This window comes from Pan paniscus, chromosome 14 (genome assembly GCF_029289425.2).
Source record: "Pan paniscus chromosome 14, NHGRI_mPanPan1-v2.0_pri, whole genome shotgun sequence".
Taxonomy (NCBI): Eukaryota; Metazoa; Chordata; class Mammalia; order Primates; family Hominidae; genus Pan; species Pan paniscus.
In genome coordinates, this window is record NC_073263.2 from 18,195,161 (window position 1) to 18,267,249 (window position 72,089).

Here is a 72,089-nt window from a genome sequence, read left to right on the forward strand (position 1 = left end):
CTTTCATCTTTTCTGTGAACTAGAATTTCCAATTATTATTTTTCTTCATCCTGAACAAGTTTCTTTTGCATTTATCGTGGTTTGGGTGTGATGGCAACACAGTCTCACAGACTTTCTTTAACTGAAAATGTACTTTTCTCAACTTCAGTTCTGAAGGCTGCTTCAGCAGGTTCAGAATTCTAGGGACACTTTCGACTTTGAACAGCATCTCTGGGTACCATCTAACATATTATTATATCCAGTTGTGTCAAATCTGTCATCGGCCATAGAACCCTTTGACAGGTGCTTCTTGTTGCTTCAATTCTAAGTATTTCATAGTCTTCAGAGACATGGAGAAGTAGCAGTGCTAGTAACAGTACTAGTAAAACCAGGTTAAGCCCTAAAATAATTAAGAAGCCATTGCATGCACACACATGAATGTTTGACTTCAGCTAAAATGCTTTCAAATGTACTATTCTATCTTTATACAAGGCCATAACACGAATTAAAATTTTAAAAATACTTTCACTTTATGTATGTGAAAACTGCAGCTCAAAGAATTTAAAAGACATGACTGAAATCCCATAACTAGGTAAAGATGGTCTAATCTGGAGCCCACATGTCTCGGTCCCCCCACGCCCTGTTACAGAGAGTGCGAGGCTTCACCAGGAAGCTCTTTCGGCTCAAGGATTAGCTCTGGGGAAGTGCAGCAGGCAGGCCTGCTTTGCAACCTTTTTTCCAGCAGAAATCCAATGTTTGTTCACATTTCTAGTTCTTTTTGTTTTGTTTTGTTTCTTATCAGTATGGCTCTGGGAGTTATTTACAAAATTTAATTTTAAAAGTGACAGTCCGCATCATTAGGGTTCCTTGGAAACTTATGAAAAAAAATAAATAAATACTGGTAGATAAGAAATTTCTGCAAAATTGTTAGTTATATGTGTAATATATCTAATCATAACTAAAGAAACATGTGTATTACAGTAATAATTTAATTTGTTATTGTCATTTTCTTGCCAGATATGAGGGCATTTTTTTAAGCTCTCCACATGTGGTTTACTGTGGACCAAACACTGGCAGCTTCAGGCTTACAATGTGCTGACAAATCCTTCTTAGTTCGTTCACTTTGAAGAATGTGAGCATGCACTGTTCATGTGCCTGGCAAGCATGTAACCTACTCAGGAGAAGGACAGTGTCCACTCAGGTCATCAGGTGAACTTGTGATGAGGCCATCAAGAGGCTGCACGTGTGCTCCAGAAAATGAAATTCCCACTATCAACCTATTTTCCATTTCCACCCAATGGCCCGCCCCTGCTCCAAAGCCATGTCTCCACCTCTTAGGAATGCTTGATTTTCAGCATTGCTGAACAGGGGTCAAAGAAAACAAACTGAACAAAGAAACAAATGAAGCCTTTAACCCGGGAGTAAAGACACAGCACCTCCCCACTCCGCAACAGCTCCAGAGCTGCACAGCTGCTGCCAGAGCCTGAGCACAGGCCTGAGCTCTGGCCCATGGATCTCACCAATGCATTTCTTCCCTCTGTGCCAAAAAAAGTATCCATAAATGGGATTCATTTACTTGGGACATAAAATAATGTATACCTATAGTTTTCTCCCAGAACTGTGTAAACCGGCATGCTGTCTGCCACAATACAGTCCTCACCCTGCATCAGGAGCTCAGATGGGGGAAGCCAGCAGGGCTGGAGGCCTGAGAGTCACAGGTGCTTGGAGGGGAGAGAAAAGCACCACAGAGAGCCAGGCCCTGCCTACAAGTCACATTTTTAGGGGTCTAGTGGTCTGGGCAGGCTGGGAGATGCTCTCTAAAGGACAGGCAAGAAATATTGCCCAACATCTCCCACCACAAACAGAAAGTGCAGGTGGTCAGCCCCAGGGCTCACCTGCCCTTTGCCAGGGTCACGAGTCAGGCCCAGGCTGCACCCTCCACACAATCCTGAAGGAGAGTTCCTGCCAGGCTGGGACAACTGCACCGGGACCTGATGACCTGGGAAGGACAGGGTTGCATTTAACAGAAACAGTTAAACCTGAAAGGATGAGCTTGCTTTTCCCCGGGGCCATCGGATGGTTTATAGAAAGTTCTGCCCATCAGGACAAGACCTCACATGACACCATCAGAGGAACTGATTTCACGCCTCAGAGGGAGGAAGAGGGCACATGCCATAGGTCCACTGGTCACAGCACACACATGCTCCTGGGAGCTTCAGACCCAGCAGTGTGGCTCAGGTGCCAGGTCAGGATGTGGGAGGACACAGTGTCTGCAGGAATCTGTCACCTTTGCTAGCTGCCTTGTCCCACTAGGTAGAAGATGTGGCAATGAGAGCACAGCAGTAGGAAGCCCGGTGTCCCCCAACCTTCCACATCACACCCAGGACCTCTGAGGTGCATCTATATCTGCATATCTAGGTTCTGAAAAGCAGGAGGTCCTGGTTTCCACAGCTGTGGGGCTTCTAGCCAGGGCAGGGCCAGGTTCTCTGAAAAAACAAGCTCCGGGTGCTGCTTTGTCCTCAGGCTGCTCCTCCATGGGACCTGCAGGCAGAAAGATGTGACCACCTGGACCCTGGTGTCAGCAGGAGCAGGGCTGCGCTGCCTGGGGAAGGAGGGGCTCCACGCAAGTACCTCCCGGTACACAGCATTTGATGGCATGTGGACAAGTGCAGGAGCCCTAGACCAAGGACTCTGAGGTGAGCAAGGCTGAGGGCCCCTTAGGGGTGAGGGCCTGGGTTACACCACCAGGGGGTCACCAGGACCCTCAGCAGAAGGTGGAGGGGGTGGTGATCATTACCTGTGTGACCCTGAGGTGGGTGGCAGCCACAAAACCTAGGGTTCATTGAACCCCTCTTTTGTAACTAGTGCCCAGAAAAAGGCCTAGAATTTAATAAAGACAAGGCCCCTGGCAGTGCAGTGCTGGATGGGGCGCACCCCCTGGGGCACACCTGAACCTCCCCCAGGGCCTTGGCTGTGAGCTTTGATTGTAGACACACTTATGCCACGGCCCCTTCAGACTGCTCCCTTCACCTCTGAAAAATCAGACAGGATGCTTCTGTTCCTGGAAACATGAATGCCCTTGGTGTGTTTTTTACTTTGACTAGAAACACATCTGCAACCGAAATATATACAGAGACCTCGTGTGCTCCCAAGGTTTCCAGGCATCTCTGAGTTTGCTTCTCAGTTCCCAGAAGGTGTGACAGCTCCAAAGCATGTGCTTCTGGTTTCTCATCTCAGTGTATTTTAGTTCCCTGTGGACAGCATGTTTCTAACCCCCTTGCACACTCTTGGATCAGATTTTTGAAAAAGCCAAGGGTGGGAGGCAGAATGATGTGGAATGGGCAAAAACCATGAGTAAAGGCTGGCCTCACCCCAGGAGGAGATAGAATGCATTAGCCCAGTGACAGTGCCAGGGAACCCATGCAGCAGCCTAGGGAAAGTCAGGGAATGGAGCTGGGGCTTCAGCTGTCGCCATCCCAGAGTTAGACTCAGCCAGGTGAACAGCTGATTCTCCTCCACAGAACCCTTCGGCTGGCACAAAACATGTGATTCACAGCGAGAGAAAGACCACTCATGTCCACCCCCTGCAGCCTCCACACACCTGAGCCCGTACCAGACATATCCCAGAACAAGACTCCACAGCTATGCATCTGTTCTCTCCAGGGCATTTTATGATGAGAGAGGGATTTACTTAACATGATGAAAATAGAAGAGGAAATGACCTTGACAAGTATGTAGTTCCACACCCGCCATCCAGGGCCTAGGAATAGTGCTCAGCCAGGGCCCGGCCCTTCTAGGGCTCTGGGAAGCTGCAGTGGAGGTGGGGTTGGGACAAGCAAGAGTGGCCATTTGCAGGCAGTGTGGGCACCAGGCCATCTGCAGGGGAAAAGCCCAGTGGGAGGATGAGATAACAGCAGAAACCTGGCAGGGGCTATGCACCCCCCACCGTGGGAAGGGGATACCCTCCCAGGTGGAGCCACTGTTTACATTGAAATCACTCAAGTCCATCACCAGGAAACACAAAGAAGATTGTCTTGCCAGAGATTAGTGATCTGGGACTTAAACAAAATGCCAGTCAGCAAATGAGAGGATTCTTAGTTCCACAGGCCTCATGTCTATAGTTGCAGTAAGCAAGACTGAACTCAGCCATGCTCACCTGCAGACACTGAGATGCTTGCTAGGAGGCTGTGGGGTGAAATACAAGACATGAGGGCTGACAAGGATGGGAAGAGCATCCCTTTCCTGGCTAGGGGCCTTGGCCAATTCAAAAATAGATAACATGGGGTCTCAGAGCTCCTGAGGCAAGAGCTACATAGGCATTCAGAGATACCTGGATGATGGCATTGTCTTCAGTAGAACCTTGAAAAAGCACCAGGGACTACCAGGCAACTTAGCTTAAATCTCTCTCGAGTAGAGCTGGTCTTTGGGATCTCCATCAAGTGGGTGATGCCTTTACCACCATGATAGCACATTATAAAGTCGGCCTTGCTAGCAGCAGGGACAGGCCTGATGTCACTGATCCTGAGGCAAGCATCTTATAAACCCATATAATTTAATTTTGTGTAGGCTCAAGCTCATCACTGAGATCATCCTTTGTATGACGATCCATGAGGCCACTGTGAACAGCATGGATGGACCGAGGCCATGGAGGGGCCCTCTTTATCCTGGATGAGGAGCCCACAGTGGCCATTGCCCCTCAGTCAGAATAAAATCAAGACAAAAGCAATCAGAAGACCCATACACCATGAGGCTGAGCCATTTTTCAAAGATGTCAAAATAGGAAAATAATAAAATGGAAGAAAACCCAGAATCCCATCCCCTGACTTGCTCCAGAGGCCTCCCCAACTCCAGGCCACCAGGAGCAGGGGCCCTGCAGAGGAACTCTCCCTGGGCAGAAATTCGCTGGTTTTTGCCTTCCACCAGATGTTGGCAACTTCATCTTTTTTGGCATTAGAGCTAACGTTAAAATGACTCAGGTCAAAAAAGAGTGATGTGCTGCAGCCCTGACAATGCTCCCAGTGAGAATTTGTGCAAAACTCTTCCCTGGATCTACAAAACTAGGGCCAGGCAGGGTGTTGGGGCTGTGACGACTGCATCTCTGCCTCCTCCTCTCTGCAGTGCGGCCTCTTCACAGGCAGAGCATTCATTCCTCTTTAGCTTCTCACCAGCCCAGGATGCAGGGAAGAAGTAGCTTATCAGCACAGTCTTAGAATATTTTTACTTTACCAGCTGGGCTCCTATGAACAATGTGTCCAGCTATAGGTAAACAATGTGTGCAAATAATGTGAGAGTGACAGCACCGTGTCAGGACCATGCAAGAAGCTGGCCAGAGGCACAAGCAGCAGATGGGATGCTGATGGGGGTGACCAAAATACAGTATGGGGCAGCCGCGTGCCATGATCAATCTGCAGGGGTAGGGGAAAAAATAACTCTGGGCCTGGCTAACATTTGCGTGGGGGAACACTGACCCAAGTCCCCAGGAGAACGTTGAAGAGAACCACGGTTTATTGTCAAAGGGAAAAGTAACCGCAGAGTTTTCTTTCTGGTTCTAAGCAGATGGGAGGGGTATAGCCTGCAGAACCAAGGGTGTGGGGTTCCTAGAATGTTGTTGGTGGTTGTTCAGCAAAGGGCTTCGCTTCTCGGCCTGCAGAACTTTCCGCCTGTGAGTGTGGGTTACATCTATACATACACAGGAAATCATATACTCTCACTCAGCCGCCCGCATCTAAACATGGTAGTATTAGGAAAAATAGGAAAGCAACATCCTACTAGATTACATTGCTTGCAGTGAAACCATTTAAACCCCCGAGCCTCTGTGTCACCAATTAACACTGTGTGTAAGGAGAATGCCTGCCCCGTGGGGGTTTGTAAAGACAAAATGTAAAAATAAAATGTAGGCTGGGTGCGATGGCTCATGCCTGTAATCCCAGCACTTTGGGAGGCCAAGGGCACGGATCACGAGGTCAGGAGATTGAGACCATCCTGGCTAACATGGTGAAACCCTGTCTCTACTAAAAAAATAAATAAATAAATAACAAATAATAAAATAAAATGTAGAGTGCTTGGTAAACTAAAGTTCTAAATAAATACTAGTTGTTACTATTACTGTCAGAAGTACTAGTCACAAGACTGGAATACTTCACTTGAATAAGAACTCAGTGCAAAGAAATTGGATAAATTGGTGAGTTTGAAACTGCAACAGGACTAAAAATATGCCAATTAATTTATTAATGTATTCATATTCATTAACTTATTTATATTCAAATGAATTAAATATTTAGTGCATGCTTGGAGCTGGGAACACACAGCCATCAGTGCCGCACGAACTCTGTCCTCACTGCAGTTGTTTTCAGATGACCTCAGAGAAAAATAAGAGGGAAACACTGGCAATTTCCTTCCGTTGACCTTAGCTGACTACATAGCTCATGTTAGGTCGGTCTTAATGAGGAAATCAGAATATTCGGGGCTTCAGTATTAAAACTACAAATCTCTATAGCAAGCATTCAGAGCTCTTTGGATTAGACATCAGTGGCTGCAGTAATGTTACCTGAGAAACCCACACACTTTCTGAACACTGGCATGAGTTTCCTTTCCTTTCGGGCCACTATATGTGGAAAAACACTTTCACCCATCACCCTAAGTGTCCCAAACTGCAGAAGAGGCAGAGAGTAGCCAGCTAGTCCCTGTCAAAGGCCCATTGCCCTTTTCTGGGTCAGCCTGGTCCACCCAGCCTGAGGTGCTCTCTGAGACAGCCTAGCCACCATGCCACATGCCCTTCAGCCTAATCAGAGCATCAGGATGCTGTGCACGGCCATTAGCTGGGGTGGCTCAGAATTATCTGCTGTAGAACAGGGCTCCGAGTGAAGGATGTGGTCACTCAGACCATGTAGATGGTTCAAGCTCTTACTCCTCTGTCAGCTCAGTGCCTGCACAGTGGAAAGGAAGTGCATCTATTGATTTCTTGGCCAAAAGAACAAGTTAATATATTTTTAAAAACTTTGACATTTTGTCTTAAAGCAACAGTGGGCCTTGTTTAACTAAAATCTCATTTCTCCAGCCTAATTTTGCTGGAAAGGCCCCAAACCAAGGCAAGCCCCTGGAGGAGAGAGAGCAGCTAGGATGCTGGCACCAGATGGCTTTGTTCCCCAGCCTTCAGTATACTCAGTTACAAAATAACCACATCAGAGGTTTGATAAGATTATCCCCCAGGCCATTTTTCAGGTCTAAATGTTACCATATTTTATATGAGAATACAGTATTTGAATCAACTCTCAGGGGACCCAGCCTTCAGGAGACACTGAAGGAATACAGACATTTTTTCTAGCCTCAAAAGCATGGTTTGCAAACTGGCTTGTTCTTTGCCGGAGAAAACCACACACGTGGCCATTGACGCCCTTGGTTGACAGAGTTGATGGGATTTTCTCTGGCTGTCACCGTGAGGGCATCATCAGCATCCTGAAGTCACTAGCAGGCCTCTGTGCAGATGTCCTTTCGAGGGGCTTCAGGCTGTGGAAGTGACCAGTGAACACAGTACCTGCCTGGACTCCCAGCCTCACAGCACAGCACCACAGCCTGGACTGCCATCTGCCTGATACTTGGTTTGGAACTTTACTCCATCAAAGCATCCAAATAAAAATATGTAGACTCCCCACCCTATCCCATCTGCTATAGGGTTCTAATTCCCCCACAGACATCCCATCACAGAGCTTTCCCCCATGACGGGGGACCCCTGCGCTGGACTCCATCCCTCCCCTACTGGAAAAGCACAGGTGCTGTGGCATGAGTTCAACTGACTGAAATTCCCTGATCTTCACAGTAATAATTCTAAAATAGGGCAACAATACCCCTGTCAGTGTTCTTGGAAGAACCTCTCATTACTTGAGGCCCCAGAAATGCAAACACCCTCCTGTTTTCCAGTGTGCTGTCAACCCTGGCATCAGAGCTGTTCCTGCCATGGACACTGGTAATTGACTTACTGGAGAAAGTCAAGCTTTTAAGTCCCAGGAATGAAGGGTTCCTATTTCCTTAAGCTGTGTTTATTTTTACACTATTGCTGGTAGAGTCAATGTGTACTGAGTGAAGATGAGGCAAAAGTGTCAAAGAGTGATTTCCAATAAGATGAAAAATGATCTGCAGTTTCTACTTCCTTAACCAGCAGGAAACATCTCTCCTGTAGCATCGGACAGTGGAGGCAATGGCACTCAGTGTGGGGCCTCCTGGCTGAAGGAGCGGACAACACGGTGTCCCATCTCCCGAGATGCTGTATGCACCTCACCTGGCTGGTGATTTACTTGACAGAAATCCATGTGTGGAGTAGGGAGTGCTGCCTTTGGCATCTACCCATGTCCTGCTCTGGACCCTGCCTCTTAGCAAGAGTGACTTGTGGGCCCAACTCACCTGGTGGCTGTGAGCCACTGCACTCCAGCCTGGGCAACAGAGTGAGGCCTTGTGTGAAAATAAAATAAAATAAAATATAAAAATAAAAATGAGCCAGGAATGGTGGCTCACGGCTGTAATCCCAGCACTTTGGGAAGCGGAGACAGGCGGATCACATGTGGTCGGGAGTTGGAGACTAGCCTGACCAACATGGAGAAACACTGTCTCTACTCAAAATACAAAAAATTAACCGGGTGTTGTGGCTCATGCCTGTAATCCCAGCTACTCGGGAGGCTGAGGCGGGAGAGTCACTTGAACCCAGGAGGTGGAGGTTGCGGTGAGCCAAGTTCCCGCCATTACACTCCAGCCTGGGCAACAAAAGCGAAACTCCGTCTCAAAAATAAAATAAAAGACTTTAAGTCATTCATCAATTTTATGTATTTACTATTTCTTCTCCCATTCCATAAAGCCTACAGTCATATAACAGAAAGGGAAAATCAGGACAGCCACATATAAATAAAGACGCAAAGTTGAGGCAGGAGTGGACCTTAAGGGCCAAGCTGAGGTCATTGCTGAGCCCTGGTCATTTAGCCCTGGGCTTTCTGGAAGCCAGAGTGAAAAGAGAGACACAATCAGCTGCATAAGAGTTATCAAAAAGCAGGAAGAGCGCTGGTTTTCCCGGTAGTAAAGCAAGGGCTTTCCAAGAATTTACCTCTAAAGTAATTTCTTTTGTTCTTTCTTTTTTCTCGCTCTGACACCCAGTTGGAGTGCAGTGGCACAATCAGGGCTCACTACAACGTCTGCCTCCCAGGCTCAAGCCATCCTCCCACCTCAGCCTCTCAAATAGTCGGGACTACAGGCATGCACCACCATGCCTGGCCAGTTTTTTGGTATTTTTTGTAGAGGTGGGATTTCGCCATGTTGCGTAGGCTGGTCTGGAACTCCTGAGCTCAAGCAATCCACCTGCCTTGGCCTCCTAAAGTGCTGGGATTTCAGGCATGAGACACTGCGCCCGGCCTAAAGTAATTTCTTACTTGAGATTTTATTTCAGGCTACTGTGTCATGCACTGGGCAGTACAGCCTGGTGGGTGAGAGCACAGTGGTTTTTTTTGTTTTGTTTTGTTTTGTTTGTCTGCTGGGTTTGGGTTTGAATTTTAATACGTGCAATTTATTCTGTGCTTCACTTTCTTCATCTGTAACATGGAGATGAGGGCGTCTACCTATTAAAGTCGTGAAGATTCAATTAGATGAGTTGTATGAATAAGTGTTAGCTGTTATTTGATTTTATTTATTTTTTTGAGACAGAGTCTCACTCTGTCGCCCAGGCTGGAGTGCAATGATGCAATCTTGGCTCATGGCAACCTCCGCCTCCCGGGTTCAAGCTATTCTCCTGCCTCAGCCTCCCAAATAGCTGGGATTACAGGCGCCTGCCATCATGCCTGGCTGATTTTTGCATTTTTAGTAGATCCGGGTTTTCACCACATTGGCCGGGCTGGTCTCGAACACCTGACCTCAGGTGATCCACCCGCCTCAGCCTCTCAAAGTGCTGGGATTACAGCCGTGAGCCACTGCGCCCAGCCAGCTATCAAGAAATTCGACTGCCTACTACTTAGCCTGCACAGTTTCAGGTGCTGGGGAAATAGCGATGAACAAGACAAACAAGATCCTTATCTTCAAGTAGCTTTTACATTCTAAGTGGAGTGAAAGAACAATAAACATTGAAAATAAATTTCAGAAAGTGCCGTGGAAAAACTTTACAACAACATGCAGGAATAGATTTCATTTGACTAGTTCTCCCAGACAGTTTCCAGAAGTCAAGGGTAGAATGTTAAAAGGCAACTCAGAGGAGGTGAATCTGTTAGAGCCTACAGTAATGCAATCCTGGTTTGTGGAATTCCGCAGGCTAGTGTGGGTAGGTTACAATTTTGGCGGGAGGGCTTTATTTTGTTTGAAAATTCACTTCTTCCCGCTAAGCTTTTGATTAGGAGCTGAAGTTGAATCAGTTTGAAATTGTATTCTGGATCGAGTGCGGTGGTTCATGCCTGTAATCCCAGTGCTTTGGGAGGCCAAGGTGGGTGGATTGCTTGAGCCCAGGAGTTCGAGACCAGCCTGGACAAAATGGCAGAAACTCCATGTCTACAAAAAATACAAAAATTAGCCAGGCATGATGTTCTGCGCCTGTAGTCCCAGCTACTCAGGAGGCTGAGGTGGGAGGATCGCTTGAGCCCGGGAGGCGGAGTTTGCAGTGAGCTGAGATGTCACTGCATTCCAGCCTGGGAGACAGAGCCAGACTCTGTCTCAAAAGAAAAAAAATAGAAAAGAAAAAAAGAAATTGTGTTCTGAATACATCTTCTAAAACACTACATTTACTTGTACTATATTAAACTGGCTTTATCCTGACCACAATTGCAGGTGAAAGATACCACTGTTGTTCTATTTTTCTGGTAAGTAGAGTGAGCCATGTCTTGCCCAGGGAAAGACGCCTCCTAAAAATTTGTAGGACCACCTTTGGTTTTCTTCCAGATTTTTTTTTGTCATCGCTTTTCCTGCGCCCAATTCCCATCTGTCTAGCCCTTCTGCCTCCGCTGGGCTTTTTCGCGAGCCTCTCCCCAGCCGCAGGTATTCGTCTGGGCTGCAGCCCCGCCCATCTCCTGGGGCGTGACCACCTGTCCAGGCCCCGCCCCCGTCCAACCCGCGGAGACCCGCACCCTTTCCCGGACACCGGGTTCAGCGCCCGAGCGTGCGCGCGCGTCCCCGCTCGTCGCCCGGCTCGGCGTCGGGAGCGCGCTCGGTGTGGCCGCTGCTGCAGTGTTGTTGTGGCTGTGAGAAGGCGGCGGCGGCGGCGGAGTAGCAGCCGGACCAGACTCCCTAGTAGCTCAGGCGCCGCTCTGCGCCGGCCCTGGCAGGGAGCCTGGTGAGATGGTGGAGGAGGAGGCTGTGCCGTGGCGGGCCTTGCTATGTCCTGCTGCCTGGTTAGAACCCCATCCCCGTCCCCCGTCTCCTCCGGGGGTGAGGAGGAGCTGGAAGAGGGGCCGGCCTCTGTCCGGCCCGGCCAGGCGGCAGTCACCCTCTGAGGAGGCAGCGCCTGGGGAGGGGCGTCCCAGGCGGCCGCCGCCGCCAGGGGGAGGCGCTGGGAGTGGGAGTGGGAACGGGACCTCAGCTGCCAAGCTCGGCCCGGACCCTAGGTGCGGGGGAGGCGGGGTCCCGGGCTCGGGCTGCCTGCCCGGACCTGGCGGGGATGGGCCCGTGCGGCTCCGGGTGTGGGACGTACCGTCAGAGCACCCGGGGTTATTCCCACTGACTCCCGGGAGGTGGGTGTGCGCCCTTCGCTCCCTGCCGGGTCTGTGGGGGTCCATCGTTGCCGGAGACTGGAGGTCGGGGGCCATGGGAGCCCCGGGGCGAACGGTGCGGACATGGGCCTTGCGGAAAGGAGGAGTGACCGCCTGAGCGTGCAGCAGGACATCCTCCTGACCTGGTAATAATTAGGTGAGAAGGATGGTTGGGGGCGGTCGGCGTAACTCAGGGAACACTGGTCAGACTGCTCCCCAAACGATTACAGTGTTATTTCTCCGGTAGAAATTTTGCTTGATGTATGGCACTTCCGGACCCATAAGATGATGTCAGTTGTATTTTGGGCTAGAAAAATTATGTCAAAATTATGGGGTAGATTTTATGGCCACATTAATACACTCCCCTGGAGTTTGATAATCTCACTTGTGAGTTTTGGACATGAACTACTATTACATATTGATGTTCAAATGTCATTTCCAGACCCAGGCCTAAATTCTTACTGTTCTAGTATCTTGATATCCACTTTGTTTTCTGACATCTATTTTTCCACAACCCAAACAAACAAAACCCCAAAACCATATACTTTTCCAGTTGAGGTTCAACTTTCTCACAGTAAATCCCTGCCCGTCTGGGATTACAGGAGTAATAGCAACACAGTGTGTGTTTATAGATAGCAGCAATAATACATTTATTATATGTAATATAATAAATGTATTATTATATATTTGTATATATACAAATATATATAATTACATATATTTATTAAATATATAATAAATAAAATTTTATTATATATAAATTTTAATTTATATATAAAATTACATATATAGTAATATGTATTGAAATACATATTACTATAAATGTAATATGTATTTCATTTGTGTATATGTCAATATACACAAATGGAAGCAATGACTACGTAATAAGTGCTAAGACTTTTTTGTTCTTGTTGTTTTGAGATGAAGTCTCGCTCGTTTCCCAGGCTGGAGTGCAATGGCGCAATCTCGGCTACTGCAACCACTGCTGCCCGGGTTCAATCAATTCTCCCGCCTCAGCCTCCCAAGTAGCTGGGATTACAGGTGTGTGCCACTACACCCGGCTAATTTTTGTATTTTTAGTAATTTTCCCCAGTGTGTGGCTTGGCTTTTCACTCTGTAAATGGTGTCTTTTGATGAACAGAAATTGTTAATTTTATGAAAGTTTAATTTATCAATTATGGTTAGTTATAGTTATGTACAATTTGGAAAATCATTGCCTATCCCAACATTATAAAAATAATGTCCTACATTCTTTTTTAAGAGGTTACATTATTTTACATTTCTCAGCAGGGTCTCAGATCTAGTTGATGTGATTTTTTCAAATCACAAACTCACTTTTGTACAGGGTTTGAGGAGGGGTCAAAATAAATTTTTCCTCATCGATATCCAGTTGATCCAGCACCTTTTATTGAAAAGGCCATTCCTCACACTAAATTGTAGTAGTGCTTTTGTCAAAAGTCAGGTGACTGTATATAGAAAGGTCTGTTTCTGATCTGTTTTCTGTTTTATTATTCTAGGTGTCCATGCTTGTTCTAATACCTTACTATTTGATTTACTTTAGCTTTATACCAAGTTTTGATATTTATTCATGTAAATCCTCAAACTTTGTTCTTTTTCAAAGTTATCTTGGCTATTAAATTCTTGGTATTTCTAAATATAGTTTTAAAACAGTGTCAGACAATGCTTTTTTATTATTTAAAGATGAGATACTCAGTACCTGAACACAATGACAAATTCTGTGATCTTCTGAAACTAACCTCCGGGTGTGGGAATTTGAAGGTTAGTGGATAGAAGATGGCCGAATAGGAACAGCTCCAATCTGCAGCTCCCAGTGAGACCAACACAGAAAACAGGTGATTTCTGCATTTCCAAATGAGGTACCTGGTTCATCATCATTGGCACTGGTTGGACAGTGGATGCAGCCCACAGAGGGCGAGTTGAAGCAGGGCAGTGTGTCACCTCATCCGGAAAATGCAACGGGTCAGGAGATTTCCTCTACCTATCCAAGGGAAGCTGTGACAGACTGTACCTGGAAAAATGGTACACTTCTGCCCAAATACTGTGCTTTTCCCATGGTCTTAGCAACCAGCAGACCAGGAGATTCCCTCCCATGTCTGGCTCAGTGGATCCCACGCCCATGGAGCCTTGCTCACTGCTAGTACAGCAATCTGAGACTGACCTGAGAGGCTGCAGCCTGGTAGAGGGAGGGGGGTCTGCTATTGCTGAGGCTTCAGTAGGTAAAGAAAGCAGCCGGAAAGCTCGAACTGGGTGGAGCCCACCACAGCTCAACAATGCCTACTGCCTCTATAGGCTCCACCTCTTTGGACAGGGCATAGCTGAACAAAAGGCAGCAGACAACTTCAGCAGACTTAAACATCCCTGTCTGACAGCTCTGAAGAGAGAAGTGGTTCTCCCAGCATGGTGTTGGAGCTCTGAGAATGGACAGACTGCCTTCTTAAGGGGGCCCCTGATCCCCGTGTAGCCTGACTGGGAGACATCTCCCAGTAGGGGCCGACAGACACCTCATACAGGTGGATGCCCCTCTGTGATGAAGCTTCCAGAGGAAGGATCAGGCAGCAATACTTGCTGTTCTGCAGCCTCTGTTGGTGATACCCAGGCAAACAGGGTCTGGAGTGGACCTCCAGCAAACTCCAACAGACATGCAGCTGAGAGGCCTGTTAGAAGGAAAACTAACAAACAGAAAGGAATAGCATCAACATCAACAAAAAGGACATCCACATCAAAACCCCACCTGTAGGTCACCAACATCAAAGACCAAAGGTAGATAAAATCACAAAGATGGGGAGAAACCAGAGCAGAAAAGATAAAAATTCCAAATACCTAAGCACTTCTTCTCATCCAAAGGATCACAGCTCCTCACCAGCAACAGAACAAAACTGGACAGAGAATGACTTTGATGAGTTGACAGAAGTAGGCTTCAGAATGTCAGTAATAACAAACTTCTCTGAGCTAAAGGAGCATGTTCTAACCCACTGAAATGAAGCTAAAACTCTTGAAAACAGGTTAGATGAATGGCTAACTAGAATAAATAGTGTAAAGAAGACCTTAAATGACCTGATGGAGATGAAAACCACAACATGAGAACTTCGTGACGCATGCACAAGCTTCAATAGCTGATTCAATCAAGTGGAAGAAAGGATATCAGTGATTGAAGATCAAATTAATGAAATAAAGCGAGAAGACAAGATTAGAGAAAAAAGAGTAAAAAGAAATGAACAAAGCCTCCAAAAAATATGGGACTATGTGAATAGACCAAATCTACATTTGATTGGTGTACCTGAAAGTGACAGGGAGAATGGAACCAAGTTAGAAAACATTCTTCAGGATATTATCCAGGAGAATTTCCCCAACCTGGCAAGGCAGGCCAACATCCAAATTCAGGAAATACAGAGAATACAACAAAGATACTCCACGAGAAGAGCAACTCCAAGACACATAATTGTCAGATTCACCAAGGTTGAAATGAAGGAAAAAATGTTAAGGGCAGCCAGAGAGAAAGGTCGGGTTACCCACAAAGAGAAAACCATCAGACTAACAGCGGAACTCTCAGCAGAAACCCTACAGGCCAGAAAAGAGTGGGGGCCAATATTCAACATTCTTAAAGGAAAGAATTTCCAACCCAGAATTTCATATCCAGCCAAACTATGCATCATAAGTGAAGGAGAAATAAAATCCTTTACATACAAGCAAATGCTGAGAGATTTTGTCACCATCAGGCCTGCCTTACAAGAGCTCCTGAAGGAAGCACTAAACATGGAAATGAACAACCGGTACCAGCAAATGCAAAAACATGCCAAATTGCAAAGGCCATCGACACTATGAAGAAATTACATACTAAGGGGCAAAGTAACCAGCAAACATAATAATGGCAGGATCAAATTCACATATAACGCTATTAAATGTAAATGGGCAAAATGCCCCAATTAAAAGACACAGACTTGCAAATTGGATAAACAGTCAAAACCATCAGTGTGCTGTATTCAGGAGGCCCATCTCACATGCAGAGACACACATAGGCTCAAAATAAAGGGATGGAGGAAGATCTACCAAGCAAATGGAAAGCAAAAAAAGCAGGGGTTGCCATCCTAATCTCTGATAAAACAGACTTTAAACCAACAAAGATCAAAAGAGACAAAGAAGGTCATTACATAATGGTAAAGGGATCAATTGAACAAGAAGAGCTAACTATTCTAAATATATATGCACCTAATACAGGAGCACCCAGATTCGTAAAGCAAGACCTTAGAGAACTACAAAGAGACTTAGACTCTGATGCAATAATAATGGGAGACTTCAACAACCCACTCTCAATAGTAGATCAATGAGACAGAAGCTTAGCAAGGATATCCAGGACATGAACTCAGCTCTGCACCACATGGACCTAAATAGATATCTACAGAATTCTCCACCCCAACTCAATAGAATATATATTCTTCTCAGCACCACATCACACTTATTCTAAAATTGACCACATAATTGGAGGTGAAACATTCCTCAGCAAATGTAAAAGAACAGAAATCACCACAAACTGTCTCTCAGACCACAGTGCCATCAAATTAGAACTCAGGATTAAGAAACTCACTCAAAACTGCACAATGACATGGAAACTGAAGAACCTGTTCCTGAGTGACTACTGGATAAAAAATGAAATGAAGGCAGAAATAAAGATGTTCTTTGAAACAACATACCAGAATCTCTGGGACACATGTAAAGCAGTGTGTAGAGGGAAATTTATAGTACTGAATGCCCACAAGAGAAAGCAGGAAAGATCTAAAATCAGCCTAACATCAAAATTAAAAGAACTAGAGAAGCCAGAGTAAACAAATTCAAAAGCTAGCCGAAGGCAAGGAATAACTAAGATCAGAGCAGAACTGAAGGAGATGGAGACACAAAAAACCGTTCCAAAAATCAATGAATCCAGGAGGTGGTTTTTTGAAAAGATCAACAAAATAGATAGACTGCTAGCAAGACTAATAAAGAAGAAAAGAGAGAAGAATCAAATATGCTCAATAAAAATGATAAAGGGGATATCACCACCAATCTCACAGAAATATAAACTACCACCAGAGAATACTATAAACACCTCTATGCAAATAAACTAGAAAATCTAGAAGAAATGGATAAATTCCTGGACATACACACCCTCCCAAGACAGAAGTAGGAAAAAGTTGAATCTCTGAATAGACTAATAACAGGTTCTGAAATTGAGGCAATAATTAATAGCATACCAACCAAAAAAAGTCCAGGACCAAATGGATTCACAGCCGAATTCTACCAGAGGTACAAAGAGGAGCTGGTACTATGCCTTCTGAAACTATTCCAATCAACAGAAAAAGAGGGAATCCTCCCTAACTCATTTTATAAGGCCAACATCATCCTGATACCAAAGCCTGGCAGAGACACAACAAAAAAAGAGAAATTTAGACCAATATCCCTGATGAACATCAATGCAAAAATCCTCAATAAAATACTGGCAAACCAAATCCAGCAGCACATCAAAAAGCTTATCCACCATGATCAAATGGGCTTCGTCTCTGGGATGCAAGGCTGGTTCAACATACACAAATTAATAAACTTAATCCATCACTTAAACAGAACCAATGACAAAAACCACATGATTATCTCAATAGATGCAGAAAAGGCCTTCGACAAAATTCAACAGCCCTTCATGCTAAAAACTCTCAATGAACTAGGTATTGATGGAATGTATCTCAAAATAATAAGAGATATTTAAAACAAACCCACAGCCAACACCATATCGAATGGGCAAAAACTGGAAGCATTCCCTTTGAAAACCACCGCAAGACAGGGATGCCCTCTCTCACCACTCCTGTTCAACATAGTGTTGGAAGTTCTGGCCAGGGCAATCAGGCAAGAGACAGAAATAAAGGGTATTCAATTAGGAAATGAGGAAGTCCAATTGTCCCTATTTGCAGATGACATGATTGTATATTTAGAAAACCCCATCGTCTCAGCCCAAAATCTCCTTAAGCTGATAAGCAACTTCAGCAAAGTCTCAGGATACAAAATCAATGTGCTAAAATCATAAGCATTCCTATAATGTTGCCAGAAGTCAGGGACCCCAAACAGAGGGACCAGCTGGAGCCGCAGCAGAGGAACATAAATTGTGAAGATTTCATGGACATTTATCAGTTCCCAAAATTAATACTTTTATAATTTCTAACACCTGTCTATACTGCAATCTCTGAACATAAATTGTGACAATTTCAGGGACATTTATCAGTTCCCATATAGTACTCTTTGAATTTCTTATGCCTGTCTTTACTTTAATCTCTTAATCCTGTTATCTTCCTAAGCTGAAAATGTACATCACCTCAGGACCACTATTGTACAAATTGATTGTAGACCATGTGTGTTTGAACAATATGAAATCTGACTGTAAAACATGGGTGTTTGAACAATATGAAATCAGTGCACCTTGAAAACGAACAGAATAACAGCGATTTTAGGGAACAAGGGAAGACAACCAAAGGTCTGACTGCCTGCGGGGTCAGGCAGAATAAAGCCATATTTTTCTTCTTGCAGAGAGCCTATAAACAGATGTGCAAGTAGGAGAGATATCGCTGAATTCTTTTCCCAGCAAGGAATATTAATAATTGATACCCTGGGGAAGGAATGGATTCCTGGGGGGAGGTATATAAACAGCCGCTCTGGGAGTGTCTGTCTTATGCGGTTGTGATAAGGACTGAAATACACCCTGGTCTCCTGCAATACCCTCAGGCTTATTAGGGTAGGGAAAAGATCCTGCCCTGGTAAGTTTGAGGTCAGACCAGTTCTCTGCTCTCAAACCCTGTTTTCTGTTGTTTAAGATGTATATCAAGACAATATGTGCACAGCTGAACATAGACCCTCATCAGTAACTCTAATTTTGCCCTTTGCCTTGTGATCTTTATTGCCCTTTAAAGCATGTGATCTTTGTGACGTACTCCCTGTTCATAGATGCCCTCCCCTTTTAAAGTCCTTAATAAAAACCTGCTGGTTTTGTGGCTCAGGGGGACATCACGGACCTATTGTTATGTGATGTCACCCCCAGAGGCCCAGATGTAAAATTCCTCTCTTTGTACTGTTTTTCTTTATTTCTCAGGCCAGCCAACACTTAGGGAAAATACAACCTACATTGAAATATTGGGGGCTGGTTCCCCCGATACTATAAACCAATAACAGACAAACAGAGAGCCAAATCATGAGTGAACTCCCATTCACAATTGTTACAAAGAGAATAAAATACCTAGGAATCCAACTTACAAGGGATGTGAAGGACCTCTTCAAGGAGAGCTACAAATCACTGCTCAATGAAATAAAAGAGGACAAAAACATGCTCATGGATAGGAAGAATCAATATCATGAAAGTGGCCATACTGCCCAAGGTAATTTACAGATTCAATGCCATCCCCATCAAGCCACCAGTGTCTTTTTTCACAGCATTGGAAAAACTACTTTAAAGTTCATATGGAACCAAAAAAGAGCCCACCTAGCCAAGACAATCCTAAGCAAACAGAACAAAGCTGGAAGCCTCACGCTACCTGACTTCAAATACTACAAGGCTACCGTAACCAAAACAGCATGGTACTGGTACCAAAACAGGTATATAGACCAATGGAACAGAAAAGAGGCCTCAGAAGTAACACCACACATCTACAACCATCTGATCATGGCAAACCTGACAAAAACAAGCAACAGGGAAAAGATTCCCTATTTAATAAATGGTGTTAGGAAAACTGGCTAGCCATACATAGAAAGCTGAAACTGGGTCCCTTTCTTACACCTTATACAAAAATTAACTCAAGATGGATTAAAAACTTAAATGTTAGACCTAAAAACCATAAAAACCCTAGAAGAAAACCTAGACAATACCATTCAAGACATAGGCAAGGGCAAAGACTTCATGACTAAAAACACCAAAACCAATGACAACAAAAGCCAAAATAGACAAATGGGATCTAATTAAACGACAGAGCTTCTGCACAGCAAAAGAAACTATCATCAGAGTGAACAGGCAACCTAAAGATTGGGCGAAAATTTTGCAATCTACCTATCTGACAAAGGGCTAATATCCAGAATCTACGAAGAACTCAAACAAATTTACAAGAAAAAAACAAACAAACCCATCAAAAAGTGGGCAAAGAATATGAACAGACACTTCTCAAAAGAAGACATTTATGCAGCCAACAGACACATGAAAAAATGCTCATCATTACTGGTCATCAGAGAAATGCAAATCAAAACCACAATGAGATACCATCTCATGCCAGTTAGAATGGCGACCATTAAAAAGTTAGGAAACAACAGATGCTGGAGAGGATGTGGAGAAATAGGAAAGCTTTTACACTGTTGGTGGGAGTGTAAATGAGTTTAACCATTGGGGAAGACAGTGTGGTGATTCCTCAAGGATCCAGAACTAGAAATACCATTTGACCCAGCAATCCCATTACTGGGTATATACCCAAAGGATTATAAATCACGCTACTGTAAAGACACATACACACGTATGTTTATTGTGGCACTCTTCACAATAGCAAAGACTTGGAACCAACCCAAATGTCCATCAGTGATAGACTGGATTAAGAAAATGTGGCACATATATACCATGGAATACTATGTAGTCATAAAAAAGGATGAGTTCATGTTTTTGGAGGGACATAGATGAAGCTGGAAACCATCATTCTCAGCAAACTATCACAAGGATAGAAAACCAAACACTGCATGTTCTCACTCATAGGTGGTAATTGAACAATGAGAACACGTGGACATAGGGTGGGGAACATCACACACCGGGGCCTGTTGGGGGGTGGGCAGCTGGGGGAGGGATAGCATTAGGAGAAATACCTAATGTAAATGGTGAGTTGATGGGTGCAGCAAACCAACGTGGCACATGTATACCTAGTTAACAAACCTGCACGTTGTGCAAATGTACCCTAGAACTTAAAGTCTAATAAAAAAAAGAAATTTAGTGGACAAAGTGAGTAGCTATTTTTTCTGCTTTCATCTCACTAAATCTAGTTTAATAATCAGATTGCAATAACATAATAAATTTTATAGTAAGATTGTATATAATTACCTATATATTGGAAGACAAGGGAAAAGTTATAACTGTGAGTGCTGATGAAGCTAACATTTTACCTGCATTTTGAAGTGTGAATGAACATTCAACAGGAAAAAAGGGCAGAAAAAAATGCACTTATTTCATGGAATAAGATGTAAGAGATATGAAAGAAAAATATGAGTAATGTAATAAGTAATGCTTTAAAAAATAAAAGTAGGGAAGCCATTAATATACCGCGACTGTTACATTATGTTCAAAATGAGAACTAAAGCCATATTCAACAGAAGCCTCCCACACTTTTATCATACTCTTCTTATATCTGTACTTTTTTTTTTTTTTTGAGACAGAGTCTCTCTCTGTCACCAAGGCTGGAGTGCGATGGCGTGATCTCAGCTCACTGCAACCTCCGCCTCCTGGGGTCAAGCGATTCTCCTGCCTCAGCCTCTCGAGTAGCTGGGATTACACGCATGTGCCACCATGCCCAGCTAATTTTTTGTATTTTTAGTAGAGATGGGGTTTCACCATGCTGGCCAGGCTGGTCTCAAATTCCTGACCTCATGACCCACCCGCCTCAGCCTCCCAAAGTGCTGGGATTACAGGCATGAGCCACTATGCCTGGTCTTAGATCTGTACTTTCTAACAGAGCAACACAACTAGCATTTCTAACAAATGCTGCAAATCTTAAAGACGATGGTGTTCAGCATAATCTAAGAATACAGAGCATAAAAACCTATTTTAGAAAAAATATTAAAAGCATAATGGTAAAATTCAACACTTATTTTTAGAACCTACTGTGTGTCAGGCACTTTAAAAAATGTTTTTAATACAAGGATGAGCAAAATTGGTGAAATCTCTGCCCCTGTGGAGTGTCCAGTCTAATGAAAAAACAGTAAGCAAGTTAAGAAGCAAATGCATAATATAGTGTTAGGTTGTGACAAGGGCTATGTGGAAAAAATAAAGCGTGGTTGAATATAGAATGACACAATGTGTGTGTGTAGAGAGTATTGTTGGAGAGAAGGCTCAGAAGTGAAAGAAATGATGAAAGAACCACACCAATATCTGATGCAAGAGGGAATAGCCAATCAGAAGCCTTAAGGCTGCAAGAGCTGGGAGGTTTAATAAACAGCAAGAAAAATAGTGCCAAAGTGATATAGAGTGGCAGAGGGAAAAGTAGTAAGTAAGAGATACAAAAGACAAGCAGGGCCTAGGTTCCCTGTGGCCTGGGAGATAATGGTGAAGACTTATGGATTTGTTTCCTGTGATGAAAATCTGTTGTAGAATTTGAGCAGGAAATGATGTGATCTGATCTACGTTTTTGAAAGAATCATTCTGGCTCCTGTTTGGAAAATAGCTGGGATTGGGTTGGAAAAAAAAAAAGTAATGGAAGTAGAGGGAACAGTCAGAAGTGACTGCAGTAATTTAGAAGAGAGATAACGGAACCATGGCCTCGGGTAGTATCTACAAAAAAGGTGAGAACTCGATTTAGGATGTGTTGTGAAGGTAAAGTTGACAGGCTTTGCCAATGGAATGGATGTGGAGTGTGTAAAACATAGGGAATCCAGGCTGATTTTTAAATTGAGGGCCAGAGCCACTGGATAGTTAGAGATGATATTTCCACTAAGACTGGAAGTGAGGGGGAGCATCATATTTGGGGCAGGGAGGAATCAAAGTTTCTGTTTTGAGTGGTTAAATTCAGAATGCTTCTCAGATATCCCAGAGGAGGTGTTAATTTGGCAGTCAGGTATCTGAATCTGGACACAGAGCGGGAGGTCAAGGCTGGATGTGTTAGTTTAGAAATAACCAGCATTTGGGTAAGATTAAAACATATGATATAGGATAAAATTATCTAGAGAGAGCATTTACCCAGAGAACTCTAAATATTCAGGAACACAAGCCTATCCAGACTGGCTCAGGATAAATAAAGTTTTATGTAGAAGACAAATAGTTGCCCATGTAGAACCAAAGAAAAGGCGCAAATAAATACAAGCCCATCATCTCTCTTGGTTACATAGAATACATGAGGCAGTAAAGGATAAGGATTAAACTTTCAAGATGTGAATGTCTTGAATTCAGATGTCAAACAGAAATGAATTTGAATCTGTTTCCCACCAGCCAAATGAGTGTTTGGTGAAGATGACCACGATGATGATAATGACTTACATTTCTTAATGTTTCCCCTATGTGTGTAGGACTTTTAAACTTGTTCCAGTACAAGTAGGGAAAGGAAATTCACATTAGTTTATTCACACACATAGAGAGAGAGTTGGGGTCTCTGCGTGCTGCCCAGGCTGGTCTCAAATTCCTGGGCTCAAATAATCCTCCTGCCTAGGTCTCCCAAAGTTCTGGGATTACAGGCATGATCCTCTGTGCCCTGCCCTAAATATATTTTATATATAGCAGGTAATAAAACAAGAACATGAGGATTACAATTTTTAATCACAGAGGGAAAGATTTTGTGAGAATAACATAATTTCATATTCAAACAACAAGTCTTTAGCTAATTCTTTGATTAAAGTATTGACAAAACCATTTTGAAAAATGTTTCTGTGGCACTTTTACCTGTGAAGTTTTGAAAGATCTACACTTGGTAAATTTAGCATCTTTTAATTTTTCTTTCCCCTACAGTAATTACAAAATTCCGGAGGGGGACAAAATGTAATATTCTCCAGGAATGAGAACGGAAGATAATACTTTGAGCTGTACTAGACATAATCATTTTTGTACATGCACTTTCAGAAGAGGTCCCATGCTGTGGACTGAACTTCAAACAAAATACAGTAATTGTCTCTGGCATTAAATACCCATAGGCATATTTTTACAAGAACATACATTAGTATACACCTGCTAGATACATAACAATGTGTGAGTATATTTTAAGAGAATCTTAATGTGACTAACAAATAGCAATCAAATTGTTCACAATTTCAGGCTCAAAATTGAAAAGAAGAGGAATTTTTTTACTAAAAAATTATATACACAGAAAGAGTGATGCAAAGTTGAGCATTAATGCAAATTAGGATGAAATACGAGAAGTAATCCTTGCCAACCATCTGCCTAGCTTCTCCCCACTTCTACCCTTCCCTAGCAGGGGTGAGCTATTTTACCTCCTGGGGAGATGGGAAATGACAGAGTGAGAGGCTAATCAGAAGTTTCAAGCACCCTCTTCTCTAAAAGCAGGAGGCTGTTGGTGAGTACTGGAATTTTGTTTTTCTAATTTGGTCTTGAGGTTTCTCTCTGGAAAATGGCTATAAATTCTAACCCTGCACTGAAAGGGCTCCAGTATTTGGGTCATGGATGTCTACAGTGACTTCTTTATCCTAGTGGATGGCCTAATGCCTAAGTGTTGCCTAGTGCCTAAGCGTCCAACCCATGACCAAGTGTCCCACTCACAGGAAACATGCTTATACCAGCAGGCACCCTCGTGGCTCTTGTCTGACCTATGTCCAGTTTATTTCTACCAAGATATCCATTGTCTAGGAGAGCTTTCCCTTGGAAAGAAGCTAGGTTCAGGTGTGTCAGTCAGGTGAGATGCAGAGGAGGTGATGCAACAAAAACCACACAATAATAGGAGGAGTTTATTACTTACAGATTAGAGAAAAGGGCAGCACTCCTTGCAGAGCTGATGGAAAAGCGCAGCCATTCCAGACATACATGCTCTACCAGAACCACAAAGTGCAGAGCAAAAGAGAGAGTGAGGGACCTGTGTGCTAAAGCTTTTATTGGAGTCCAGGGTATTATTAGGTGGGTTTCCATGGGAGTTCTAATTTGTGAGTTTAAAGCAAGCTGTTCCAAGTCCTGTGTGGCCACGCTGTTACTGAGAGGTTGTCGCTGCAGCATATCTGTACAGTCTATGGGGGATGGAGGAGTCAGTGGGGTAAGCCAATAGGTGGTACCTAACCGTCCCTTAGGGAAGGTGGTCAACGGCAGACAATTGTATAAGGGAGATATCTGGATTGACCATATTAAGGAACTGGGATGAAATAGAGAACTGGAAATTGTGCCAAGGGTGACTAAACCATGTTTCTTGTATGAGAAAGTCCAATTTATATTCAAAATGAATGCCAAGGCAATATAAAATTACAGGAATTCACTACCATGCACCCCCATGCTCCTGAATTTTCAAGTCCAGACTCCCTATATGTAGCTGATAATATGGGTGCCAAGTAATCTGGAAATTCCTGGAATTTCTGCTGCTAATTGGAAATCCCAGCCCATTTCATTCAAGGTAATCTGTCTTTGGGTCCAAAGTCAGCATTTTATGACACTTAGGTGCTCTCATCAAAGATGTGTGTATGAAATGGCTTAAGGAGAAAATAGACACAGAACAGCTTGCCTTTGCCCTGTAGAGCTCTCAGGTAGGTCCAGCCCATCCTGGGACTTGGAGTGATTTCAGATACTCTGAATGCCTCTGGTTCCCAAACTGCCATGGGCTTGCTGGTGGAACAAAAACAGACCTTGATACACTTACTATGAATTATATATATGATTGGCTAACTGAAAGCAAAACCATAATGGAACATGACTGCAGACACGTGTATATTCTCCAGGGGGTCCATGTTTTGTTGGGGCAAACATATCTCAACAGGTGAATGGCCCCAATGGCTGAAGGCAGCATGAACCCTAAACTCTTAGATACTTGGATAATTCATTGGGAACAACAACAGACAGAGTTGAAGCTAGTCTTTAAGAATATTCCCTACAAGCCAGCACAGACAAAAATCTTTCAGGTATAAAATTCTCTTCTTTCTTACTGTAGTGTATCTTTGGCAACATGGGTACACAGACTATGGAAAACTTAAGAATGTAAGTTACATTTTAGTAGCTCTGTTGGTGGAATATATATGTGTCCAAAGAGCTTTCTTAATTGGATGTGGGCTTACCCTGTTCTACTTTAGTCCAGATTCCTTGTTATTAAGCTTTTTATTGCTGCAGCATATTCTCTAAATATAATTTACTCATGATAATAATTAATCAACATTACAGAAGAAAGCTATAAATATAAGGTGATAATATAACATAAAATATATATTTATATGTCATATATTACATAGTAAATAAAATACATGTTAAATCAAAATAAAATAATATTATAGGCTAAAATATATATGTACACATAAACATTTAGTGTAAATGTGCATATAAAAGGAGAAAAAAGGAAATACATTAAAATGATAATACTGTAGGTAGGTAGGGAGATTGTGGTAGTTTACTTTTTCACATATTCCAAAATATTTAATTACTATTTTATAACTTACATAAATTGTAGAATAACTTCTCTTGTTTAGTAACAGCATAGAGAGGGGTAAAACTGGCAGAAATGGATATGTTTGATCAATGTTGATCCTTCAAACTACAGTGATCCACTTCTGAGAACAGGGACTCACATTTAGTGAGGGAGTAAGCCAGGTTCTTACAGAGCGTGAGATTCAGCTTCTCCTGTCATGAGATGGGGTCAGGCTCTGGGCCAGGAGAGCAATGGCCAGCTTTGGAAGCTATATCTCAGGTCACATTCAAAAGCACACATTTCCAGTTCTTTTCCCAACGCTGCTTTTGTCACATTAGAATGAAATTTGCCCTCTGTGTTGAACTTTTCTATAAAAAACACAATCTTGCCTAAGTTAAAATTTAAAGTTAGCTTGTCTGACAGCTGGGATGTAAAGAGACAGTGAAAGGATTCTGACTTTTGGCATTGTCAGCAGTTTCCCTTGAGAGTGGAGCCATGTCTTTCTGCAACCTGCAGCTCTCGCTTTCCTGCTGTGACTGAGCCAGTGGGATCGTCGGCCAGGAGAGGGCGCCTCACTCAGTGAGACATAAATCCAACAGCACCCTATGAGGGCACTAGGAAGGTGAAACTCAATCCTCACCTACACTTGCTCTGCTCTCTGCCGTTTCAGCATTCCACCTTAGGGCGTCAGGCTTAACTTTGCAGGTGTTAAATCTCCGTGTGTCCATGAAACACTTCAAGTACTATTTCAGCAGCTCGGAGAAATCCCAAACACAAGTCAGGAAGTTATCTCCGTCAGAGGCTTGCCGCCTCACCCCTGCATGGCTCTCAGAGAAATCTTCCTTTCTGTGAGACACATTCCAATCATCGCACTGTGGCTAAAAGGCTAAATATAGGAGAGACATTTGCCCAGATATAGCAAAGCCGATGTTGGTTTGCCTAGGCAATTTGATAAATGATGATTGTGTGCAGGTGTTGGCTAAATAGACCATAGACTACATATTAAGATAACTTATGAGGTCTGCTGGAGAGAATGGGAAAGTGGGTGTGTGTGGATGTTTGGCACAGCCTGGGGCTATGGTTATAAGAACCTGAGTCTAGGATTTGCCATAGAATATTCTGTGAGCAAAAAAGACACCTACTTCTCAGTTATAATCCTCATGAGAATTTTTATAATATTTTTTAAGCTGTGCAATCCACAGCTGTGTAACTGAGAAAAATCACTTAACCTGTCTGAACCTAGATTTCCTCAAATATATTCAGTCTGCACTCCCAGGACCTCACTTTAAGAGAAACCTGAATCTCTTGAGCACGAGCATTTGGATGGGTGTTATTCCCTTCCTGCACACCTTCTGTGCTTCAAAGAGAGAACTTATGTAACCTTTTTCCTCATGTATCCCTGCTTTGAAACCTGTAAATTTCTATCTTTCTCTGCCCCTTTCTGACTTCTTTTATTATTATTTTCAACCTCATCGATTTCTTCAAACTACTTTCCATCCACTGAATATTTCTAATGAGCCCTGTACATTTTTCTGTACCACTGTGGAAAAAAAGTAAAATAATTTCTGTCTTAACAAAGGATTGCCGCACCCATCTAGCATTAAAAGGAAGAAGAAAAAGCGGGACACATTAAAAACAATAAGCGTTGATTTCTCTGGCTCTACCTACAGACCTGTTACTGTGAGGCCTTTAATCCATCTTCACCGCCGCTTTCTTCCCTTGCTTTGTCTTTTAAAGTTTCAGGGGACTGTCACAAACAGGGTCTTACTCAGGGCCTCCTGCTGCTGCTCTGTGGCCTTGTTGAGCCCATGGGGCTGGTTCCTGTGGCTCCTCCTGGCCAGTTGTCCACTGCAGGTGCCATGGATCCAAGAATTACCTCTGCTGGGCACCTCCCTCCCACACAATGGCACCCTGCTTCCAGGACATGCTGAGTCCTATCTCAAGGCATTCTTGGTCTTCCCTCAATGTTCCAGAGTAATATTTTATCTAGAACATTCCTGTGTTGAAGCTCAGTAAATGTCAGCACAAGTAGGCAAAAGCATATTGCTTTGGGTGGTAAACTTTCTCCATGCTCTCCCCGGACCCCTTCTTATCCACTTTACCAGCCATGTGAATGCATCCTATAGCTTCTCTGTGCTTTGTTCCAAATGGCCTGCCCCTGTGACCTTCTTCAGAGGCTGACCATGGGCCAGTCCATCCCTCCCAGAGAGAGCCTGGAATGCCTGGTAGTGTAGTTCTAGGGAAGCCTATAGCCAATGACTGTGCAAGATTCTGAAAGCCTGACTCCCTTTCCTCAAAATGGGGCAAATTCTGACATAATTTATGGTCTAGAGCTCCCCAAAGATCTGGCTAAGGCCAGGGAGTTGGCTAAAATTGTGCCTTTCTCTGTTCTTCATTTCCTTTTCTCTTGCATTCTTCTCCTGGCTGATAATAAATACCTTGTTCATGATCTGTGTCTCAGAGTCGGCTTCTGGAGGTCCAGCCTTAGGTATTTGGTTAGGAGCGCAAGGATGATTTTTGGAGGCAGATTCTGAGGATGGGATTCTAGAGTTAAGTCACCAGCTAAGTGGCAATAAATACCCCATCACAGGGGGTATGTGGAGCCCAGAGGGGCCCTGACACACTAGAGCATTGCAGTTGCTAAAACTTTTACCTGGAGCGAATTAAGATGATGTTATGGGTTGAATTATGTAACCTCAAAAGATGTTGAATTTCACCCCCAGTACCTGGGAATGTGATATTACTGGGAAATAAGATATTTGCAGATAATCCAACTAGAATGAGATCATTAGGGTGGGCCCTAATTCAATATCACTGTTGACCTCACAAAAAAAGTGAAATTTGAACGTGGAGACATACATGCTTAGAGGAAAGATGGTGTGAAGACACAGGGCATCCACGAGAACAATTTGAGGCCAACAGGGAGGTCATGGAACAGATTCTTCCCTACGGTTCTCAGAACCAAACTTGCCGACACCTTGATTTTGGACTTCTAGTCTCCAGAACTGTGAGACAATAAATTCCTCATGTTCTATGCCACCCAATTTATTGTATTTTGTTATAGAAGCCCTAGGAAACTAATACAGAAGGGATTCTGACAGAACAGGTATGCTAGATTGTGCAATTTTCTTTGGCTTTTGATGGTACAAGGTAAATGGTCATTACAAAGGCTGTGGATGGGTTCCATGATAAATAGACTCCAGTTGGTCAGCATAAGGCAAAGTGAGAAAGTCAGAAAGTCCCTTGGCAGCTCTTAAACAAACCCCCTTTTTCTATAGCCAAGGGAGACCATGCTGAAGACCAGGCCAGGACCAACTATAAGAACAGTGGACCTTTGGTGGCTCATGCCTGTAATCCTGGCACTTTGGGAGGCCGAGGCAGATGGATCACCTGAGGTCGGGAGTTCGAGACCAGCCTGAGCAACATGGAGAAACCCCATCTCTACTAAAAATACAAAATTAGCCAGGCATGGTGGCATGTGCCCGTAATCCCAGTTACTCAGGAGGCTGAGGCAGGAGAATCACTTGAACCCGGGAGGCAGAGGTTGCAGAGAGCTGAGATCATGCCATTGCACTCCAGCCTGGGCAACAAGAGCAAGACTCCATCTCAAAACAAACAAACAAAACAAAACAAAAACAAAACAGTGGACCTTCAGGGACGCCCAGTTTACATCCTCAGCAATCCCATGCAACAGCCAGGACCTTGGTAAGGAAGAAATGGCTTCTTACGACTTGGAATCAGAAAATGTGAATAGATGTCATTGATAAATGTGAAACTGCAGCTGTCCCTGAATCCTCTGGGCCTGCAGAATGGGCCCACATCTTCTTTCTAGAGGGCAGAGCTCTCTTGCTTGAAGATTGGAAGTAAGTGTACAAATGTAAGCAGAGAAGCCTAACAAGAGATTAATTTTATGGCTTATATCTTTATTAGAACTTAAATCCAATATGTTTATTAGACCTTACAGTTCTGTCTGAGAGAAAAGAGGGATATGTTAAAGTCCTCACTCCACAAGATTTGTAACCATAGGCATAAAACCTTTAAAGGATATACTTTATGGCAGTGCATTCCAAATTTACACATAAAACAGATTTCTGCTATTGCATTCCAAATTCAGACATAAAACAGATTTCCAACTTATTTCACCTGTTGGGCTGGTCCCATGTCATATACTCAATGTGCAGTACTCACTTCTTTGAGCCTCAGTAACATGTGAGTAGAAATGGGATCATTGTAATAAATCTACTTGCATCAATATATGTTCCTTGTCTCATAACAGCCATTTCTCCCCAAACTTAATTAAATATTTCTGAGGGGTAACTAAAGAATATTGTATTGCTGTTGGTTTCAGATGAAATCTGTGCAGAGTCTGTGCCATGAAGGGCTCTGCCTATATTTTGGTTACAAAAGTTATCTTATTTTGGCAGGGTGCGATGGCTCATACTTATAACCCCAGCACTTTGGGAGGCAGAGGTAGGAGAACTGCTTGAGCCCAAGAGTTTGAGACCAGCCTAGGAAACATAGCGAGATCCCATTTCTACGAAAAAAAATTAATTAAAAAAATTTTATAAATTTGTAAAGCTCTTTGTGCATATATTGTCTGATGTCATATTCTCCTCAAGCAGCCCCTGAGGTGAGGAGTCATGTGGGAGTAATTTATTAAGAAGGTGATCTCAAAGGAAGACAGGGAAGGAGAAGGGAAAGAAGGATATGGAAGAGAGAGAACCCAAGAAAGTGTGTGATTTTGTCAAAGTCCAGCTTCAGCCTCATCCAGCTTGAGGCCAGGGAGTCAGATTGTCAGACACTTGGACCAGTCAGTCAGTCATTGCCTAAGAACTGCACAGAGGGTTAAAACTCCCCATTCTCCCAGCTCCATGCAGAGATCCTTAAAGACAGTCTCAGTTGCAGCCGGGTGTGGTGGCTCATGCCTGTTATCCCAGCACTTTGGAAGGCTGAGGCAGGCGGATCAAGAGGTCAGGAGTTTGAGACCAGCCTGGCCAATATAGTGAAACCTCATCTCTACTAAAAATACAAAAACTAGCCAGGTTTGGTGGCAGGTGCCTGTAATCCCAGCTACTCAGGAGGCTGAAGCAGGAGGTTTGCTTGAACCCAGGAGGCAGAGGTTGCAGTAAGCTGAGATCATGCCACTGCATTCCAGCCTGGGTGACAGAGGAAGACTCAGTCTCAAAAAAAAAAGTCTCAGTTGCAGGCCTTCGGAAGCAAAGCACAAAGCAGCTGGAAGAGGCTTACAGAAAGAGCAAAAGAATGTGGGGTATCTGTGTGTGCTGTGAACAGTGCTCACTATTACTGTGAATGAATATCTGTGTCCCCCCAAAATTCATATATTGAAGCCTAACCCCCAAGTTGATGATATTTGGAGTTGGGCCTTGGGGAGGTGATTAGGTCATGAGTGTGGAACCCTCATAGGTGTGATTCCTGCCCTTATAAGAAAAGATGATCTCTCTCTCCGCCATCTAAGGATACAAGAAGACAGCATCTGCAAACCAGGAAGGGGGTCTTCACCAGTCACAGTCTGCTGACACCCTGACCCTGGACTATCCTAGGCTCCAGAACTCCAGAAATCAATCTCTGTTGTTTAAATCACTCAGTCTATGATATCTTGTTATAGCAGCCCAAACTGACTAAGACAATTATACATGTCAAAATCCTTTCTAATCTGTGGATCTGGGCTTTGCAACTTTGCATGTCTCACAGCCAGCAGAGGATTCTATTATTAATGGTAATCCATGTCAAATTTAATACTATAAGAATTTTTCATAAAATCAATTTGTTTTTAACCTTTTGTCTTTCAAACTAGTTGTAATTTGAAATCCAAGACAATTAAATCTTTGTAAAATGTGGGTCTTTTTGTAAGATGACTTTAACCACAGAGAAAATGTAAAATTTTAGGAAGGGTAAGACATGTAGTTAGCACTGAGATTACTATGTGAGGCCTAATGTCATCTATGTGTAAGGCAATCATCAGTGTTACATTTCATTAGAAAGATGGCTTTTAAAAAACAACTAGCGCCAAGGTGGACAGATCACCTGAGGTCAGGAGTTCGAGACCAGCTTGCCCAACATGGTGAAACCCCATCTCTATTAAAAATACAAAAAAATTAGCCGGGTGTGGTGGCAGATGCCTGTAATCCCAGCTACTTGGGAGGCTGAGGCAGGAGACTTGCTTGAACCCAGAAGGCAGAGGTTGCAGTGAGCCGAGATTGCTCAACTGTACTCCAGCCTGGGCGACAAGAGTGAAACTCCGTTAAAAAAAAGAAAAAAAGAAAAAAGAAAACTAGCCAGCTTCACAATGGAGGCAGTTCCATAATTTGTTGGGATTTTGGAATGGCAGTGAGCTACATATCTTTTCTTTCATGTTCTAACATATAGAAAACAAACTAAGTCTTTGTATATTAGCTAACTCAGCAGAACAGTCTGTGGGAGATTATATTGATCTTGAATACACAGTGCACACGTATTGGATATTGATGCATAATTTGGGTCTAATTTCTTCTCATATCTAAATACCCGTAAACATTTAGAATGGTTTAAATGTACAGGCTCAGAATGACTTTAATAGGGCCTTAAAATTTATATTTATATATTTAAATAAGTGCTGATGGCACTGTTCTTTATAATATTAGGTTTCTTGCTGACCTCTCAGAATTTTCCTTAGAGCCTGAGACAGGCCGACTGGTTGGTTCCCTATCTTAAGATTGTCTGAAGGAAAAGGATAAAAGCCCCTCAACTCAAGCTCTAGCTTGTCTAACTCTCAGCCAATCAGCAATAAAAGATCAAGGAAGCTATTAATTGCAAATTTATATTTCAGGGGGCTAGAGGCTTTCCCAGAGTCCCATATGTGGAGTCAGACTTAAACTCCAACCTAAAGTTATCTTTTCCTCATTTTAACACTAAAGTTCATGCCCAGGGGTGGAGATTTAAAATGCTAATGCTACATGAAATGTATGAAGAAACATGTTGAGCCATTGTGCAGGTGCTAGCAAAACTCCCCCTATACATTCCCTGAGGGAATCCTTCCCTATGGAAAGACCCTATACCTAACCGAACCACACAGTATCTTCAGGGAACAGCCCACTCCTTTTTGCTCTCTCATGGCTGGCTCCCTGAGAGGTAATAAACTCTCTTCATTGCTGCCTCTGGTGAGCTCTCTTGATTTCTATCCTGGGAAATCACAAGATCCCAGGGCACTGTTAAGAAACTTATCACTGATTCTTTGAATTTCTTCAGTGGTTCTGAAACAAGAGTGTTCCCTTGACCCCTTTGCGGGACTTGTGACATGAGTGACTTGTTTACCATGCTGAATCCCTTATGGAAGGAAGCACATGAGTGGATTGGTGTGGGAACCAGAGCAAATGAATGTGGAACTGGCCTGTGGCTCCTCTCCAGCGGGAGCAAGCTTTGTGTGGGTTCTGCAGCAGTGTCAAAGTGTGTTACAATGGTCTTTTAGCTCTGCGGTCTGGGAGGGGCTGTCTGCGACCCCCAGAGCCCCAGAGGGCCTGTGTTACAATCAGTGCTCCTTTAACATTTGCTGTCTGTGGATGGCTAAGTGTTAACCAGCTCAGTGGAAGGTCAGGGTGACAGCCTTTTACACTTTGCTGTCTTGGTACCTGAGTTCTGATCCAGTGTCCAGGAAGAATCAGGTCACATGAACAAATTGAAGATGGTGAATGTGGAGGACTTTATTGAGTGGTAAAAGTGGGCCTCAGTGGGAAAGGGAGCTGGAAAGGGGACGGAGCGGGAAGATAATCTTCCCCTGGAGCCCAGGAGTCTCCAGCTGAACTCCTCTCTGACCATAGTCCCTGACCTCCAGCTGCTTCTTCTCATCTCAATATCCAGACACTTCTCTCTTCTGTATGTGTGTCCACTGAGTCTGGGGCTTGGGATTCTTATGGGCACAGGATAGGGGGTGGTGTGGGGTGGGCCAAAAGGCAACAATCAGGTGGGAAAACAGGGATAGTTCTCACTTTGGGCTGCAGGTCCAGGCTTGTGGGTGGAGCCCTTGCCAAAGATCCTGCCCTCTTCTACCAGTATTTGCCTGCCTTCTGTCCATTTCAGTTCAAGACAGTTTGTGCAATTTGGAAACAGCCAGATCTAAACAGTGTAAAATCTGGATAGTCAGGCAGAATAAGGCTGGAAAAAATATATAATTATATAGAATAAAGCTGAAAAAATTCGCTGAGTAATACTCTGTGTGTGCACCTACATGCACATGTAACAAAGTGATAATTTCTATTTCCTTAGATGTTTCAAAATGTATCTTGAACATATGACAAATATTTAATGTTTTCTGGGTGACTACATTGAAGCCCACCACTCACTTGGGTCAGAAAAGTCATTTTTTGGTGTGTGATTATACTTGCTATCTTATGGTCGCAACTTTTAAAACTACATAGAAGCATTAATATTATTATTTTTCCTTTAGATCCTTCACTGAATTCAACCCAGTCTACTCAACAGTTCACCAAGAGTCTTGCTGTCTCCAATTTCAGGATATGCTTTCCATCACCAATACCCAGGTTAATGGACACTCCTCAACCCTTTGTCAGTCCCTGCCCAGCGTTGCCTTTGAGACTGAACTCTGGACGGCCTTTCCATGTTCTCTTTTCTGTAAAAAGGAGACTTTTTATTTCTGGCAGCACTTGCCTAGGAGATAGCAAAGTTAAATGTTGTGTTTCATCACAATCAGTCTCAACTAACTAAAACTAATTAAACACTAGGGATTTTGAGTAACCCACGTACCCTCACTAGACCCTTTCTGGATCTAACTGAAGATGTTCATGATCAAGAAGCAAGAGGCTGTTTCAGCTCTCATGTACAGATCTCAGCCTTGTATGGAAGGTAGTTCTCAGTGCTTAATTAGCACCAGCAGCATGGCCCTACACTTCATAGCATTTAAAACCTTCAGTTTTGCCCTTAGGTCCACCTATGCAGTTGTCCCCTGATAAGCTCAGCTCAGCTCCAGGCCACCCCTGGCTCTGTGGCCCATGGTTTTTGTATTATTCTTTGTCATCTCTAATTAGCCTCTTCTGCCTCACCACTACTTAATTATTTATCCTTCTCAGAACTTCTGGCGTGTATTGTACTATATTTTACTTTTAAAATATGTTGCCAGTGTTCTCAGTTTGTCATTTGTATGACATGTTCCATGACAATGTACATCCCTAATACAAAGCCTTAAGCAATCTCATTAAGGACAGATTGCTGATATCTAATTTCTTTTCCCATTCCTAGAGGCAGTGGTCTTCAAAGTGTGGCCTCCAGACAGCAATATCAATATCATCTGGGAATTTGCTAGAAATGTAAATTCTCAAGTCCCAGCTCAAACTCAATGAATCAGAAACTCTGGGTGTGGGGCCCAGCAGTCCTTCAGGTGTTTCTAACCACATATTCAAATTTGACAATCATTTACTCAGGGTCTCACCCCTGGTAGTGTCTTAATAAATGCCTGTTAGGTTGACTCTGATAAGTCTTTCTCTCAAGCCATCTTAAAAAGCATGGAATCCAAAAATTCCAGAAAGAAATGAGGAAAAATGTTACAAAGAATGAAGTAGGGATTTTAGGTTTACAAGCAATTAGAGGGAACCGAGTCTTCACAAAGAAACACAATATCCTGATTTCCTATCTCATGCTTGATTTTCCTACATTGTCTCACCTCAGCTGCGTGATTCCATGTATCTCACTAACCCTTCTGTTTGCCTTCTGTAAGGTTACATGTGGATTCTGAGAAAATTCTTTTTCAGCTTTCTATCTCTTATTCCCATTTCAGTCTATGTCTTCACAGAAAATTATCACTGCAAAGCTGAGCGGTTTCTGGAGAATCTTGGCTCATTCACTGAATTCTTTGGGAAGGGCTGGTTCCCTTTGCGCATCTTCACTAAACTTGGACCTTTTTGATGACTCTCATTTTCTATCACCACCATAGTCTTTAGATGTCCAGTGGAGCAGGGAAACTGATGGTTTCCTGCACAGGTTGCTTGGGGCAAAAATGGAAGTTGGAAGTAAGGAAAAGCATGGAGTTGGAATTGGATGCTGAATGCTGAAGCAAAAGAGTACTCAACGTCTCTATGGTTTTGCTTTGTGCTGGGCCTTCCTAAACCTTGTGAACACCTGATAAATGTTCATTGGATTATGTCAAGCTCTTTGGAGCAGTAGCTTTCAACCCTGATTATGATGTCAGAATCCTTTGGAATAATTTTTTTAAAATCTATGGGCATGGAACCCATCCATCAGTATTTTTAAAAATTTCCCAGGTGGTTTCCATGAGTAGCTAAGGTTGAGAACCGTGGTTTTGGATTTCCCACTTGATGATTTTAAACCATAACATCACTTTGCCTATTTTTCTAAATATTCCTCTTTCTACAATCAGCTTTCAAAAGTCAGACTACAACTGAATCAAAGAATTACACAAGAAAAGGGAAACTGAGTCATCCTTCAGCAACTCCAGGAACAAATCAAGGTACATATAATGATGGGGTAGTAAATGCTAATACCGTCTATCTCCTTCCCTTGTATCTATCCCTGTTTTTGTTCCCCTCTTTCCACTCTGGCTTCCTATTCTCCCTTTTTGGCAAAATATCCACTATTCTTGAAGAAAGCGAACCAGCAAACCTGCTAATATTAAAGCTTCAGTGACCCAATAGGTAGCTACACTTTGAGGAACATTTGCATTTCCAAAGAAATTATCTGAAGACAAAAATGTCTAATTCAATGGGCTGAAATGCAAATTGTAATATTTCAGGCTAGAAAGATATCTAACCCAAGGAACTTCCTTATCATGCTCTGGGAGACAGTAGGCTGCCTCATGGAAGGCCGTTATAGATGTCCAACTAAACATTGCAAAAAACAGGTATAGAAGCATTGGCTTGGGACTGAGAAATGATATTCATTTGGTGCAAAAGTAATTGCGATTTTTTGCCCTTGAAAATGATGGTTAAAACTGCAATGACTTTTGCATCAACCTATGGATTAGTAATTGATACACAAAGACATGACACATGAGAATACCAAGTGCACTGCTTGGCACATAGTAGACATTCAACAAATGCTTCTCACTGACAACTTTTGCTTTCCTCCTCAATCACCCACTTTTTAGAATCCTTGAAAAAATCTTACAAATTTTTCAAATATTCAGGAAACTTAAATAACATCAGATTTAGAGAAGAATTATTGACTGTAGCCAATTTTTGGACCTATACATTTTTTAAACTATGTGATGGGAATCTCTTCATTTTTTAGAGCAACATGGATGCATATCAATTACAAACCTTGCTAAATCATCCTTTCTATCTCTGAGGCAATAAAATTCATTATCCTGGTTAGTTTGAGGATATACTTAACCCATAAACACCAACAGCAAGTATAGATTCAGACATTTGTATCTATAATTTAGACAGTTTAAAATGCAATATTAAGTAATTCAAAAATTGTTCAAAGCTCAGTACCTTTTCACACATTAATACTTTGATTATCAACTTCCTTTTAAGGAGTGAGTAGAAAAGGGTTAGTAAGTAGAAAAGAGTAAAAGGCCTTTCTTTCACGATTTGCCGAGACATGCATTACTTATTTAAAATAAAAAAAATGCTGTTTGAAAAACAAGAAGGATGGCAAGAATGAAGCTCCTTCATGCAAGATACCTCTGACTACCCTCTAAAGACAGATACTATGGCATGGTCATAGAATTACTGCAGGAAAAATTTGTCCACTGAGGCTGCTTCCTCCAGAGGTAAGGTTTAACTTACGGTAACTTGCTATGGATCAACAGCTCAAGATGAAGTGTGTGGCTGGCAATTTAAGTGTAAAATTAGATTTCCAGTATAATCAGTCATCTGATAGCCCATCTAAATGTATTCTGCATTTGCACATTTAATTAATTATGTCTTAATTGAAAACATTTTGCTCATAACGATTGGTTCTAATTTTATTCCAAATTAAATTAGTAGGGGAGAAATTTAGTTTGGGAATTTATTGATTTATATATATATTAAAGAAAAAGTAAAAATAATGGATTTTCTCTTTTCTTCTTAAAAGGAAATATCTTTCTGCTCATTTAGAGGTGCAAAGGAAAACATTTAGAACTTTCCAGATGAATAAATTGCATTTCATCTGAATGAACATCTAACTTTGGAGATGGAGAGAACATTCTTTTGTATTGTTGTAGATATGCCTAGTATAATATTGGTATAATTAATTTTTCAGCTACAATGCAGATTCCTGGGTCAGTGCAAAAGACCTTGTTTATTTAGAAGTGATTATCTGAGAAAGTGGCTCATTAGTCTTAGATTCCTGGAATGCACAGTCTGGTCTAGAGATTAAAATAGCTATTTAAATTCCCTTTATGAAAATTGTGCCTGACAGGGCACTTCCATGTGCAGTGAGGTTTGTATTTGCACATCTAGAGCATCCAGGAAATCAGCGAAGGTGGGTTTTGTGTCTTTAGATATGCTACAGTTGATAAACCCTAAGATTCAGATATTAACTATTGGATAAGCTCTTGCATTTCCCATAACTTTAGCTTTGAAGCCATTCATTACCTCAATACTAAGGAAAGAATGTCAGAAAATCCAAAAAGAGAGAATTCTCAGTTCTGATTTTTGGACATATAATTGGAAAGAAGTCAGATTTGGCTTGTACAATTAGTGCCATATAATGTCACACAAAGTATTTCCTGCAGTGTGCTCAAAGAGGTCAATTTGTGATTTATTTGCAAGTCATAATTCTGAAATTACTGACTTGTGTGTGTAACAATTTAGCTTTAACTTGGGCACTTAATTTAGCATTAAATATAGCTCCTCTTTAATACTGACCCTTGCCCTGAACAAGATGTCATTTCATAAACCCAATTAAACATGGTGCCTACTGTGGTTTAAATACCAAGACAGATTAAATGTATTGTCCAGTTTCACAGATCAGCAATGCTTCTCTTCCTGTATCACTAGCTCATGATAATAACATAAGGGACCAGTCTGTGCCAGTGGATGGGCCAGAATTAAAAGAGGATAAATATTGATGTCCTGCCTGAAAGAAAACTGGGCACCCAAGGTGTCAGAGAGTTGTCTGATATACTGTGACATGAATGTCCCATATATATAAATTGCAGCCTTTTTAAAATAAGGTAGAATTGTTTGTGGAAGATTAAAAACTCTCTTTCTAAATTGTTGAATTAAAATATTTAGTTAATAAATAAATCACTGCTATTTTCATCAATATTGGAGTTGTTTCTTCAAGTTTGTGTGTTTTCTCAATTAGAAAAAAAGTCTAATTTGTTTAAATAGTGAGAAGTCAACATTGAACTGTTGTCTACTCAATAGCCACAATTCCTTATTTCTTGTTTACAATGACCATAGATTGTTTATGTTTGTATTGTTGCAACAAGTTCACAGACAATGGATTCCTCTCCCAATCTGAGAGGATGAGCCATGGTTGGTCTAGGCCATGAATATTGTGGTAGATTGTATTGTGTGTTCATAATTCTTTGTTCTCTGGCCAGGTGCAGTGTCTCACGCCTGTAATCCTAGCACTTCGGGAAACTGAGGCGGGCAGATTGCCAGAGCTCAGGAGTTCGAGACCGGCCAGGGCAACAAGGCAAAACCCCTCTCTACTAAAAATACAAAAAATTAGCTGGGTATGCTGGTGCGCACCTGTAATCCCAGCTACTTGGGAGCCTGAGGAGTGAGAATCACTTGAACCCAGAAGGCAAAGAATGCAGTGAGCCAAGATTGTGCCACTGCACTCCAGCCTGGATGACAGAGCGAGACTCTGTCTCAGAAAAAAATAATTTAAAAAGATGATTCTTGTTCCCTCCCCATCCTTACCTTTTTTTAATGAGGAAAGAGAATATTTCCCTGTATCACTGACTTTGGGCTTGGCTATGTGACTGCTCTACCCAATAGAATTTGGGTAGGTTAATAGTAATAGAAGTAACTAAGCAGAACTTTAAAGAAGCTTCTCCTCTTCAACTCTTGCTTATAAAGCATTATAAAAATCAATATATATAAAGCATTATAAAAATCAAATGCCCTAAGTAGTCTGTGTCCTTCAACATGCGTCCAGGAATGAGAGACACCTGGAGCACACCTGACTCTCATCTGTAGTCTAAGGTAGAACTGCTGCAACCAATTCGCAAAATTCATGAGCAAGGAGTAAATGCTTGCTGTTATTGGTCAGTAACTTCTTGTCATGTTTCTTAAGCATTATTGGAGCAAAAGCAAACTAATACAAACGTTAATGTAATTCCTTTGCTTGTCATTGATTTAGAGATGAATATTTGTCCTGTTTCCAGGTAATACAATGTATTTAGGAAGAATGCCAAAGGAGGGAGCTTATTAGTAGGATTTTGACCTCTAATGAAAATGATGGCCAAATATATGAAATTTTTTCTTTCTTTGGTTTTTATTGTTTAAAGACATAATTATTTAAGTTGTGTTAGTTGTGTGTGATCTTATAACTGTGAGGAATTACATAGAATGAAAATGGAATGTGCTGTGGTGGCAGAACAGAAAGAAGTTGGGTGATTGACATTGTTGAGCTGCTGCAGGAAATCTGTTAGTCTCCATTTCCAGAGGTCTTGCTATGTAGAAAAATTGGATGACTTTATTGCTTAAGTCACTATAAGAATGTTTTCTGTTACCTGCAACCCAATGCACCCAACTAATAAATTACGTTTCTAGAAATACACTTGCCTGCACTCATTTTTAAGACACACAGACCACATACACACGGAGAGATATTTTTAAAGGTCTTGTACTACATAAATTGTACTATTTTTTAATTTAAAAATATGGGCCAGGTGCAGTGGCTCACACCTGTAATCCCAGCACTTTGGGAGGCCAAGGCAGGTGGATCACAAGGTCAGGAGATCAAAACCACCCTGGCCAACATGGTGAAACCCCATCTCTACTAAAATACAAAAAACTAGCCGGGCATGGTGGTGTGTGCCTGTAGTCCCAGCTACTTGGGAGGCTGAGGCAGGGGAATTGCTTGAACCCTGGAGGCAGAGGTTGAAGTCAGCTGAGATCGCGCCGCTGCACTCCAGCCTGGTGACAGAGCGAGACTCTGTCTCAAAAAATAAAAAATAAAAAAAAGATAATGTGATTTTTTTATATTATAGCACATGTACAAGACTGAAATCTGTCTTATTTTTAAAAATAACTGCCTAGTACTTTATGCATGAACATCCTTTGCCTTCAAATTGAATTTGAGGATCAACCTCAGCTATTTTCATAAAATAAATTTAAAAATATATAAAAAGATGAAAAATATGAGGGAAATATTAAGTGAAATGGAATTTGAATTCATAAGTTGTGATATCCATCTAAATGAGTCACCAAGAGATACAAGATGAAAAATGAAAACAAATACTCACAGAAATAATAGAAGAAAACTTTAAAAGGTAGAGAATAAAGAAACACATGCTGTAATGTCACTACCCACTCAGTGTTAAGTTAAATGGATTTGTTGAGAAGACTCCAAAAGCAGGTATAAATGTCGAGTATGTGTGTGCACATGTGTGTGTGTATGTGTGCAACCCTATATAAAATATTTTAAAATCACTTTTATTGAAATATTGCATATGCACATCTAAGAACAAATTTTAAGCTTGATGAATTTTTACATTGTTGACACAGCCATTTAACTATCAGCTAAGAGAGGAAATAAAACATAACCAGCAACTCTCACCTCGTTTTATATTCACTATCAATCCTTACTCTTTTTTAAATTTGAGACAGTCTCATTCTGTTGCTCAGGCTGGAGTGCAGTGGCATGATCTCAGCTCACTGCAACCTCTACACCCTGGGTTCAAGCAATTCTTATGCCTCAGCCTCCCAAGTAGCTAGGATTACAGGCACTCACCACCATGCCCAGCTAATTTTTGTAATTTTAGTAGAGACAGGGTTTTGCCATGTTGGCCAGGCTGGCCTTGAACTCCTGGCCTCAAGCAGTTTGCCCACCTCAGCCTCCTGAAGTGCTGGGATTACAGGTATGAGTTACTGTGCCTGGCCCATTACTCTTTTTTAACACCCCAAAGGCAACTGATATCCTAATTTCTCACACAAGAGATTGGTTTTGCCTGGGTGTTGAACTTTATATAAAGGGACTATCAGTACATTATTTGCCATATTGATCTATGTTATTTTATGTAACAATAATGCATATTTATTCATTGTTCCATAGTGTTCCATGTAGAAATAGATCACAATTTATTTGCTATTTCTTCTCTTAATAGATATATTTGGGTTGGCTTCTGTTATTGTTATTATGAATACGATGCTTTAAATATTCTTTTTTTTAGTAAAAATATGTGCAGATTTATAGCTGAACAGAAAAAGCTTTGTCTTTTAACCTGGATATCTGGATTTTTTACTCTTGGTGAAGATAACTGCAATGACGTTTATCATGTATGATTTAAAGTCAGGAAATGCCTCTTGGTAACCTACAGGGTCAGTTTTTCACTGATGGGTTACAACTGGCCTAATTGGTTTGACAAACCTAGCTTGATTACATGGACAAGGAGACATAAAAGGCTTGTTGAGAATTTCTCCTCGAAGCCCTCCTGAAAGCATGATTCCTAGCACAGAATCTTGGTGGTTGACACTGGAGACAGAATGCACACTCTGTGTCTGTGAATACTTGGAGCCCTGGGTAGCTTTCAACCTGGGATGTCTTTCAGACTCCCAGTCCATGCCCGCACTCTCTTTCACTTGCTGCACCATATCCTTTGCCTTTAAATAAAAGCCCCATGTAAATATGATCTATGGAATGTGGTGGTTCCTTTCAAACATCCAAACAGGAAGCTTTTCAGTATGTATACATTTCTATTGAGAATACACCTAAGAATGAATTTGCTCTTTGCCAGTTCATGAAAGTATATATATTTATATATTGAGCTTTAGACAAAATTTACAAGTAAAATACAGAAGGAAATTTCTTGAACCATTAGAGAATAAGTTACTGACCTGATTCCCAGTTACCACCAAATATGTTGGGGTTTATTCCTTACAAACAGGTTTCTCCTACGTGTTCACAACACAACTATCAGCATTGGTTGTATTCCCACTAACACCCTGTTACTGTCTAATCCTCAGACCCCATTCAAGACCCTGGCACTCTACTTTAAGCTACACCTGGGTATAGTTACCTTCTTCACTCTACTCTGACTCCAACACCTCATGCTTGGCCACCGTCATTCTTGGATGCCATCCCTGGGCTCTGATCTACTCCCTAGATTATCATCCATTTCACATAGACACTCTTCTCATCCTTCCTGGGTTAAACCCACATGGGTGCTCACCCCATTCTGCTCAGTCAGGCTCTGACACTCCAACCTTGCTACATCACTGCGGTGATGCCCTTTTCATCTTGCTTGGGTTCTGCCACCACTTCTGTGTGGACTCCTTCTCCTGTTCTTTGGCTTTGATACCTGGCACCTTGGAGCCCTCCTATACAGATGCCCCTTTCAGTCTATTTACACCAGAAAATCCCACAGTGACCTGACTCTTCTACATGCAAATCCTTTTTATCCCATTCTGTGCCACTGCCTTACATGGGTGTTCTCTTCCCACTAGCCTGAGGGATTTAGACACCAGGTGATGGATAATACTTCTGTCTGGATGCTCCCTCACCTTGTTTTGATTCTGGCACCCCACGTGGGTCACCTACATGCATTGAAGCCCTTACTCAGTTGTGGCTTCAATCCAAATGAGGCAGCCTTCCTCTGTGGATGGAGGAATTAACCATTTTTCCCTATTCTAAAAATTAATCATTTCCCCAAAGAGTGTGGGTTTCTTTCATGGAGAAATAGTGTTTGGATACAAAGGTCTAGAGGCTAGGTGTTCTACTAGGGTGTCATTGCTTCTAGATTCTTTCACTTTACAAAGCTAAGAAATACATATGCATATACCAAGCAAAGCATACCATAAGGGTAAAATGATGACTTTTTTGAGGTTGGAGGTCACTATCTCTCCATCCTGTCTTCCTTAGAGTATTTCCTTGAAATCTTAATAGGTCCAAATAACAGGTTTACGCTTTTGATTTTGCAATGGAAGAATGGGGACTTTCTGACCCTTGGAATTGTAAACAAATGCCTCCAAAACTTACTTGGGAGTTTTTCACAAGAGGACTATCTTAGGATGTAGCCCTTTGTCTCTTGAGGAGATGAGAAGTTATTCTTACTTCTGCTTTGCTAAATAAATTATGTGAAAGTCTGCCTATTCATTTTAGTCACTTTTGTAGTACCTACTTGCATAGAAATCTGACCATGTTCATGTAGTAATAAACTGTGTTCTCTTTTCTATGTTGGTTCAGAGAGGTCTTTGTTAGTGTTATTTTATTTCCAACAAACACACGGCCTATATTTCTGTATTGTTACTTTCTAGAGATGGATGACTTTGGATGGTCAAATATTGATAGAAAGGCACTAGTGAAACGTAATTCAGAAAAAACACATTTACAGATCTGGTGACAAGAAATGAAGAAATTTTTCATGTTGAGCTCCAATTATCTCCGAAAGGTAGAAGGGAAGTCATTAGTTGAGAGTATACATGGCATTGGAGTTGGAAGTTTTGAGAAAAGTGGAGGCTTATAAAATTAAAATAGTTGTTTCCAATAAGATGAAATAGAACTGATTAAAGAACAAAGGAGACATGATTGCCGAGGAGTCTCTCAGATGAGTTCACGTTGATCATTGTAGTCTATTGTTTCACAATAACTCATTCCAAAGCAAGCTGCATATTGGATTCACCTGGGATCTTTTAAGATATACCGATTCCTGGGTCCCACCTGCAGAGATTATGTTGTAATCGCTCAGGAGTCTGACATCAGCATCCAGATTTCAAAAGTTCCCCAAGTGATTCAAAGCATCCTGAAGATCAAGAACCATTGACCCAGATATAATGTTCATCACCTTTATTGTTTTCCACAAAAACCTACCCATGTAAAGCATTTGTGAGGATAGAAAAGTTTACTGAAAATTAGAAATTGAGAGTTGAATTGGCAAACAAATTTAGTCAAATTAAATTCTGAGTTTTAATGCTTTCCTATGGCCACCCCAAGAGTGTGGAACTCTCCTTGGGCCTTCACCCCATTGTCTCCAAACTCAAATCATTTCACTAACTCTTCTCCACCTTCCCAGTCTCTGCTTTCTGAATGCCACTTCCTAGTCTACCTGACTCTGGGAACTATCAGTTGGAGCAAAAGTAATTGCACTTTTTGCCATTAAAATTGATGTCAAAAACCACAAATTACTTTTGCACCAGCCTAATAAAACTTCTCACTCCATAACTCAGAGTGATTCGGCTCTCACTAACAACCTGGTGTTCTCCATTTTCCTTTAGCGTGGACTATAGCTATTCATCACTTTTGAGAATTTTTAAGAGGCAACATTATTGCATGTGATCTGGTTTATAGAACCAGGATAAAAGGTCATTGTTGACTCCAAAGTTTCCCAGGCCCAGGATCTCCTCAGAAATATGTGGCAGAGACAGACCTGCAGGATAAAGACAAGATATGCAGTCTTTTCTCATTCACTCCATTGATAGCTAGTAACAGCCGACCATATCTCAGTTCAATGAAGGAAAAAAGATAGACAAATAGATACAGTAGAATGTAGTCCATATAATGGCTTAGTATACATAGGAAGTACACAAGTACAGTAACATCTGGACAAACTAGAGGATGGGAGAAGAAGGGAATTGAGAGAGCATTGCAAGAAGTGAAGAACCCAGGGTTTGAGCTAGCCTCCTGAATCCACATGTATAGAGTTGTAGAATTGGAGTACTACAAAGGATGTCAGAAATCGTCTAATCTAGTGACCCTTTGTTACAGACTAGAAAATAGAAATCTCATAGCCTAGGAGTTGAACCGAATTGCAGAAAGTCCCATAGCAAGTCAGGGGCAGCGCCAGGATTAAATTGGAATTGGGGTTCATTGACGACTGGCCCAGCGATACTCTCTCAACAGGTAACGAATTTCTAAGGTTCTATGAGCACAGCTACAGGAGGAATTATGCCAGCAATAGGGTCGCTGGTGGCAGTAGAGGCCTAAACCTGCATGGCTTACACTTCTGTCTGCAAAGTGACTGACTCATTCCAGCCCTATCTGTGCGCTCTGCAGTACCTCTGCTCAGAAGCTGCCAATGGGGGAAATGCTAGATAGATAATTTGGCTTGAGCATAGAGTGTGAGGGAAGGACACATACTGAAAATAGGAAGGAGAATGAGAAACCTGAATCAAGAACCAGCCTAACAAATATTAGGCCTTTGAATTATAAAGCAGGCATATGGTATGGCTTTAGAAAATTACAAGATCATAAAGATGAGCAAATAAGACTAGAAAATTATGACTTTGGGACCTTGTGTCTGAAGTAAATGGAGAGGCACTTTGGGGAGTGGCAGGCAATGAAAACACATATACCACCTGAGGAGATGACTCACAGAAATTCAAAACAGCCTCTTTTTTTTAAGTCCAAGTCAAATATAGTCAAGTGAGGGAGGGTACATCATTCATTCTCAACTCACTGTGTTTAGTTTCTTAAAAGATGGCCGAATTGTAAAAAAAGTTTTTGAATGGGGCAGTTCTAGTGTCAGTTGTTCTCTCTTTTCCTTTTTTACTTACCCACTACTATAAACTACCGTAGATACATTCTTTACATTCAGTTAGTTAGTTTTACGTTTCCCAATTTCCACATTTGTAATTATAGCCTAGGAAGCTTCTTTGCTTGGAGAAAGATGTTCTTATATTAAAACATAAAACTCTTCCCAAGCATCCACTAGTTCATCCGGTAAGCAATTTCATCATTACACACCAGAGGTCAGTATTGGATTATTAATTTACATGAGTGATTAATTTTTACTTTCCCAGTAATAAAGATGAGAAACAAAACACCAAAGATTATTACTATATTAGAGCTTTGGTGTTAGTTCCTTAAGCAAGTATCATCTGTGCAGGCATGCACAGATCATGAATGGCTTAACAAAAATACAAAACAAAAAGAAAAAAGCCATCACAATGAAGGTGGCCTTTGTTCTTTAGGAAGACATTCATAACTCATTCCACGCATAGTAATTATGCAACTTTTACACAAAAGTTACTTTATATTGAGAAATGTTCACAACTAGCAGTATTAACAGACATGCTGGCAGTGAATTAAAAAGATAACAATAGTTTTTAGAGCCTCATTCAAATCCGCATATCTACAATAGTGTATCAATTTGGGATGGCCAAAGTTATAGATAATTTGGATAAATAAAATAGGGGCTCAGCAGTAAAATAATGACTGTATCTCCAAAAGCTTTAAGATTAAATGAAAAGAAGAAAAGACTAAAGGCAGATCAAGCTATCATGCTGACTACAGACATAGTAAAGGCTTTCCACAGAAAGAGAAAATAGATTAGTCTTGTTTTACTCTGGTCAACAAAGGGTAGAATTATAGAAATGGAGATTGCAGCTGCATATAGATAGATTTGTTAAGACTCATAGCTATTCCAACATCTTTGCTTAGGGGGCCATAGGGAGTGCCAACATCGAGTATCAGAACAAACTAGATGAATGCCAAAATCTCTTACATTCTAAGGTTATATGAGAAAGTGATTTTGATGCCAAAGAGTAAATATTCACAAATTCCAAACCTCCTTCCAGGCATATATATTCGGGTGGCACCTGCTTTAAGAAGTCTCCCTTAATCTGAGAACACAGTTTGCTTGTGCTTCTAATACTTTGACCATATATTGTCTTTTGTCATCTTTTGACCATATTGTACATTTATGTATTATTTAGCTTTGTGTTGTTATGTCTTATCTAAAACCAAGATTCTTCTTTTAGGAATACATGTTATTTTATCCTCTATGACACCTAGCACAATACAATGAAGTTAGTAGATACTCAGATAATATCTGTAGTCTGAACCTATTTCCTTATCTAAAAAGTAAGGAATAAAAACACCCATTTTACCTGCCTCACTGAGCTGTTTTGAAGATCAGATGAAATAATGTGCCTGAAAGCACTTTGAAAAGTATAAAATGTTATACAAATGTAAGGCATTCTAATTTCAGAGGGAGGTTTTTCTCAGTTATAACCTCCATGTCAGCTTGAATAAAAGAACATTTTTTAAAACTTAATCTGAAAAGAAACTTGTCCCTTCTGGGCACAAATTATAAAACTCCCCAAACAATGTTTGTATATATTTTTGTTTCTTTGTTCCTAAATAGTATAATGAACTATGGTCTTTCAGGGAAAATGTTGCTCTGATACTAGTCACAATGTAGAAAATTGCCCTTATGTACTTTCAGGAAAGAATTGCAAACAAATGAGCTATTTTCACTTCTCGAGTAAAGGGACTTCCCAAGCATGGGTGGCAGCTGTTCAAGTCCATCTGGTCAAGAATTCACTAAGATCATAATGTGAAAGTTGCTCAAGTGCAGATTTGCATGACAGCCTGCAAATGTTCCTTTGGAGACGAAATGGTTTCTCAGGTCAATAATCTGCATATTTAAAAGTCTCTAGGACACCCTAAGATGGCGGCGAGGGAGACGGTGAAGGTTGGCTCCCGCCTGTCTGGGCTCTGATCCTCTGTCTCCCCCTCCGCCTGCGGCCGGCTCATGGCCTGGCGGAGGCCCGAACCAAAGACCTCCGCACCGCCGTGTACAACGCCGCCCGTGACTGCAAGCTGCAGCTGCTCCAGAAGCTGCTCAGCGGCCGGAGCCGGGAGGAACTGGACGAGCTGACTGGCTAGGTGGCCGGCGGGGGGACGCCGCTGCTCATCGCCGCCTGCTACGGCCACCTGGACGTGGTGGAGTACCTGCTGGACCGGTGCGGCGCGAGCGTGGAGGCCGGTGGCTCGGTGCACTTCGATGGCGAGACCATGGAGGGTGCGCCGCCGCTGTGGGCGCCGGCCGGCCACCTGGACGTGGTGCGGAGCCTGCTGCGCCGCGGGGCCTCGGTGAACCGCACCACGCGCACCAACTCCACGCCCCTCCGCGCCGCCTGCTTCGAGGGCCTCCTGGAGGTGGTGCGCTACCTGGTCGGCGAGCACCAGGCCAACCTGGAGGTGGCCAACCGGCACGGCCACACGTGCCTCATATCTCGTGCTACAAGGGCCACCGTGAGATCGCCCGCTACCTGCTGGAGCAGGGCTCTCAGCTGAACTGGCGCAGCGCCAAGGGCAACACGGCCCTGCACAACTGTGCGGAGACCAGCAGCCTGGAGATCCTGCAGCTGCTGCTGGGGTGCAAGGCCAGCATGGAACGTGATAGCTACGTCATGATCCCGTTGCTCCCGGCCAGCGTGACGGGCCACACCAACATCGTGGAGTACCTCATCCAGGAGCAGCCCGGCCAGGAGCAGGTCACAGGGGTAGAGGCTCAGCCTGGGCTGCCCCAAGAAGGCTCCTCCACCAGCCAGGGGTGTGCGCAGCCTCAGGGGGCTCCGTGCTGCATCTTCTCCCCTGAGGTACTGAACGGGGAATCTTACCAAAGCTGCTGTCCCACCAGCTGGGAAGCTGCCGTGGAAGCCTTGAAATTGCTGGGATCTACATATGTGGATAAGAAACGAGATCTGCTTGGGGCCCTTAAACACTGGAGGCGGGCCATGGAGCTGCGTCACCAGAGGGGTGAGTACCTGCCCAAACTGGAGCCCCCACAGCTGGTCCTGGCCTATGACTATTCCAGGGAGGTCAACACCACCGAGGAGCTGGAGGCGCTGATCACCGACCCCGATGAGATGCGTATGCAGGCCCTGTTGATCCAGGAGCGCATCCTCAGTCCCTCGAACCCCAACACTTCCTATTGTATCCGTTACAGGGGCACCGTGTACGCCGACTCGGGGAATATCGAGTGCTACATCCGCTTGTGGAAGTACGCCCTGGACATGCAACAGAGCAACCTGGAGCCTCTGAGCCCCATGACCGCCAACAGCTTCCTCTCCTTCGCCGAACTCTTCTCCTACGTGCTGCAGGACCGGGCTGCCAAAGGCAGCCTGGGCACCCAGATCGGCTTTGCAGACCTCATGGGGGTCCTCACCAAAGGGGTCCGGGAAGTGGAATGGGCCCTGCAGCTGCTCAGGGAGCCTAGAGACTCGGGCCAGTTCAACAAGGCGCTGCTCATCATCCTCCACCTGCTCTACCTGCTGGAGAAAGTGGAGTGCACCCCCAGCCAGGAGCACCTGAAGCACCAGACCATCTACCGCCTGCTCAAGTGCGCACCCAGGGGCAAGAACGGCTTCACCCCTCTGCACATGGCTGTGGACAAGGACACCACAAACGTGGGCCGCTACTTCGTGGGCAGATTCCCCACCTTGCACGTGGTCAAAGTGCTGTTCGACTGCAGGGCCGACCGGGACAGCAGGGATTTTGACAACACCCCGCTACACATAGCAGCCCAGAACAACTGCCCGGCTATCCTGAATGCCCTGAATGAAGCAGGGGCCCACATGGATGCCACCAACGCCTTCAAGAAGACGGCCTACGAGCTGCTGGAAGAGGAGCTGCTGGAAGAGAAGCTGCTGGCCGGGGGTACCATGCAGCCCTTCAACTACGTGACCCTGCAGTGCCTTGCAGCCCAGGCCCTGGGTAAGAACAAGATCCCTTACAAGGGCTTCATCCCGGAAGATCTGGAGGCATTCATCGAACTGCACTGACCTGCCCAGAACATCTGCACCCTCAGCTCTCCCCTCTCCTGCTGAGACGGGGGAAATCAGGCTGGGGTATAGCAGATGCTCCTTCTTGCCTCCTTCAGACACCAATCAGGAGAAGGGTTCTGCCTCCCATCCCCTTTACCTGAAGACAGGGTCTGAGGTGTTAGCGAGCCTTTGGTGCTAGAAGCCTTCAGGGTCACATGCTAAGAGGACAGTCTTTCTCCGGGAGCCCACTGACTCAGAAATTCTGAGTTAGGAAAAGACACAAGACCTTCCCCACATCCTGTCTGCCTGGGTTACGGAGGCCTTTGCCTTGTTACCTAGAGGCGGAGGGACTGAAGCCATTGCTTTCCTTCCCTGCTAGAAACACAGGAAGAAGTTGAGGACGGTCTGCCTTCCCTTGTCCTTTTACATGGCCAGGTAACTCCAGCTGCTGAATACAGTGTTAGGACTGGGGGCTCCCGAGATGAGAGTTTGAAAGTCAGGGAATGAAACCACCTCTCATTTCTTCCAGCATGATCACGACCTGCTCCTGTGCCACCGTAGTCCCTGGCAGACAGGCAGGGCTCTGCTCAGGGCAGCCTGCCACTTGCATAGCTTTTGGTTAGTTTGGTGTTCTGTTTATTTAACAAGTGGGCAGGTTGCAAGCATTGCACAGAAATTCTGAGATTTTACTGCCTTTTTTTTTTAAAAGAAAGTTGTTTGTTGGACTCCATAAGTGAATTTCAAGCAGTGAGGATTTTGTAGTGCCTGAGATGGCTGAGGCCACAGGGAGAGAGCTGTATGTGTGAGGAAGTTGGTGAGCGAGATAAAAGTCCATGGTGTCGACCCCTAAAACATGGGTGACCGTACATTTTTATACATCTCCACTCTACGGCCTTTTACAGGCTTTCCAATTTTACAGGCCTTTCCAATTTTCCATTCTCATTGGAAAGAGAACTGTGCTTCCAAACAGAAATCAGGAGTGACCACAAAGCCTGACAACGCTTTGCCACCCAGCAAGAACTGGCACAATTGGTTTGGGTCTGCATTGCCATAGTGCCCGAGTTAAAACTACAGGCCACTCCACCTTGCAAACCTCACGTGGCCTCTGATTTCATTGTGGGTGCATCCACAGGTGGCGCTAGCTCTTTTTTCAGCTGCTCCGAGGATTGGGACCCAAGTCATCATGAAAAAGGCCCAGGTACAGTCTTAATGTGAAAAATCCACTAGCTAAGTCGTTGAGTGCCAAGACCAGCCTTCCAGCCAAGGTTTGGACAAAGTCTCAAGTTCCCATGACTCAGGGTAAGGTGCTGGGGCTGCCAGAGGACCTGCCCCAGCAAGATTTTTCTCAAGAGTGAGACTCCATCAGCCCGGGCAGACGGGAGCAGGTTCTTGGCCTGTGTAGACAGCAGCAAACAACAGAAGGGAAGCCATTCTCACTATATCCTCCCTGCAGTAGCCACAGCCAGGCCCTTAGGAGGAGCAGCAACCGGGGGTGTCCAGAAACATCCTGTCCCTGGATGGAAACTAGGTCTCGTTTGGATTTTTTTTTCTTTTTTTTGCTGTGTTAGTTAGAAAATTATTTATTAATTTACAAGACAGGTTTTATCTCAGCCAAGGAGGGAAATGGCGTCCCTGTCCCTCCCAAAGCACAGAGCAGAGAAATGAGGCTGTTTACGTTGTGAGTCTCCGCGCTGGTGTTTAAGTCATTAAAAAGATATTCGAAAAAAAAGTCTCTAAATACAGGTTTATGGAATAATTCATAACAGCTTTAAGGAACTATCATGGTACACTGGGAAAGTCACTGATATTGCAGGATAGATTTCTTCTGTTGGCTGGTGAGCATTTGTTTATAGTCGGCCTTGACTCTACCACAATTTTAGAAGTAGTTCTTTTATTTCTTTAAAAGCAACATTTTGGGACAAAATATTGTGAACAAATAAGGAATACGACTATATTTGTGAAACCCCTTGTTAATTTCCAAGTGATATTTTAAATCTTGAATAAGACATGTATGCTCATAAATAAAGAGGAAAAAGAAATAATTAAATCAATGTTCATAAGAGCTTATCAGAAAATAAGAAAGAGATAAGCAATAGAACTATAATCTACAATCTACCCTAACAGTATATTTGCATCACTTCTTAAACTTTGTTTAGTATTTTAACACGCTGTTTCTTATTATATGTGAAGAATGCTGTGAGGTAGCATGTCAATGTTTTGCAGATTAATAAACTAATGTTAAAAGAGATTAAGTGATTGATTTTGTACTTTCATTATCTCAAAAGTGCAACTAAAACTGCACTTAGGATTGCCACTCTTGTCGGGGGCCATGGCTTTGGTCCTATTTTCTGCAAGTCTCTGGATGACGTCTGTCCACCCACTGTCTCTGAGTGCTCTCCTCACCTCGGCCTTCCTCCCTTATTTTAGTCCAACACCTGTCACCACTCTTCAGAATCCTCATGAAACTTCAGGAAAATCGACTGGGTAGGGCTTGTTTCAGAATTATCATCCAGCATTCTAGGGCTGATTTAGAATTCAGAGAAAGAAGCAAAAGCACTTATCAAAGTGTCTGTTCTAGAGGTAAGCTCAGAGGCACCATGGCAATCCCCACATTTCCCCAGGATGTCTTCAGGAATACCTGATACTGTCATCTCAGGCCCAGATATCATCCACCAGCTGAAGGCCGTGGGCAACATTCACATCTCAGAGTAAAGAGTGTCTTAGAAGTCCATGGGCAATCACCAGTCACGCAGGGAGTTCCAGGGGCCAGCCAGTTGTTCCTTTCATGAGTTAGGAGGCAGTAAGGACATCACGGTGATCATTTCCACTGAAAACACAAATTTAAGTCCACTCTGCTACTCAGCAGTTAATGCTGACTTCTGAAAATTATGAAGCATTTATCACTATGGTCTCCTTCTAGGTTTATCAGTGCAGTCAGCTCAGAAAACTTTCATTCCTTCGGTATATCCAGCTCCAGCTTATCAGGTAGGGAACAATGAAAACAGGCTGACATTTGATTCAGAGGTTCTGGAAAGAAAATGGACCTGGCAACAAAGTGACTGCACTTACAACCCCCCAACCTAATGTCATCAGGATCCAGGGTAGACCATCTGGGGCCACCGGGGAGAGAAGACAGTTTCAGAGGCTGTCTATTATAAGCAGCTCTGATTAACATCTTAGGACCACAAGACAAATTATCATTGGTATTTGAAGGCAAAAGGTGATGGATGATCTGGCCCTGGGTGAGTACCTGGGTCTAACTCACAATTCTCAGAAAGGCCCTCTGGGTCCATTCCCGATATATTAACAAAATGCCTGAAACACAGTGGGGTTTGAGCAAATGATAGAATGAATGTTTATGGAAGGACGATTGTCTGACCTCTTCTACTATACACTTTTGAGAAAGGTTCTCAGAATGTATGGTTAAAGCATTGTATAGGTTGAGCATTCCTAATCCAAAAATCTGAAATTCACATTTTTTGAATGCTGACACAATGTTCAAAGGTCATACTCAAAAGGAAATGCTCATTAAAGCTTTTTAGATTTCAGATTTTTGAATTTGGGGTGTCAACCAGTAAGTTTAATGCAAATGTTGAAAATTTTTTAAAAATCCAAAACGCATCTTGTCCCGAGAATTTTGGATAAGGAATACTCAACCTGTATTTCAATTGTTTGCTTGTTTGCTCTGTCTTCAAAAATGAGCCAGGTGCGGTGGCTCATGCCTGTACTCCCAGCACTTTGGGAGGTTGAGGTGGGCGGATCACTCGAGGAGTTGGAGACCCACCTGGCCAATATGGCAAAACTCTGTCTCTACTAAAAGTTAAAAAAACACTTAGTCTGGCGTGGTGGCAGGCTAATTTTGTAATCCCAGCTACTCAGGAGGCTGAGGCAGAAGAATCGCTTGAGCCCAGGAGACAGAGGTTCCCGTGAGCCAAGATTATGTCACTACACTCCAGCCTGGGTGAGAGAGTGAAACTCTGTCTCAAAAAAAAAAAAAAAGAATGAGTTTCTTCAAGAGAGAAATTGTACCTTGTTCATGTCCATCACTCCCATGCATAACATGGTTCCATAAGAACTCAGTCCTTATGAAACTCCACTCAGTAAGGACTCAGTTTTTTCAGAATGAACAGACCAAGTAAGAGCAATTACTTATTGTCATGTAGCTCAGATGAGAAAGGGCTGGGATTTGAGAAAAGGCTGTATTACTGAATAGGATCTGGTTGGATGGATTCCATCACAGATGTAAAGCAAGACTACAGTAGTGTGTCCAACAAGATCGAGTGATAGCAGGTTGTAGTGCAGGTAAGTAGATATCCACGAAGGGTTGCAAATGAAGTGTTGACCTGTCCAAGCAGACGGATACAGTACAAGACAATTTATCCTTACAAGAAAGATAGCAAATTGGAATTAGGAATATTTGTCATTTCAGAGGAGGGTCCAAGACAATGGTCCAGGATCCAGGATTGGGGAACCCCTTCCTGAGGATGATGACAGGTAACAAAAAAGGATCAAGCTGAAGCTCAGAAATCAGACTTGGGTGCCGGGAGAGGAGACTAAGGAACAGACTGAGATCCACTTACCAGACCCAGGGTATTGTCTCTGCATAAGCTCAGAGACAAAGAAAAATGATGAAACCACAGCTGGCAGACACGTAGTCATGTAAATCTCCTTAGCATCATTGCAGGATTCGTGCTGAAAGTCAAGGCAATGGTGAAGCTGCAGGAGGGCTGTAGGTGGTCATAGCTCAGGAAGGAAGGGTCTTTCAGAGACTAGAAACTAAGTCTGAGCTAAAACATTTGCAATCTTGGATTTCTTTGGGGATGTTCATTCTACTAACAAACCAACACCAATTTAATTTCCTGATGTTTATTTTGGGAGGTTTACAAGAATTAATTTCCTTGGAACTGATTTTTTTAAACATCCATTATAGAAAATTCTTTGTCTCACTTGTGAACAACTCTGAAAAAGAAGTATTATTTATAAAAGTTGGTACCTGTTGAACTATTAGAGTTGTGGGGAAAAGCCTTTACAGCGTTCACAAGAAAAAGCCTTCTCCAACTATGACTTACAGATGTACTCTTAAAATAATGACTTGACATATTTATATTATATCGTTAGTTTAATATCTTACCCAATTGTCCAACAAACTAATTCAATGTTGTTTGCGATGCATTAAATGAACAAAAGATAAACTGGGTAATAGAGAATCCAGAGAGCCTAGTGGCCCATGAAATCACTGGATTTGCAAATTTATTTTCTCTTCAGCGCTGTGCCCTATCTCAGAACAAAATCTGTTGGCAAAGCACTTTATTGGCAACCAATGGGTTAGAATATAGAGACATTAGGAATGCCACATGCGGTCCAACCAATGCTCCATCCAGGCCAGCCTAGTGCAAAAGCAACATGAGAGGATTTTGGAGAGCAAGGTTGCCCGATGTGGTATCAGTTTGTACTGTTGGAATTATTTAAAATATCTTCCCAAAATCATTTTGTGAACTAACATGTAACGCTAACCTATCATTTCAGAGAAATCCCTTGATTTTTTTCCCACAGCTCTCCCTCTTTGTGTTAGAGTTCCATACATGTAATGCCCAATATGTGAAGAGAAAATTAACATTCCCCTTTTTCTACTTGCAGACTTCCAAACATTTCCTGAAACCTTAAACTCTTACTGATTCTTTCAACTGTCCCCATTCCACTTTTCTCTGCAGCAAGTAGCTCTCAATGTGTAGTCCTCAGATGGGCAGCATCCACTGGAAAACTGCTAGAAATGCACATTCTCAGGCCTCACCCAAGATCTGCTGAATCAGAAGCTCTGGGGTGGAACCCAACAACCTGCATTTTAACAAGCCTTCCAGATGACTCTGAAGCATGCTCCATACTGACAACTAATGCAATGGATTATGGTAAATTTGCCCACCCACCCTCTGGCAAAAATAACATCTAATTGCATTTACTTTTTAGTTTGATGAGTACTTATCTCGGTATCTTTTAATTCACCTGATGTTTCTGTTGGTAACAAAACCAACAAAAACGTTGTAAATTTGGTACACTGAAATGCAAAATAAGAGTGAAGGAGAGGACACTGGTAGTGAAATCAACAACTATAAAGCAGTTTGGGGCAATTCAGTTTAGGGACAGGCATTATATCTCAAAAATCCAGTGAGCATCACATTATAAAAGCACAGCTCCAAAGGTGATGATTTCATGTGAGGACCCTTCAGTCACAAAGAGAGGATTAGCTCACGTTCATTATTTCCAAATTTCCCTCACCAATGCACACATTATTAAGGCATTTTTGAGACATTTTTATCAAAATGAAAATGTGCTTGACAATGAAGCAAACTGAGATATATGAAATATTTACTTGTTTGAATACCTGAAGATACTAGAAATGTGTCCTTAATTTACTCTGTCTTATATGAAATGTAAACCAATGCTATCCATTAGCTCCTAAACATGTTCCAACTGATGCATGTTGCAACTGTTCCAGCCCTGTTGCATAGGACAAGACTCAGTTTTTTCAGAATGAGCAGACCAAGTAAGACCAATTACTTATTGTCATTGAAGTTTGTGGTTTTTATTCAAATTTTATAAGGGTACAATATAATGTGTTTAATCATCATGGTGGCCACTTTTTATACATAGCTTTTTAAAAACTTAAATGCAAACTTCACAACCTTTGCCTCATACTGAATGAGGCCTCATAACAAGCCCTCCAGATGAGTCAGTACCAGTAGAATTCACATTCTATGAGTGTTCTATGAGTGAAATCACATTCTGATTTCACATTCCATGAGTGTTTGCTGAAGGAGAATGTATGTGCCTGTGTTCTGCTGGGCATTTCTGAAGGATATTGACAAGCACAGCATATAAATCCTAGGCTAGCTGTGTCACAGATTGGCACAATGGCAGAAAGAATATCTCTGAGAATTTACATCCTGGCAGAGGCAAATCAATCAGTTAACTGTGGAGTAAAACATTGTTAAATTCAATTGGAAAAAAAAGTTGAAATTTTCTCATATTCTTTGTCATCTAATGTCTGTGTTTTTCTCCGTTCAGTTACTCTTCTCTGGATTTCAAATAGAATTTCTAATAATAAACGTGTACCAATTCTATCATCAAGCTGTTTATGTTCTTTACATTTCTGTTCTTGATAATTATATGCTAGTCTTTGAATACGAAGATAATGCTTCTGACCCAATATTCATAACGCATGTGCCTCGAGTTTTTATTTTTTGCAAGAGAAATAAGTTTATTTTGATCTGATGCACTTTCTTTCCCAGTCTTCATGTGACCAGCAGCACCAACTGCAAGACTGTCTGTCACCTGAGTGTGGCTTGCAACAAAGCACATGTGGGAATTCAGTGAAGGCCCCTGCCTTGACCTCATTATCAACAGGAACCAGCCAAAGACAGTGGTCACTCTTTATCCATGTAAATAGACACCGTAATTTATTTTCCAAAAAATCCAAAGGAAAAAATTTAAGGCCATTGTAATACCAGAAATCTGCACTGTGAGTGCTTGGAAAATAGTTGATAAAGCTGGGAGGTTTACAATGACTAGATTGTCAGAAGGGGTTAAATGTATGTTCTAATAATAAGAGAACAAGAAAAAAGAATGCCCTGGTGATGTGTAAATTTAAAATACAGTGGTACATTTTAGGAAAACCAAAAATCAATCCATGAACTTTGAAATGAAGGGAGATAGTTCTGACAGAACTAGAGGAACTGGACTTGAGATCCAAGATTACAATTTACTCAATTTTTTTATAGATACTTTAAGTATGGAAAATTTAATTTTATTCTTATAGATAGTAAGGTATAATACAGAATATAAAGTCCATTAAATTAAGGTGGTTATAGATCCTGGTTTTCTTGACACTCCTATATCATGCTGATGGTTCCTGTGTGAATATTAATATTACCCCCTTCAATTCACAAGTGTCTTGCGCTGTGTGTGTGTGTGTGCGCGCACGCGTGCCTGTGTAGCTTTTGGTTTTATTCTTGTTTGTTTGTTTTGCAAAAATGAAATAATAGCAAACATGTGATCCTGAAACTTTCTTCACTGAATACGTATCTTAGAATCTTTATTTTTCTTATTATTCAAAATAATTCGTTTTTTAACCTACTACTTACTCATCATTAAATATAGTTATTTAAGCCTCTTTTAAAACCATTTGAATTGTTTTAAATTTTGTCCTACTGCAAATAATTTCATCATATTCTTTTAACCTATAACTGCACATATGTTTTAGTATTTCTGTAGGGTTAAATTTTTGGAAATGGTATCAGATCAAAAAAGTTAACATTAAAGTCATAATCAATATTCCCAAATGTAGACACATTTTTGAATCTTCAATTTAATCACTTTCATAAAATTTCAACTTTCCTTAATAATACTTCCAATTTAAACTAAGGAGCTTTAATTGTTTAGGACCACAGAGATTTCTATCAGAGGGAGGACAAAACGTGAAATATTTTGTTTTGTAATTTATTTGTTGCAAAAAACATCACTGCTGTTTGGAAATTGAGAAACTGTCCAAATAAGTACACTATGGACAACAAATGTCGTGAACTGCCTGTCCACACTGAGGTTTGAGAGCCACAGGAGACTTGAGACTTCTTCTAAGACAGTTTAAAGAAGTCTCATTTATTTGTCTTTTTATACAACGTAGCAAATCAATATATTAAATAATATAAGAACACCAAGTTTTCTTACATATAAAACTAGAGTAACCTATCAAACAAAGCTGTTCCACGTAACTGAGAACTCATTAACCCTGAGGTCCTAGGACTATATGAAGTCAGTGCAATAGCAGGCAATATCGTGTCATGTGCAACTAGGGCTGCTGGTGGGGAAAAGTACAACATCCCAGATTCGTCAGTGATGTGGCTGGATTGTTGTGTGTGAGAAATGCACCAGCCCTGACTCAGAGATGCCCTCTCTTACTCATCTTCCTGTCATTCTGGTGCTGAACACCTGTGCCCACCCATAGTGACCTGTGACCAAGGGCATGGGCACAAACACCTTCCCTATCTCCCTGTCTTTTTTCTTTCCCTCTTTTCCCTTTATTCATTCCACTATCCTTCTTCCTCCCCCTGACAACCCCAACTCTTTTCATATTATCAACAAGTGGCAAGTACAGGCCCTGAGGAAGACACAGATGACTAAGACAGAGCTTCTGCCCTTGAAAAGCCCCTGATCTAGTCTGGGAGACTGACATATAATCAGAGGATCAGACAGCCTGATGAATACCATGATCATGTGCCTGACACCTTAGAGTAAAGAAAATGTGGCAACTCATGTTGCTAGGAGAAATCAGGACAGCTTTGCAGAGCATCCGGCGTTTGTGATGTGTCTGCAAGTTCATTGTCTCTGAGTGTAGGAAACCACCGTTGGAGCATATAGGCTGGACCTAGGAACCCTGGGCTCTGCACCAAACACAGGCTCCTGAATGGAAGATAGGAGACATTGTCACTGTCCTTAGTCCCTGCCCTGGCTTGCCTAGAAGGCAATAAATTAAGTTGTTATAGGTGGTGTGTACTTGTACCTAAAGATGTCACTGCTAGCTGAGGGGAAATAAGCCCCTGAAGATTGTTAGGGCAGTGAAATTACTCTTTAAGATACTGTTATGGGAAATATATGACATAATGCATTTAGCAAAGCCCATAGAACCGTACAACACAGGGACTAAATCCTAATATAAACTGTGGATGTTAGTTAATCATAATGCATGAATATTGGTTCATCAGTTGTAACAAATGTGCCACACCAACACAAAATGTTAACAATAGGAAAAACCAGAGGCTGGTGGGGGAAGAGAGTAAACAGGAACCCCATATATTTTGCTCACATTTTCTGAAAACCTAAAACTGGTCTAAAAATCAAAGTCTATTAATTTTTTAAAACACCTTGAAACAGTATGTCTATTAGTTCCCTGCCTTTGTGAAAATAAGAGCAGACTTTTGGTTTTTCTTCTTTAGGACAAGAATTATATTTTTATAATAACTCCTCCATTACTTTTGATATATCTAATTATTTCTTTAATAACTGGATCAAACACTTTAATATTAATGAAGGTAGAGCCAATAGGATATCCTGGTAGATTGGAAGAGACAGTGAGAGAAACAGAGGCATAAAGGATGATGCTGAAGTTTTTGGCTTGAGCAAGAAGAAGCAGGGCTCGTACTAGGGTGAGCCAAGTGAGATGTTGAGGGCATACAATTTAAGGAGGCCCTTGCATAGCCATGCAAAAGCAAGGTCAGCACTTCCTTGATGCTCTGAATGCCTTAAAGTTTGTGCCTAAGTGGTTGGCTTACTTCACTCTTGTCCTAGTCCTGACTGGATCAATGGTATCACCATCCACTGAGTTGGGGCAGGCTGAGCAGAAGCAAATTTGGGGAGGCTGGATTGAATATAGAAGCTTGGTTCCGGACATGTTGACTTTGAGATGGCCATTGAACATTCAAGTGAAGACATCCGGTACTCAGCTGGATCTCTGAGTCTATATCTCAGGAAAGAGGCTGAGACTAAAGTTATGTATTTAGAACTTATCACAAGACTAAATGAACTCATGAAGAAAGTGAGTGTGAATGGATAGTTAGATGGATAAGGGAAGAGTTTCAAGGCCTGAGCCATGAAATACTTCTATTTGTCAGAAAGAAAAAGAGCAGGCAATAAGAGAAGGAACACTGGCAGTGTGTATTCCTGGAAGACAAGACAATGCTTCAAGGAGTAGAGAGTAATAAGTTGTGTTTCATGCTGCTAGAGTTGAGTTAGACAAAGCTTGAAACTAGAACTTTGGTATTAGTAGCATTGAGGTCATCGACGATGTTGACTAAAACAGTTTTGGTGGAGGGATGACAACAGAAGCCTGAACAGAGTGCACTGAAGAGAGAAGAAGAGAGGAGAGAAATTTGATTCTGCATATACATAAAACTCTTTCAAGGTCTTCTTTTAGAAAGAGTAAGGAAGATAGAGAGAGAGACAGACAGACAGAGTGAGAGAGATGAGAGAGAAGCCAGAGGGGGAAGAGAGGTCCAGAATTTAATACTTTCCCAGTTTTTCCAGTTTGCATCTCAACCCCTTATGTCTGGGTTTTAGCAGTGGATACTTTGAGATTCTAATATTTATCTCCTCAGAAGGTGAGATGCAGAAGAGGAGATAGGAAATTGAGGTAATAACTACTTTCTTCTGATGGGTGGGAAAAATTCTATATGAGAATTTTTCTACCAAGACACATGTGAAAGGAAGTGGCAACATGTGGCAATTCATCTAAGATCAGCAACTTTTTTTCTCTGTTTGAATTTGTTGATTTGGAAGGTATTTGTCTAGCTCTGCAACAGAATCATTACTTGCTCTACCAACTTTTCTAAAGTCTCACATGCTGATGCCAGTTAAGAAAGAATACATTTTAGTCTGTCAACTTTTGCTTACAAAAGAGGATCTAAAAGTGTATTCCAAGGTAATTTGAACACTCTTTCAAGATGGTGCATATTTTAGTAGGTCCACAGAACAGTAAATATAACTTGATAATCACCCCAAACATTTCTTGAATTGGGAAATCGAATTGGCAGGTTTGCATAATAAAGGGCTAAAATTATGAACCACACAAGATTTGCCTGAAACTTGATTGTTCAGGCTCACAATTCTCTATTGAATACTCTTGTGCTTGCTTTTGTATTTATCCATTTTCATGTAACTGCTTAGAGCAGACATTTCTTTTTTAAATCTTTTTTCATAAAAATAAATTTTAATAAATATGCCGGCGGATGGTAGGGATGCCGACCCTACTGAGGAACAGGTGGCAGAAACAGAGAGAAACGATGAGGAGCAGTTCGAATGCCAGGAACGGCTCAAGTGCCAGGTGCAGGTGGGGGCCCCCGCGGAGGAGGAGGAGGAGGAGGAGGAGGACGCGGGCCTGGTGGCCGAGGCCGAGGCCGTGGCTGCCGGCTGCATGCTCGATTTCCTCTGCCTCTCTCTTTGCCGAGCTTTCCGCGACGGCCGCTCCAAGGACTTCTGCAGGACCCGCAACAGCGCAGAGGCTATTATTCACGGACTATCCAGTCTAACAGCTTACCAGTTGAGAATGATATACGTATGTCAGTTTTTGACAAGAATTGCAGCAGGAAAAACCCTTGATGCACAGTTTGAAAATGATGAACGAATTACACCCTTGGAATCAGCCCTGATGATTTGGGGTTCGATTGAAAAGGAACATGACAAACTTCAAGAAGAAATACAGAATTTAATTAAAATTCAGGCTATAGCTGTTTGTATGGAAAATGACAACTTTAAAGAAGCAGAAGAAGTCTTTGAAAGAATATTTGGTGATCCAAATTCTTACATGCCTCTCAAAAGCAAATTGCTTGTGATAATCTCTCAGAAAGATACATTTCATTCCTTTTTTCAACACTTCAGCTACAACCACATGATGGAGAAAATTAAGAGTTATGTGAATTATGTGCTAAGTGAAAAATCATCAACCTTTCTAATGAAGGCAGCAGCAAAAGTAGTAGAAAGTAAAAGAACAAGAACAATAACTTCTCAAGATAAACCTAATGGTAATTATGTTGACATGGAAACTGAAGCTAATTTGGATACAAGAAAAAGGACTCACAAGAATCTTTTCTTATCTAAGCTGCAACATGGAACCCAGCAACAAGACCTTAATAAGAAAGAAAGAAGAGTAGGAACTCCTCAAAGTACAAAAAAGAAAAAAGAAAGCAGAAGAGCCACTGAAAGCAGAATACCTGTTTCAAAGAGGCAACCGGTAACTCCTGAAAAACATCGAGCTAGAAAAAGACAGTCATGGCTTTGGGAAGAAGACAGGAATTTGAGATCTGGCGTGAGGAAATATGGAGAGGGAAACTGGTCTAAAATACTACTGCATTATAAATTCAACAACCGGACAAGTGTCATGTTAAAAGATAAATGGAGGACCATGAAGAAACTAAAACTGATTTGCTCAGACAGCGAAGACTGATTGTGTTTGTAAAAGCTTTATGAAAGGACAGTTAAGTATTTTGATCACTGCATTTTGTTTGAAACTTGTGTCATTGATGTATTTTAAAACTTCTGTTTAAAGCATTACAGTATTTTTCTGTGACCATCAATTAATATGAGGGTTTGTGCTATAAGAGTTAAAGCATGTGCTATCATTGTATTCTTTAAGAACTTTATTTTGATAAAATGTAAGTTTGTTGAACCCTGCCACATTTAGTATCCCCACCCCCAAAACCTGTTCCAATGAAAAAATTAAAACCTGTTACGAAAAAAAAAAAAATTCAGTTAACCTATTTTGTGTCTGTAGGCTGACCTCAACCCTGTAACATAACCCATTAAAATGAATTTTCTTTTTTTTTAAGACAGAGTTTCTCTCTGTCACCCAAGCTGGAATGCAATGGCACTATTTCAGCTCACTGCAACCTCTGCCTCCCGGGTTCAAGCGATTCTCCTGCCTCAGCCTCCTGAGTAGCTGGGATTATAGGCACACACCACCATGCCCAGCTAAGTTTTGTATTTTTAGTAAAGGCGGGATTTCACCATGCTGGTCAGGATGGTCTCGAACTCCTGACTTCATGATCCACCCACCTCGGCCTCCCAAAGTGCTGAGATTACAGACGTGAGCCACTGTGTCCTGCCTAAAATGAATTTTCTAGACGATTGAATAACAGTAGTCCTTTGATAGGAGATAATGACTTGGTTTATGGCCTTAATATACTACTTAATTACTTAAGATGTTTATTAATAGAATGATAAATGTACAGAGTAACCTATAAGTGTGACATACTTTTGCTTTCAGTAGTTTCATGTAAAGAAAAAAACTTGAAAATAGTAATACCTGAGGACCCATGGGAATAATAGACACTAGGGAGGTAGGGTGGGGAGCGGGGACAAGAGCTGAAAAACTACCTACTGGGGACTCTGCTCACTACCTGGGTGACAGGATCATCCATACCCTAAACCTCAACATCACACAGTACACCCAGCTAACAAACCTGCCCATGTGTTCCCTGAATCTAAAAAAAAATCAAAATAATTGTTTTAAAAAAGAAAAAGACAATAGTATTACCCATGGGACAAAATTTGTACTATTAGCAAGAATCATTTGTGTCTCATTTAGAAACAATTTGACTTTTGTTCCAGTGTTTAAACTTTGACAAAAATGGTTTTGAATAGATCTTTGTAACCTGATGCCATAAATACAAGATTCTCTGATACCTTCTTTTAACATATCAATATTGGGCCTAAAAGAGTATTCTATAAAGCTTAAATTGGTATTAACTATGATCATCTTGATGTCTATGATAGATAATAAACAAGGTCATACATACCTTACTAAACAATTTTGGTTTTTCACCAACATTTTATTTAAAAGATTTAGACTAATTAAATTATTTAGCATTTCGAGTCATGTGCTTTATTTAGCAAGTGAGTAAAAATATTGGAATATTGAAGTATTTGCATAAAAAATCAAATGGTAGTGTTTTGTGATCTCTATTGTATTTCCTATTAAGGTTTCATATATTACTTTCCCATTGTTCCTGAATTTGAAACATGGATGAGTACCATAAAAAAATAAATAAATAAATATGCCAAACTCACTCCAATAGCATCCATCATATCATATGTATTATATAAATACATATTTTACCATTATAATTGACAAACCAGGAATTATGAGCTTGATTTTTGTGGATGCATTAGGAGCAGTGTTTCTTTATAGGATATAATATTTTGTAATTTCTTATTCTTTACTGCTTGCTGTGCTGTAAAACGTTTATAAAATGAGTTGCTTTTGGGGTGTGAAATGAGCAATCATCAGAGGAAAAGCATTAAGGACAAGAAAGTGGAGTGAGGATCATGAAGCACGTACATTTCTTTCTCAAGGTAGTGGGTAAATTTCAGCTCCATGGAAAATCTTGAGAAAGAATCCAGCAAGAATGAGATCATGAAATGTTAGCTTTCCCCAAGTAGAAATTCCATAATAGAACTATAAAATTGCTGCTTACAAATTTTTGCTTCTAAATTCTACTTGAAATTAGGGAATTGAAAGGGCCAGGAGAGACCTTGGAATTCATCTAGTCTGAACTTATTTTACATAGGAAAAGCTAAGCTGAGCCATTCTGCAAGTCACACTAATGTGACATAGAAAATACTAGAACCTAAGGTTCTGAATTACTGTTTCAGGTGTTCATCTGCTACAACAAACATTTATCAAACACCTAGTAGGTAAAAGAGATCATTTAAACCCACCCCAAAGGATACAAAGTTGAGGAAAGCACTCTTTGCCTTTGCAGAAATCACAATCTATTATCAAAGCAAATGATAGAAATTTCAATATCTAAAACACAAGATCTAATGTGTTAAGTGCCATGAGAATGATATAAGAGTTTAAGAAGGGAGAGATACAACAAAGTTTGGGCAAGCCAGTATGTTTCTTGAAGGAATAGTACTTAATTTGTGATGTGAAGATAAAATCTCAGTAAAGAAAAATGGGGAAGAAGATGGTAAGCCTGGCAGAAGGACTATTATTAGCAAGTGCAGGAAAATATACTCTAATCAAAAAGAGCAAGTAGCCTAATGTGACTGGATTTCAATTTACCTTTACATTTTTCTATCATGTTATTTCATGCCCATAAATTATGGCAATAGTCTAAATGAACTTGAATATCAGACCAAATTGCCTTGTCTTATGTAGTAACCCACTCAAGTTTCTAAGCAGAAAATAACCTGACCCCCATTCTCTGAGATTTGAGAAAAAATTGTGTATCCTTCACTAAAGTTTGGAATGCATTTTGGAAGGAAAGAGGAAAACAGAACGAATATGTCCTGACCACGTGTATTACTTATTTGCTCTGAAAGCCATACCCTGCCCCTTTTTCTGCTCAGCTCTGAATGTTAGTCTCACAATTAGATTTAGCTAAGTGAAGGCAGAGGAGTGGGCATCCAAAGGGTGGAAGGGAAGGAGAAGCCAGACTATTTCTTCTCACTCTCTGTACTTGAGGTAGCATCTCTTCTCTGGTTTCAGTTCCTGTTGTGCAGTCTTTGCCATGCTTCCAGCCTGGCAGCCTCGGCATTTCCTAAGCAGTTCCTTCTCCATGATTCCAGGTCCTACTGAGGCCCCAACTCAGAGAATCCCGTAGTGCCACCGCCTCCCTTTGAGCTCCATTTCTGATATCACAGAGACTTTCTGTTGTTGCTAACCTCTGGGTGCTTCACATTTCCTTATTAACCTTTCCACTCTTCCAAAATACGATATTAAAAAGCATATTACCGAAATGTTAAAAAGCATAACTGCCTTTAGATACAATTAAACAAAGGGCCTCAAACAAAGTTACCATGGACCTGCCTCTTTCTCCCTATTCCTGGACTCTTCTGTGCTCTTTTTGCATTGCCTTTGCTGTCAGGCTAGTTCTTTCTGTATAATTGGAAAGATGACTGTTGCTTGGCCCAAGTCTACATCCAAATGAAAAAGAGATTATCTATTTTCCAGAAACCCTGTATTAAATCTCAAATTTGAATTTGATTGATTTGCTAGAGGGTAGGGTGATGAAGTTCTCTGGTCCTGGTCATTGGAGAGGGGTAAATGTTATTTCAGCCTCATTCAAGTTTTATGGAGTGAGGCATAGCATTTACTCAAAAGAAGAGATACTGGGCAAACAACAGTCATCTAATACAGAGAGATGCTGAAAATTATCTATTTGTTCCTCCATATCCACTCTTCATCCTTTTCTAACCTGATTTTGTGCAAAGGAAGCTCACCTCCTTGGCCACTCTCTTCCTTTGTCCTCTGACTTTATGTCAAGTGCAGCCAATGGAACACATTGCCATGGGATTGAAAAGCAAGAGGAAAGAGCCTTAGTGGGGTTTATTCCACCCCCACCTGGCCAGGCAGTGATGTGGCAGTGGCAGTGGCAGCATCCCTCAATGAAGCAGCTCTTGCTGGGTAGTATCTCCCATGTGCAGGTTCCCCAGTGCTCTGATAAGAGCTCCCACCTCCCCCATCCCTACAGGACTGATGGTAGGAATGGCCTTCACCACCTCTAGTCCCTGGGTGCCTCACTGCTTCTAATGGGTTCCTTAGCTTTGTCCATACCCTGAATGAACTCTTGATTAAACCCTCTTCAGTTATCCTTTTTTTAGCATGCCAACTGATCCAGCCAGGACCTGGTACTTACGGGTTAAATGATTATTGCCACTTTCTAGCTGAAAAAGCCAAGCTTAGACATTTTCAGAAATTTACTAAAGACCACACAATGAGGAGGAGGTGGGTTTGGGACTGAAATTTTGGTTTATTTGCCTTCAAAATCTGGATCTTAAAAGAACAATTTCTCCCCCTTTGACAGACATAAACCCAAGAGCATCTGTGCCATTGTCATGTGCCTTGTCTGTCTACCTTCTACATACATCCGAGTATGATGGGCCAGGCAGACAGGGATTTTGGCTTCCTTAGCAAAATTGGCTCTTAAGTTAAAAAGAAAAACAAAATAAGATGGAGAATCCCCTCTCTTACATTCACAACTTCATGGCTGATTCCAGTTTGCTTTTTGATAATATACACATTCCATTTCTTATAGTCTGTGAGTAAATGGGCCTTTCATAAGCCCATCCAAAGGGTAGCTTATAATTTTCATGCTGTCCCCTCTCCTTGCACTTTTCTTAAAGTGAATTGCTAGTTAAGGCCTGAGAGAGTAAAATTCCTGATCCAATTTTTTCACAAAATGTATAGTTTTATGTGGAAGAAAATAGGAGTCTGGAAGATACTCAGTCTCAATGAACTTTACTCCTCTGAGGAAGGTTAGCAATGGGGATAGGAGTCAGTAGAGGCACCCTCATTAGTCACCAGCTCTGATTGTAAACAGTGGGATCATTGCTTTTAATTCTTTACCAAAGAACTTTCTCTGGCACCAGATTCATGTAAGTAGAATTCAGAAATGTAAGTGGATAAAGCTTATTGTCCAAGGCTCCCACGGACCAAAAAAGAAGGTGCAAAAAATGCTTAAAAGTAGCCAAGTAACTCTGACCTGGAGTGCTGAAGTTCATTCCCTTTCTACATCATTTCCATAATATCTCCATATCCAAATGGTATCCCAGAATACATGAAGGAATTAGGAAGTCTAAGAAGTTAAATGGAAAATAATAGCATGGGTAAAGTGCAATTAATGCCATAGGCAGGAAAGGCAAATACACTGATTTAGCTGAGATTTAACACAACTTTGGAATTCAGCTTGGCAAAGCAAGAGGGGACATTGGAAAAGCCATACCTTGCTAAGAGAGAAAGTGGCTTTCTATTCTGAAGCAGCTATATATGTGCAGTCATAGAAGGCCCAAACCACGAGAGAAATGAGCAGTCTGGTTTATGAGAAGAATCCAATGCAAGAAGGCATTTACATGTAGCTAAATCACTGATCTTGAGAGGTCAAGGATGATAGAAACCTTATTTAATGACAAGGTAACAAAAACAGAAATAATACTTTTTAAATTATTTTTAAAATCTTACTTGTGATGCATACTAATGTCCCAGAGTTGTGTGGGCTTTTCTCCAGAAGTACAGATTCACAAAGCGTTATTTATTTATTTATTTATTTATTTATTTATTATACTTTAAGTTCTGGGATACACGTGCAGAATGTGCAGGTTTGTTACATAGGTATACACATGCCATGGTGGTTTGCTGCACCCGTCAACACATCATCTATGTTAGGTATTTCTCCTAATGCCATCACTCTCCCAGCCCCTCACCCCATAATAGGCCCCATTGTGTGATGTTCCCCTCCTTGTGTCCATGTGATCTTATTGTTCATTTCCCATTGTGAGTGAGAATATGTGATACTTAGTTTTCTGTTCCTGTGTTAGTTTGCTTAGAATGATGGTTTCCAGCTTCATCCATGATTATTTTGAGAAAAGTTTAGAGTAAAACAAAGGATAGACCAAGGGCCTCTGTGGTCAGAGTTTGTGCTCTGAAAGGGGGTCCCTTTCTCCATGGTGCTAGGCAGTCACGGTGATACACAGACAAAACAGAAATGATCTCCCTATTTTCTTCAACAAAGTTCCAATTACTCCCAGCATCTTCACAATGGGGGAGAATGAACCTCTGTTGAGTGCAACATGCTCTGTGGTTTGTGTTTCTTTACTTTTTTGTTTTGCTGCAAGGTTGCAGGCTCCTTTGTAGTCTACAAACACCTTGAGAGCAGGGATGGCCTTTATTCATCATTGTTCTTATTCCTTAGCTCAAGGCCTGGACACCTAACAGGCATTTAATAAAGTGAGTTCTGTTAACCTCATCTTTAAATGTTGATGTTGTTTTCTTTTCAGGGGAAAAACTTATTTAGGTCACACACATACACACATACCACATGCAGTCACACTCCAGAAAAGTAAATCCAACACATACACACACACAAAGAACAACTGATGTAAAAAATAGTAATGGTAAATTGAAGGCAATAAAACATTTATTTTTATACTAAAATTAAAAAATAAGATATGAAGAAAGCTGAGCATAAAAGATTGACATATACAGAAGCTACAAGAAAACAGGCCCACAAAGCATTATTTCATGTCTTCATGTACTGATTTTTTTTCTCTAACATGGGGAATGAGGTAGGATTTCCATTGCCTCCCACTTTCTATTGGCTGCTGATGGCTACATTTCCTTTTCTGAGAATCTCACATATTGACCATAGATACTGTTGTCACTAAATAAACCACAGGCACCATTAATCAAATAGGAATTTGTGAAAGGGAAAGAGGTATAGTGGGTTGAATAATTTTTCCCTAAATTTGTACGCATCTGTGTCTTAGTTCATTTGAGGCGCTATAACAAAAATACCATAGACTAGGTAATTTATAAACAAAAGAAAATTTATTGCTCATAGTTCTGGAGGCTGGGAAGTGCAAGATCAAGATGACTTCCTATTCAGTGTTTGGTGGGGGTTTACTCACTGCTTCATAGATGGTGACTTCTTGCTGCGTCCTCACATGGCAGAAAGGTTGACCAAGGTCCTTGAAGCCTCTTTTATAGGGTATTAATCCAATTCATGAGGAATCTGTGTTCATGGCTTAATCACTCCCCCCCCAAAAAAAGCCACATCTCTTAACACTCTCATATTGGGGATTAAGTTTCAACATATGGGCTGGGCATGGTGGCTCATGCCTGTAATCCCAGCACTTTGGGAGGCTGAAGCGGGTGAATCACCTGAGGTCAGGAGTTTGAGACCAGCCTGGCCAATATGGTGAAACCCTGTCTCTACTAAAAGTACTGGGCGTGGTGGCACGCACCTGTAATCCCAGCTACTAGGGAGGCTGAGGCAGGAGAACCACTTGAGCCCAGGAGGTGGAGGTTGCAGTGAGCTGAGATGGTGCCACTGCACTAAAGCCCAGGTAACAGAGGAAGACTCTTTCTCAAAAAAAAAAAAGTTTGAACATATGAATTTTGGGGGTACACAAACATTCAGAGCATTCCAACCTGGAATATCAGAATGTGACCTTATTTGAAAAGAGAATCTTTGTAGATATATTTGGGATATAAAAAGGATTCTGGGATAAAACCATCCTGGATTTACAGTGCATACAAAAATCTAGTGTAATGACTAGTGTCTGTATGAGAAGAGGGAAAAATACAGAGACACAGGGTATAAGGCCATTTGTAACCTCTGGCAGAGATTGGAGTTATCCTGCCACAGACCAAGAAATGCAAAGGCCCAGAAGAAGATGAAAGAGGCAAGGAAGGATTGCAACCTTCCAAGGAAGGGTGTCCCTGCTAACACCTTGATTTTGGACTTCTGACCTTCACAACAGTGAGAGAATACATTCTTGTTGTTTAAGCCACCCAGTTTGTGGTACTTCGTTACAGTGGCCTCAGGACACTAATACAGGAGGTTTTTGTTTAGCATATTACAGGATATTGACTTGAGTAGGAACTCAGATTTCACAGAGAGATAGTTGGATGAGGTCTATGTATTAACACCACATTGAATATAAACTCTATAAGTGGGAAGCATTGTTTCCAGGAAGAGCAAATACCACATTCCAACCATATTGATGGTTGTTGAGTCAGGGCCCTCTTATTCTATGAGATTCCTGTCGAAACTACCTTATCAGCAACTGTCTGGCTGAGAGCAAGAATAATCTTTTGCCTCTTTTATACACAGGTTTTATGTAGTTAATTAAATAAATGTTAATTTAAATTAATAAAAATCATACTAAAGCAATTTCTAAAAATATATTTATCAGCCACTTTTTTTTTTAGGTCTTCAATAGAATAATGAAATCCATGAAAAATCCTCAGGTTTTCAGAGTTTCATCTTGATATCTTAGCATTCTGTCAAACTATAGGCTGAGGGAGAAACATTCTGCAGCTTCCCTTAGAAGACGCACTTTGGATCCACCTTTCCACAGAGGCATTTTTCAGGATTTCTGTGTCTAGATTTCTCCCTGGGAAAACCAGGGATAAAACCATCAGT

General features: G+C 41.8%; 2 protein-coding genes across 2 annotated transcripts; both read left to right on the plus strand.

Annotated features, from left to right (window-relative positions):
• The first annotated feature begins 22,210 nt into the window (after positions 1-22,210).
• On the plus strand, positions 22,211-52,822 carry LOC100973655 (protein fem-1 homolog A). The gene is given in 5 exon segments (XM_063596035.1): positions 22,211-22,238; positions 25,526-25,572; positions 27,664-27,847; positions 48,516-49,076; positions 49,079-52,822. Coding segments are annotated over 5 exon segments (2,376 nt in total). The 3' UTR covers positions 50,635-52,822.
• A 9,558-nt stretch (positions 52,823-62,380) lies between these two features.
• LOC100986897 (telomeric repeat-binding factor 1-like) lies at positions 62,381-64,980 on the plus strand. Its single transcript, XM_055097206.2, has one exon. The coding sequence runs from the start codon at positions 62,381-62,383 to the stop codon at positions 63,602-63,604; it is 1,224 nt and encodes a 407-aa protein (XP_054953181.1). The 3' UTR covers positions 63,605-64,980.
• Positions 64,981-72,089: the final 7,109 nt, after the last annotated feature.

Excerpts from the sequence above, each read along its gene's own strand:
- LOC100986897 (XM_055097206.2), top strand. The coding sequence starts at position 62,381 with ATGCCGGCGGATGGTAGGGATGCCGACCCTACTGAGGAACAGGTGGCA.